The 63426-nt window shown below is 45.9% G+C and overlaps 2 protein-coding genes across 4 annotated transcripts; one reads left to right on the top strand and one right to left on the bottom strand.

Annotated features, from left to right (window-relative positions):
- Positions 1 to 7326: 7326 nt before the first annotated feature.
- On the bottom strand, positions 7327 to 42308 carry G3BP1 (G3BP stress granule assembly factor 1). 3 transcript variants are annotated; one of them, XM_045027309.1, is made up of 12 exons: positions 42157 to 42308; positions 24259 to 24372; positions 19550 to 19631; positions 18548 to 18721; positions 15296 to 15386; positions 14810 to 14900; positions 14198 to 14402; positions 12987 to 13088; positions 11547 to 11658; positions 10999 to 11124; positions 10771 to 10901; positions 7327 to 8392 (listed from the first exon to the last, which is right to left on the bottom strand). In XM_045027309.1, exons 2-12 carry the CDS (start codon positions 24351 to 24353, stop codon positions 8186 to 8188), a joined length of 1416 nt encoding a protein of 471 aa, XP_044883244.1. In that variant the 5' UTR covers positions 24354 to 24372; positions 42157 to 42308; the 3' UTR covers positions 7327 to 8185. The 3 variants fall into 3 exon arrangements, with proteins under 3 accessions (XP_044883244.1, XP_044883243.1, XP_044883242.1); XM_045027308.1 differs by lacking the exon at positions 42157 to 42308 and having other exon boundaries at positions 24259 to 24392; XM_045027307.1 differs by lacking the exon at positions 42157 to 42308 and having other exon boundaries at positions 10771 to 10880.
- Positions 42309 to 48214: 5906 nt separating this feature from the next.
- ATOX1 (antioxidant 1 copper chaperone) lies at positions 48215 to 55911 on the top strand. Its single transcript, XM_045027310.1, has 4 exons — positions 48215 to 48370; positions 50314 to 50389; positions 53938 to 54113; positions 55758 to 55911. Exons 1-3 carry the CDS (start codon positions 48365 to 48367, stop codon positions 54060 to 54062), a joined length of 207 nt encoding a protein of 68 aa, XP_044883245.1. The 5' UTR covers positions 48215 to 48364; the 3' UTR covers positions 54063 to 54113; positions 55758 to 55911.
- Positions 55912 to 63426: the final 7515 nt, after the last annotated feature.

Raw genomic sequence — 63426 nt, 5'->3', positions numbered from 1 at the left:
GCTTTCTCCCATTGAGACCCAGCAGGGTACCTGCACTATCCAAATCCTTGCACAGTAAATCTCAGCTCCTGGTTGAATTGAAGGCAGCTTAATTTGGGGGCCTATCAGGGTTGGAAATGTCTTCAGAATTATGGTCTTCAGTAAGCACTTGAATGGCAGGGATGAGCAATCAGCTAAGCTCTATCTGCAGCGCCAGACTTCTGCTCACTGTAGCCTCTCACAGTCTTGTTGTACGCTAGCACTGCATTCCCTGCTGCTTAAGCAGTCAGACATGAGAGGCAGGCCTATTCTGGGAATTTGGAGCAGGTTATAAAGGTTGGCATAAGGCACAAAGCTGAAGGGTAAGTAGCTTTATCCATCTGAGAGGTGCACTGATTACCGTGAAATGCACAGCCTGGAGCATCTCATTCTTACTGTGAAGCTGAATTCAGATGTGAAAAAACAGAGACAGACCGTGGGCAGTTCTAGGGCCTGGTTATGACATTACTGACAGCTCCCACAGTGGCCAGAACTCTTCACCTATTTCATGAACTAACCGAGTCCTTGGGAAAAAGGTAACTTTGCACGTGGGTTTGAAAGGCAGCAAGACCAAAGCAAAGCGAGAGATTTTGAAAAGCTGAAGCAATATGCCAAGGACTTCACCTGAAAGGACATACATACAAACAGGTCACATCAAATTCCATTGCAGCGTATCTCCCTAACATCAGTTAATACCATTCTGAAAGCAGCCTTTGAATCCTGACGTTGGGGAAATTTGTGTTGCCTGTCTAAGTAGCTATTTGCTTGGCATCTCAGGTGGATGGTTACAATGGCCATGCAGAGGACTAGTATCATTATGGCTGGGGATGTCACATTGGCTATGTTGTCTACCAATGTTCTACCACAATGTATTATGCATCACATTTAATGTATCCAAACTGAAGTGGGTAGTACAAAACATATACATAAATAATCAAAAAACAAGCCACCCGAGATCTCCTCCCTCGAAATACCTACACACACCATTTACATTATATTCCAAAATGAATAGACCTATCTTTATGCACAAAATAAACTCCTAAAATTAATTACTTATAAATGATTTCTATTTAAGCCAAATAATGCATGTGTGGTTTTACTCTGGAGGGGAGAAAACACACACACAGTAGGAATTAAAACATTAGAGAAGTGAATGGTTTCTCAGTACATCCTTGAAATACAGCAGTTCAGAGTTCCCCAGAAGTATCAATCGTATGTTAAGTTTGACCTACTCGTATTTAAAGACTTTGTGCCTGTGAAAAATGTCTCCCTGAAAAGTTTGAAACAATGCTGCTGTTCTCTCATATTTTCTGCCTCTCTCTCTGTTGTAAGACAGTCCTATGAAAAGAGAATTTTCATTTTAAAAGCTCATTTGGCCTCCCACTGCTCATTAGTAGAGCGTATTAGTACTATTTATACATGGCAGCAGAGTGCTGCCTCCAGATTTGGTCTTCCTCCATCATCTTTAAATCCTCTGTTTTAAAATGTGTGTCAGACATTATACTAGCCTGCTTGAAAACATGCCCCTGCAACATTTGCAACCTATTCAGCGCAGCTTTGGGATAACACATGCAACCAGAAAAGGGAGAAAAGAGACTAGAACTTGGCTTCGTTGTAGATAATTTGCTTCAATGAGTGGAGCATTGAACACAAGCATTGGCATCAGAGGCAGAAAGTAACCAAGATTTTTAAAACCCTTTCCATTCCAATAGCTTCAAGGGAAAGGACTGAAAAGGACTGATTTTAAGTACAAGGATTTTAATCAGAGTTTCCCTTTAACTTCATTCAAAACAAAATTTTAAAAAGAAAATACAAAAAGTTGTTCATATTCACCTGCCAAGGCTTGGGCTGCTATCTGGTGGGAAAATACCATCAGCCTCTTGCAAGGGATTTTGGGCAGGTTAGAGGAAGAATTGTCTCTCCCCCGAGCTCTGGTAAGCAGGAAGAGAAAACTGGACCGCCACCAACTACTCTCCAACCACTCCCAGTGCTAGAAAGGAAGTTCAGGTTTGCTCTTGAACATCCTGCTGTAACAGAACTTACCAAACACCCATGCTCCTGTAGCTCCTCCTTCCGCTGAAACCGTTCTCTCAGTAGCAGCATTGCCATTGGCTCGGTGGCAATCAAATGCCCAAAAGTGGGAAGTCAGGTAGGAAACAAGTAGCAGGAGCAGAAACTAGTTTTCATGTTATGATCAAGAACAAAACCAGGACTAGAGAAATACAGAAAATATGCACTGAAAGAGGTATCGACTCTCACTGAAAGGGACTGCATTTTCCAACAAGTGCAAACTAGTCTAGACAGAAAAAAAAACCATGCTTGCATAAGTTTCTCTTCTCCCCTGCCCCTCTTAAAAAAAAAAAGTGACCTCCCTGTCTTTTCTATGTGAAATTTATTTATTTGTATATCTCAATACAATTGGTATGGCCTTAATGCTCCATTTAAGGACGTGTTTTGCTATATGGGGCACAGACTGCAAAGCAACTGCTTCCTTAAGAGTAACATTTTTACATCATGATAAACAAACCTATAACTTGTACAAGTACAATTTGCATGAACACATGACCACAGAAGCAATGGCAGATTATTTTTTTGGCTTGTAAAAACAAATTTAAAAAAGTTCTATTTCAGCAGTTTGAAGATGGAATGTAAGATTTCTGTTGTAAGTGTATATAAAATATATATATTTATTGAATCATACATTCATGCCAATTCCAATTAAAACAAAATAAAAGTTTTCTGAAATTTGCTTTCGGTGGATTTTTAGTACCTGAGATGTCATTTTAAAGCCAGTGCTAATAGCTGAGAAGTGCTGCTCTCCTTCAGTATTCCCTGGACATTTAAGTAGGATCATTGTATTGTGTACTCTAGTTTTTCTGGGGGTGGGGATATAGTTTGCTCTCTTTTACACGACCCAGACTGACTCTAGCAGGATTGAGGCCCAGGTCTGTTATTAGGTCACCTACTGAAAGGAGTAACTTTTTACTCTGTTGAAGCCAGGTGAGTGTGCCCTGTACCCACGCACTGTTAAGTGTCGAAATGGCTTTGCTTTTTCCAACCAGCATCAACTGGTGTCCAGATGGCAGGTTGGGCACATTTTTTCTTGCCTTTAGAATAGGTTGGAGCCTAAAAACAGCACGTTAGAGGTGATTTCCTAGAACAGTGGCATTTCTTTCGTACTGCTCTACTCCCCAAGTTCTCACAGGAGTTCAAGTATGGTTCCTGGCACTGCAGTATGTTATCTACTTGTTCTTTATGCATGGGCACGATATGCCACTGACTCGGGGGAGAAATCACTCTTTAGCCACCCTTCTGAGAACTGTTGCATTACGCTGCTTGTACATAGCACTGTATTTTATTGTTGGATGAAGTGATCCCTCCAGTGCCTAAGGCTTTTTAAAAAGACCTTATTCAAGCAATTTCCTCAAAACTGAAGCCTGGGAGAGAAACGAGAGAGGAGGGACACAATATTTTTCCTTTAATGCTTGATAAGGCAACTAAGTATTGAATTTCCATTAGTCAGGCAGTACATGGTACAATGCTTAAGCCAAGACTGGAAATACCTGTGAAAAAGAGGGCCATGGCCAGCTTTTTATACTTCCCCAATGCAGGCCATTTTCAGCCTCACGCCCCCCCATTTTAGAGCCTATTTACATTAAAGAAACACTGGAGTATGCCAGTTAGTAAGACACATTTCTGATTAGGCATGTTAAGAAGTTCACTATTAATTATTATGTAGCCGGCCTTAACCAGAGAACATTCAAATAAGTTTCCCAGACGGCCTGAGACAGTAGTTTTTCAGTTACCAGGCAGGCTGAGAAAGGTATTGCTGGAAAGAGAAACAAGCTGTAAATGCTTTAGCAGGAAGTGATTAGGCAAAGTGCTAGTATTCTCAGCCATGGGCAGCAGCATGCAGGGAGAGCTACATGCAGCTACAAAATCCCAAGTCTTTACCTTGAAAATCTCAGGCTCTCAGGCACGGGGAGGAAATGAATGCATGGATACTGTAACTTTTCCATGACTAGCCAGCCTGACAGAGATTCTTTCCATGAAGTGGAGGAGGTAAGAGATCAGCTATTTCTTTCCGGTTTAATGCGGCAGTTGCATCTCCCCAAATGAACACTGGCAGCAAGAAGCGCAACAGGGACTGCTGGCTGTTTACTCTCTGGGGGCTCATGCTACAAGGCGCAGACACAGGTAGTAACTTTTTCTGGGCCAAGACAAATGTTCACCAGACACATGCTGCTATTTTATAGCTCCAGCTGCCGTTCTTCAGGACAACCACTCTATTCATTCAAGGCACTGCACCTTCTACAAGCAGAGGTAGCACAGCCAACATCAGTAAGTGCATCAGGGACAGCGTTTCATGCACTGAAATCCATCTTATCACTCAAGGGACCAACAAAAAAAAATCTTGGCACGAGAGGTGGTTAAGCCTCTTGGCTCTGCTTGCCCACTGAACAGGGGCTGCATGCTATAGGAGGGCCTTAGCACAATTGTGGACGATAAGGTTCGTAACAGCAGAATCATTTATAGAAACACCCTTTAGCCATTCATCTGTTCCATCCCTCTTCAGTTTGAGCTCAACTTTGAGCCCTGACCATAGCTTGCTAGCTTAATAAAATGTATTATGTTCATGCTACTTCGGCTGAAGGGGGGGGGGGGGGGGAAGGGGAAGAGAATTACAAAGACCAAGTCATTTGACTGAAGTGAGAGTTTAGAGTTGACTGAAAATCTTTTTTCCCCTCCCCTCGATAGGATTTCCCGTTCGCCTCCCAATACTTATAGAAAGGTCTGATTCAGGTACGTTTACGTACACAGATTAGAACTGAAGCCTAGGGACGTGCCCTCCATTCCTTACAATGTAGACTTGATACTACAGTACTAAATGCGTACGGGCTAGACCAGCAGGTAGACGGCAAAATAGGTAAGTTTATACTTTTGGCACTAGTGTTAATTCTACACAAAAGCCTGCTCCCTGAGGAAGTGACTATGCACTTGTTATCTCTAACCTAGAGAAAGGAAGGCTCAGTTTAACACCCTGCTGCATTTCTGTAGAAGTCCAGAACCTCAGGAACTCTTCAGAGCAAGGCTTACGAAGGCCTGCTGCTGCCTTACTAAGCAAAGGGGCCTGTTCACTTGGAACAAGTATTTCCTCTCTACCGGAACGGCCCTGGGAGCAGACATATGCCCCCACAGTGCCACTCAGCTTTGGCACATCCACCCTGCCACAGATGAACAGAGGAGCAGACATGCCAAAACTGGGTGATGCTGCAACGTGTACCAGGTCACAACATCTAGCGGGAGGAGGTGGGCCCACACCCATGGGATAGAAGCCACCATGGGTGCAGGGTGGGCTCATCACAGACTTCATTCAGATTGTTACTGTGAACACCGTGACCTCCATGTCAAAATTGTAGCCTTAATCATGAATTCGTAGAGTCTGAGATGCTGTTGATGTAAAAACTTTTTAAAAAGTAGTTTCTCCTATAACAAAATACATTAAAAGTCTTGCATCTTTTTAATTTTTGCATTTCATTCACCTTAGACTATGAAAAAAAATCTGGTCAGTTTTGCCTCCTGTCTTTCTTCTGGCACTATAACAATGATGTGGTTCACACCATAGAAGACTGGCTGTCCAAACAGAGAGAGCCAACACAAAACCCATTTCAACTCATTTAGGCTTTGCAAGTCTTCTCCACTGTCCTCCTGAAATTATATTTTGAGCCCAAAACTATGACAAAATCCCTTTGAGGACATACTCCTTTAACGAGTGGAGAGGTGTTCACAGCTCTGGCATGTGCCAGGCACAGGTGCTATTTACTGAAACTTTGCACTTTGGATCATCAGTATCTGTTGCTAGAGTCTGATTTCTCCTCAGCAGAGGCCGTTCTCCCTCCCCACTGCAGTATATTATACGCACCCATCATTATGGAGCGGTAGTTGTGAAAAGCAAAGAACGAACACCAGTGGGGAAGACTTCAGAGAAAGACTTGCACTTAACCCCTTGGCAATGGTAGACACTATGTTTTCCTGACATGAAGTTGGGAAAGCCATTTCGAACAGACACTACCAGTTATTACCGCAAGAGGGAACTGTGTATTTCCTGTATGTCTGTGCACTAAAGCAGCATACTGCAAGGCTAGCCATCATAGTTAGCTCTGCTCAAGTGCCAGGACGTGCCTCTATACTTCTGGGAGCAGGTTAAAAAAGTCAGGTCAGGTCAGTCCGTAAAAGGTTTGAGGAGAGGTGGGTTGAACAACAGTTTTTAAGCAAACAAAAGCTTCCAATGACTTTAGTGAGGCGTGACTGTTTACACCAACTCTCACAAGTAACTTTTCTGGTATGGTTTATAGTGACCTCCCGCTGGCCACAGAGCTCTGTTCTAGTTTGTAAAAGCAGAATGAGTCAGAGACCATGAGATATGTATATGCCATTACATCACATCTGCACAGATCCTGCATTAGAAAACCCAGAATCCAGACACACTGAATCCTGGTTCACGTGAAAGACTCTCCAGGGTGTCCACTCTCCAGATACTGCAGGGGGCATACGAGCTTGATATACCATCCAGTTACTTCGTATCAACGTAAGGTGGTGGTGCATGGAGCCACTGCTCTAATCTGACCCCAGTGGCTTCTGGTATTAATCTGGGAGCAAGACTGCAATTTTCTTCCAAATGTTTTTCCATACAACAGAAGGTAAACACCATACCTATTACCAAAATAGTGAGCTGTGCACTGGAATCCTTTAAGACTGCTGTAATAAAAACTGTACACACAGTCTTGTCTTTTATTTTCAATTTTAGTGGAGTCTGAGAATGAATAAGGTATTTATTCAATACCAGGAGTATATACCAGCAATTGATAAGCAATCAGAACACCTCTAGCATAATTGTCAGAGGCTGCATCTGATCTAGCCAGTTTCACCTCTGGCAGAGGGGAGTTTCTAAACGGATGCCAAAACTGCAAAAGCGCCCTCCCCCAATAAAGAACAGAGTAAGTATACAGGATCCTAAAAAGTACATTTACATTTCAACAATAAAAAGATATCTACAACCACAGTTTCCTAGTCACAACAGGAGATGTTACAAAATCGCATAACTTTTCAGTCAGTTGGGAAAAAGCAAACATTCAGCCAATCACCAACGTGCTTTATAATATTAGACATCTCTACCTACCACCACAGCAGAGATTGGTTCAGTTTCCAAAGCACCTTTTGTCATTATCTTAGACAAAGGTAGTGATGGAAGGAATGGAGGGGAAACTCCCCCCCCCCTTCACAAGAATTCCAACATACTCCACTTGATAAAGCAAATCTAGACTTTTTTTATTTTTTTAACAATTTGCCAAGACTGGAATGAGAGATAAATAGAAGGCACAACAATTTTGCTTTTTTTTTTTATACAAATACAAACTAAAACATGAAAAAAACCTCCCTATTTCAATAAAAAATTTCACAAGTTCAGGAAAAATGTTTTAAGAGTCAAGTTCTAGACATTTAAAACCTATCCCACAATCCAAAATTTGTAAGTGGTAAAACAGTAGTTAGAATTCCTTTTCGTGATCATGTATCAAAAGAAAAAAGATTCTATGGATACCCTTTATTCCACTTTTACAGCGCCACAGAGAGAAGAGTGAATGTCAATTTTTCAAGTGGCAACATGGCCAGACCAGAGGATGTGCACATGACCCTCAAGGGACAAACAATAGTTTCTCCTGCCTTGAAATGCTTGCCAAGTGCTAGGTTTTCCTACAGGCTCTTGAACACATGCAGGTGAAAGATTATTCCACTGACTGAAACGCACCCAATTTCAGTATAGAGCAAAACACGCAAAAAAAACCCCACACATTCTTTTAGGAAAGACCCACTGGTACAAAAAAAAAAAAAATCCAGTCCGTAAGTTTGCAGTGAGCAAGGAACTTCAGTTCTTTTCTTTTTAAAATCCACTTTTCCTAAAATATTGTTCCACAAAGCTGGAATCTGGGACAAAGACTAGGGGAAAAAAAATCACAAAACCATAACAAACAAACAAAAAGGGGCCAAACCAGTATCAAACGTAGCAGTCTATAACAGGCCAGGGCCACATTCCAAGATACCCAAGGCTGAAATTCACAAATCTGCAGGAACAAGGGTTTGTGCCACCATGCCAACATCCTTGATGCATTCACTGGCGTTGCCCGATGCCCCTTCCAGCTCCAAATCCTGGTTTCTGAGACATTCCTCCACGTGGAGGCCCTCGAATCCCACCTCCCAGCCCTCCCCGAGTGCCTCCAGGTCCACGTGGTCTGTTGTCTCTGCGGTCACCCTCCCTGGCAGCTCGTGTTTTCTTCTCCTCCACGTTCAAACGCACCTCTCCCCTGAACATGATGGGCTGCAAGAGAAAGAAAAGATTTACCAGCATTACCAATACAGCTGTAACTCTCCAACAAAGCCTTTCACGTGGGTAGCTTTATGCTGTTCCCATCATGGGATTAATATTAGGAATGGGAGCAAGACAAGAAGGAAGGAAATAAAGCTCATAGCAGCTACCTATTTACAGGTTAAAAAAAAAATACTACTTCAGTTGTGTACTCAGCCAGACATTTTGTTAGGGTGGCAGGAGAAGGCTATGGGGGAAAAAAAAAAAAGAAAGACAGTTGACACATCCTTCCAATTGTTTGAACAGTGACTTCTCAGGCAGTTGAACACTTTACATGCTCCACCTTTCCTAGCAAGTGGTTAGATAAGATGAGCTTGTTTCACTGACACACTTTAATACAATGAAAAGTCCTTCAGATCACTGCTACAGTGTTCCAGCTGACTTTTCTTCTGATTTGAAGCAGCTGAGAGGCCCATACTGCACCCTTCCTGCATTCTGGTGAAATCCTTCACTTTCAGCAAAGCAGCATTTTGTATTGTGCGATGAGGCGTTACTAAGGGTGTGTCTATATGGCAGCAAGAGAACTACCATAGTACACGAAGCCACGCTCTGGGCATTTCAATGTGCTGCAGCAGTGCACACATGGTGAGTTAGTGCACAGTGCGCTGTAGACTCACCACCTGGCTTGCAACACAGTAACTCACTGTGTAGACAAACCTCGAGTTGGCAAATTGCACTGAAGCAGGGAAGAGGCCAATCGGAACTTATGCCCTGTTAGCATTAAAAGCTAAATAAGCTACTGCCACATAAGGCTGAGGAATTAAGTCTACAAAAAGGTAAGAAATTCAAGAGCGATGGTTCCTTCATACATATATCAATTATATCTCATTAGAGACCATGAATTATTCTGGATGCTCTAAACATATAAAGAAGGGCTTGAAAATTCCCCTTGCCAGTGACAAGCAGAAAGCTTTTCAGCTAAGATTCCCACTGGATGATCAGTTCCCCTGGAGCTACCCAAGCTAATGTCCTGGCATATGAGGGGTACCAACACCCTTCCCAGCAACCAGGTATGGGAATAGGGTTTAAGTATCTCTGTCACTTGGCCCCAGACTCCACTGGCAGGGCCTCCCTTTCACACAAACTGCTAGCAAGCAGGTTTAGCTCTCTGGTTGATAGTTTACTAGTAATCTTTAAATCCCGATATGCAGTATTTGCAATGTAGCAGAGATAGTATTGTTGCAAGAACTGGTCTAGAATTAAAGGAAATGTGCTTGTGTCCAGCATACTGTGCATGATGGTTGGAGAAGATCAATACAGATAACTAAAGTTAAATTACAGATGGAAATAAGGGTTCTGAATTATTAGAAGTAAAAAAAATATTTGAACTGTTCAACCCTGGGTTAAATATATACATAAAGCCCCCACCACTGTCTTATATTACCAAGAAGGAGAGCATCATCGTTAATTATACTTTAAGTCGGACACAAACGTTCCCTAGAGCCTGCAGATTTGTGACTTGCAGGAAAAGAGCACAAAATGATACAAACAGATTTAATACAGAAAGGGCCAAGGACTGCCCACTCCTCTCCAAGAGCCTGTAAGTGTGATGTCACACCAAGGGGGTGAAGGAGGAAGAGAAGTGCCCCTGATCGCTGTGAACTACAACTCTCTAACCGCTGGCTGTACAGGCACAGATGTGTGTGGGTGCAAGGTGTTTAGATCTACCACCTACACAACAATCCCCATGGGGTCACGAGCTACAGCCCTTTACATTTGTAGTGGCTGTGGCCAGGCTGACTCTGCACCCTGCCTTGTTTAGGGTGTCAATTCCTTCTTCAGGTCAAACACTAACATGGTTCCCCTGCTTTTTCAACACTTCTTTATTTGGGCTCTGTATTTTCCATGGCAGCCTTATCTCGCCTTTGGTTTGCTTTAGGAATGTAAATATCCGTTCAAAAAGTTAACCCTTTAACCATTTAAATGACAATTTTAATCATTTAAACAATTGAGGGGAGAGGGGCTGCTCCTGGAGCAGGCAACTGGCAGAGTCTGGGGGCTAACACTTAGGATTTGTTAACCAGTAAGGCTAATGTTAACTGTTTAGGTTTGTAAACTACTAGTTTGCTTCAGCACTAAATTTGGCCAACTGTGTGTGTTAATTTCCAAACAGCATGAACACGTGAATCACACTTATTCAGAGTGGTTCATTTATGGACGTAAACTGGGGGCAGAGGAAGAAGAGAGGGGCTAAAAATCAGCTGGCTAGAAGAACGTCCTTTCTCCTTAAGGGTCGGACAGACATTGCCCACCATTAACAGAGAGGAATGAATTCAAATACAGTATTTTGCAGAATCAAATCTCTGCTGATCCAAACACCACCACCTTACCCTATTGCTAAGGATCTTCTGAACTGGTTCAGGATCATCGAACACCACAAACCCAAAGTTCGGGAGCTTCCCACCGCTGTTGATGCGGAGTTCCACAACGTTCCCATAATCTGCAAGAGATGAGCCAAGTTCTTTTGTCACACATTAGAATGTTCTGCAGAAACAGACATGTGCTTATGGTTGCAGCCCCAAAACCCTGTGGTGAACACAGCAAAGTCAGCGACTTACTTTGGAAGAAATCCTTCAGTTCAGTTTTATCCACATCATGAGGAAGGTTCCCAACAAATAGCTGGTGACTGTCTGGGTACCTAACAATCCGTCTAGTTTCCATGTCACCCTGCTCACCTTCACGAACTTAAAACAAAACAAACAAAAAACCATACTTGCTTAAAGCCAAACATCATGCACAATACCCGAACAGTTCTAATCATCAGTGTAACTGGTATGTAATAAGATTCAGTCTCTCAAATTCTAGTGGAATTTCAGTAATTTTCACAATAGCCATGCATTGGAAACTCGCACTTATGAACAAACTAAAATCTAAATACTACAAACTTTTTTATATTTGTGAAAGTTCATTTCTAAAACAGAGAGGTTCAGGTCCAGATCAGCTAAAACAGCAACAGTAGCAGGAGTGACAGACTATCTATCACTAAGAACTGAGAAAACCAACGCTAATTGGCACATGGTATATGGAGTGCTTCATGGCTTCTTAGGCAATTAAAAGGTGATAGAGGAAAAAAGTGAAGTACTTATGCTCTTCTAGCTTTTCTTACTTGGTCTTGGCCCTCTCTGTGGTGGGATGCTCGTTCGCTGCTCCCTCACCCTCTGATCCCTCTGTGGCCTCTGTGGTGGAGTCTGGGATTCAGGCTTGGACTCAGGACGGGGCTGCAGAAATGAACCACCAGTAAGTGATATGTAAAAACAGGCAAAGTTTAGATTATACTGAGATAATTTCCAATTTGCAAAAGATTGGTAGTTCTTTTCATCAGTGGCTATAGAATGCATTTCAGCTCAAGTTATACTTGTAACTTCACAATGAAATGCTGTTCTGTTTTACTGTGTAGTGCTCAGTCAATAAAATGTACCCTGGGGCTACACAATGTCAGAAAGTGAGATGAAGTGTATCTTGCCTAATCATGGCTGAAAGATTTTAGTACCTGTAGTGAGGCGGCCTGGCTCCCAGATGCACCTGAAAGGACCAAGCCAGAACAGCCGTCGAAGTGGGCGGAGTCACCACCACCTGTCCCTGCCCCCCGGAGTCAAGGGGCGAGACAGGAAGTATAAAGTCCCGGCCCCAACGCTCAGTTGCGCCCCGGCCGCTGGAGAGGACAGATGCGGATGCCCGAGCTCCTGCTGAACCGAGCCTGCCCTGAGCCCGGTACCCTGAGGAGTCGTCGAGCCCTCTCGTGCACCCATATCCCGAGGAGCCGATGCTGGTGGACCCCCCTGCCAAAGCCACGCCGATACAGGTACCAACGGAGGGGGAGATTGGAAGTGGCCCGGAGGTAGCCGACCCCAGTCTGGCTGCAGCAGACTCTGAGCCTATGTCAGTGTGTTGCGGCCAGGATCCCCACTGACTGCAGCGGATCCATGCCGCTGCTAGGGCCCCGGGCTGGGACGCGGTGGAGTGGGTGGGCCTGCGTCCCCCCCGCCAACCCCCTCACGGGTGGCAGTCTCCCCCTCACCCCCAAGGCTCAGGCTTAGAAGCCTGGACTTACCTGTTTGCTGCTCAGCCCTGCCTGAGGGTCTGAGCCCTGTACCTGTTGCTGCCCCGCCCTGATCTAGGGCGTGGACTTTAAGACTGAACTGCTACTCAGCGTCCTGTAGTGGGGCGACCTGGTTCCCAGGCGCCCCGAAGGCAAAGAGCGACCCCCTCACCTGACAAGGGGACCTGTACACGGACCCTTACAGTACCTTTAACTTGGCAAGTTTGCCCAAGCTCTGTGGAACTGCCCTCACTAGAGCTTTGCATATTTTTCAAGGCAGATACACTCTACACACACAGTGAACACATTTGGTCCACATTGATCAAGGTTTTCTTCACAGCTACAAGGGTTACAAATGTGATTTTTGTTTAAAAGGTTATTTAGAAAACCCCTAACAATTCCAAAACCCCACGAAGAATCCTAAAATGCATGCTATGAGCAGGGAATTTCTACTGCGTATTCCCCCCCAGGTCACCAAGTAATTTGTGATTAGTGCAGAATTCCTACTTGCGAGGCTGGTACTTTCACAACATGAGGTGGTATTCCCAATACTGGAACAGCTCCACTGGGCGGGAGGTTCTTGCTGGTTACAGACGCCCACGAAAACGTCTAAAGGAATGAACAGTGTTACTTAGTAACTCAAGGCCTGCCGTTCTAGTTCTAGCAACAGGCCCAGACTCTCAGCTGTGCCTCTCAGAAGTGGCAGCTGAGGTGGTGGTAACAGCTTTAAAGCCACCTTTGAGCCTTCCGAGTTCTGGGTCCAGCCCTCAGCAGTTTCCCCACAGCTGCCTATGAACCATCCCAACTCAGAAAAGCCAGAGTGCAGAGTATTCCAGCCACACACTGTCTCATTCCCAGCAGTAGCCTAGGGCTATTACACTAGGCCTGTGGCACCCATGGATCCCCCTCCCCTGCTGCAATGGCGGAATCAGCCTGTTTCCAACCCCTGAACACTGCATAAATAAGCAGGGATGCAGCACAGAATTGGGGCTATTGTTAGACTCATCACTGCAGGGGTTACACCCTAACCATATTTGGAAAGGTACCTTCACAACCATAAGTTGGATGGGCATAGTTTGACTTTAAAAACAGTGGCTAGTGATGCTTATTGATTAAATTTTCACAACTGTGCAAAATGCATTTTAAGGACTTCTTTCTATCCATTTAAATTTTCACAGTTGTGGGACGTTAGATGGGGCAGATGCTTATTTAATGACAGTAGACGTATAACTGTTAACACACAAACGGACAATATCATATGTCAAAATATAAAAGTAATTATGCTGAAATCAAACGCTAATAAGTTCTCAAACAGTACTTTTCTTACTTTGCCTAAATTCTGATTATTAACAACCCAATAAAAACCTAATCCTTCCAAGCGTCACCATAAGCATCCAATTTATTGTTAAAAAAATATGCAAGGACAAATTCAAGCCAGTTTCTGAAGCAAACTGAACAGGTACAAAATACAGAGGGCCTTGATAACGTGTTGTCATATTGAGATACCAGCAACCAACTAACTGACCAATCGCTTTTCTGTGGCTAAGCTCAATTTGAGGCGAAAAGGACAATTCAGGAGCAGGAGAGAAGTCTTATGCAAAAGAACTTGGATATCTCTCATCCAGCTACCCCATCTTGCCAGAGCAAAGATGATGGTGTGTTATACAAAATGAAGAGGAGAAAGAAGATGCACATAGATTAGTCACTCATTTCATTACCCTGGAGTCCTCTTGCACCACAGGAGCGGGATCTGCAGGGACTGGAGAAGGACTCTTTTCCACAGTCTCCTCAGGAACAGTTTCCTCCAATACTGGTTCAGATTTTTCTTCCTGCACTTCTGGTTCTGGCTCCTGTTCAGGCTCCGGTTCAGGCTCAGGTTCTGGTTCCACTACTGGCTCCTCCAGCTGTTCCTCCAAGTCATTGCTATTGAAGAACATCACCAATGGAAACAATATCTCTTTTCAATTTGGATAAAGAACAGTATTGAAAGCATGCTTATAACCCAGGTATGCAAAGTACAATGCAATCAAGATGAGCAGCACAGCAAAATTCACTTCAGTAGGTATATACTTCCTGGAGGCGTGAGTTACAGGTTATTCTGTAGAACATCAAAAGTGTTATATCAGTTGAAAACAGTTTCCCAGCCTCACAGCTAATAGTGTATCATTTAACAATGTTTATGTTACAGCTTCTGCAGCAGAAGTCCAACTTCTAGAGATAAAATATGTTCATTCCTGACTTCTCTTCACATTTGATTCCAGACCTGGTCCTTAAAGAGATCACACAATGCAAAGTTTGCCATCACCATATTGAGAGTATAGTCTTTTTACCTTACAGACTGCTCGTAGTAAGCGCCGGGATCATCAACTGTCTCAGGGGTCTGCTGTCTTTCCTCAGGTTCCTCCACCTCCTCCTCAGATTCTAGAGTGGGTTAAGGAAGGAAGAGAACTCAAGTTACACCTATCATACTGTCCAAGCTCAGCAAAGGGACTCTTAAAAAAAAAAAACAAAAAAAACCCCACACACCATAAATTTTTGGGAAGTTATTTTAATATCACTGCAGGAAGAAGGACCATATCAGCGACTGCAACAGTCTGTATTTCACTAGCCCATGCTGAAGTACCAGCAGTAAAGAAGGGATAGAAAAATATACACACACACACACACACACGAGACAATTTGAATTTACTGCAAATATCCCTTCTCATAAGAGAAGAATCTTCTCTGGTCTGAGAATCGAGAGTTGTTTACTATGCCCACTAATGCCACAAAAGCTGGCACTGGTAGAATTCTCCAGGCTCTTGGTACTTACTTACCCTCCGGAGGCTCGGTGTCCGAATCACCAAAAACCTCATCTTGGTAGCGGAAGATGTCGTTATGGACATAAAACTTATTTGCAACAGAACCCTGCAGGCAAGCAGGAATAAGAAGTTGGTTCCGTTATATTCAGTCCCAGAGCAAAACATTACATGATTATGAAGAGTTTACAGCCATAGTGACAGATCCTGGTCACAGCTCTGCCCCTCCTGTGACACTCTGGCTGTGCAGAAGTAGCAACTGTCCCAACAGAGGGAACCTCTGGGTGGCACAAAACCAGCAAAGTTGCTTCTACACTCAGACCCCAAGCACAAGGGACATTCTTGGGCAGGCCATGAGGGAAGAATACTAGCATGTGCTGCACTCCAAAGAATCACCACACTAGGTGATGTAACTTAGAGCAGATTTGTAGTTGAGGTTGCCCTAAGCTATGATAGGACTGGCTTGGCCTCCAGTCAAGCAGAGGATCAAGGGAGGGGAGAGGTTGCTTTGTAACACTTTCCGCCGCCTCCCCTTCATGTACTGCACAAAGCAGCTTGGCCAAACCTAGGGATCTGGGCCACGGTGATTAGGGAATATTTGCCATTCTAAGAGGAAAAACTTATAAACTCATCTCCAATATGGAAAATTCAAGTACTAGGTTCATATTTGCTTTGACATATTGAACATTTTAAAAAAGAATAAAGGTTTGACATGCCTGTCAAAATGGAAATACTGTTGCAATCATAACAGCCACTCCACCATAATAGCAAGCACACAGCTGTAGGTGACGGAGAGAACTATGATATAACCCATAAAACTCCGCAGAAAGCAATGAGACACTGTACAGCTTTTAAAATGATTCCTGAAGCAGAAAGGAAAAAATGCTATTCATTCCAAGCAAGCAACTATAGCTTGCTTCATTATGGCTGACAGGATCAATAAGGCCAAATTAAAGCCAAACAAAAGGTTAGCAACTGTATCTAGCTGTGGATTTGGAGGCCATCTCAGTAACAACTTGATAACAATAGATCACAATTAGAAACAGACTTATGGGCTTGGAGCTGCTCTACAATAAATTCATGAATACTGTAGGTTGACCTGGCAAATCGGGATGTTTACTGTGTTAATGTACAAGGAAAACAAGCAGGAAGGAAACAGAATGGCTCAAGATAAGACACCTGAGGCATTAAGAGACAATGCTAGGATGTAAAAAGCCTAGGAATCAAAGTAAAAAAGATTATAGAAGTTTAAAAGGGGACTCAAAAGCAATATTCCCTCTAATTTTTCCCATGCATGAGAGGAATGAATTGTTATGTGCACCAATATGGAGGTGATGTGTGGTGGGGGTAGGGCCAATGGGTTCAGGGTGTGAGAAGGGGCTCAGAGCTGGAACATAGGCTCAGGGTGCAGGGAGGTGAGGGGTGCGGGTTCTGGGGTGGGGGTGTCAAGGATGAGGGGTTTGAGGTGCAGGCTGCCCTGGGGCGGGCGGGGGGAGAGGAAGAAAGCCACCTCTCCCCAGCAGCTCTGGGGCTGGAGGGGAGGGGATGCAGCATTGCTGTTCCAGGACTGGAGGGGAGGGGGCTGCCTCTCCCCATCTGCAGCAGCTCTGGGGCTGGGGCTGCAGGAGAGGTGCCTCTCCCCGCTGCAGCCCTAAGCGCCTGCATGGCCGTGCAGCTTAGAGAGAAGTTAGTTCAAGAAAGGCAGGCAGTTGTTCAGGGAAAGCAAACCTAACCCAGGACCTGCTGGGGTGTCCGAAGAAGATAGGCCTGCCTTCACTACCATGAGGATAAGTATATAGTGAGACATGTATATACCAACCACTTTGCTGCACTTTGTCAGTGTTATTTTCTACTTTTAAGACATGAATGAGTTCTATTTCAAATAGAAAAGGATCAGAAGAAGTTTCGTTCCATTCTATACTAAAGATTAAAAATAGTTAACACATCTGTATCTGGACAGCACATCATAGCTCATGTGTCTGTGACTGGACTTCAGAGAAGAAAAGGTGATCAAATACAGAATAGCCATCTCTTTATGAATATCAAGAAACTGATGAGTAATCTAAATGAAATCCCTGAAAGCATCCTGACTTTACGAATAAGTCTAGTGTCATACTGCCTATGTAAGCATTAGAGAATTTATTAATAAGCTCAGAGATGAACTCTTTGCTGAGATGCTGCATAGTAGTAGTTGTTTCCCTAATGGTGCTGCATTTAAGATTTGAAGCATGCCAAATATAAAAAGTTTAATAGATCACAAACACAAAAGTGGGATTTTAGATCAAACTAAGTCCAGTTAGGAAAAGGCTGGAGACATGGAGATTAGGAGCTACCCTTAACTATACAGCCTCTAGAATGCAGAAGTAAAGGCACATGCTCAACATAACAAGATACTTGTAAATAAGACAGGTGGTCTGCAATGATGCTCATCATTGACATCTCTTTCTGTGCATTAATCATGCCTCAGTGAAGATAACAATTTGTTATGAACTACCAAAGTTTGGGGAGGGAGAAAAGACTGGGAGCTACAGCTTCCAAAATGTAAAATGGAAATTGCCAAGTTAAATATAATGTCACTCAATTACCATCTTTCTTCACTCCCACTTTCAACTGTCACATGATTTTGAAAACTGCTATCTTGAAAGCAACTGCAGCAGGAAGTCAATACTTTATAGCATCAGAAAGCTTGGAATGTAAGTCTTCAAATGTTGGAGAGCATTGTTCTCCAACACTAGATGTTTGAGGTATCAGCTGCAAGATACAACTGTTAAGTGGGGATCTGCAATATATTGAGAATACCTACCTAAGCAATATTTTAATGATGCTTATTAGCCACAACTCAAAAATGTTACATCCCCTCCTGATATTGTTCCAGGTTAGCATAAACAAATTCAAGTAATGTCATTTCTTAAAGCATTTGCAGCACACCACTGTTGGACTCTTGTGCAAGAAACGCTTCCCAATTGGAATCTTGAGATTCCAGTGCTGAGCTGAATAGCTACAGCTATTTTCATAAAGCGGCAAAGAGTTCTGTGGCACCTTATAGACTAACAAATGTATTGGAGCATGAGCTTTCGTGGGTGACATGCAAAGTGGGTATTCACCCACGAAAGCTCATGCTCCAATACGTTTGTTAGTCTATAAGGTGCCACAGAACTCTTTGCCGCTTTTACAGATCCAAACTAGCATGGCTACCCCTCTGATACTTAACTATTTTCATGTCAGTACTAGCACACGGTTAAAGTAACAGCAGAGCTCCATATAGCATACCTCAGGTGCAAGTACAAACGTCTGCATGAACCTGCGCACTGGCTGCATGTTATTGGAGAGTTCTCCCATCACCTGGACTACAACACCATCATTAAGAGTAGCATGGGCATCCACATGACGGATCTTTGTGTGGCAGTCCTTAAAGTTCAGTGACAGCACCTTCTTGTGGATGTCCTGCAAAAGGCAGAGAAGAATCAGTTACCCATTTTCTAAGTTAATTCAGTTTATCAGAGAGGCTTGTATAGTGCAGATCAGTAGGTATAGAGAATATCAAGTACAGTGTGAGGCTTGCTGCCTAGGGTTGCCCTCAAAGCCCTAGAGAGCACAGTCCCAAAAGCCACTCCCCCTTGGTGTAGTTCTTTATATTTAAAAACTTTCCTCAACACCTTCAGCCTTCACTGTTTTCATCTCTCTAGGTCAGTCTGCTGTTTGGCTTTTTTCCCTTCCAGTTTTGGTGCCACTTGCAAATTTGATCATAAAATGAATTTACATCAAGGCAGCAGAGACAGACAGACAACCATGCCATGTGCTTTTTCTTCCGAGTTGAGACAAGAGTCAAAGAGGATACTTGGACTTTGCTTTAGTTTGCAGAGGGTATCGTTGCTTGAATATCATTAAATGCTTCACCACTGTGACAGCATAGCCCAGAGCACTCTGCTTTAATGTGGTGTTCTTATCAGTATTTTATATCCATCTCCAAATTTCATAGCTGTTGACAGTTTTGGGAACGTGTGACAAGTTTGCCTACCAAGCACAAAAGGATGGCAAATTATTGCAAATCAATTTTCGAGTCCCAGAATAGACTTGTCCAAGATGTTCATATTGCACCCAGTAAAACTATGAACACCCTAGAGAGTATGAACACACATATGCTCAGTATCATCTAACAGACAGATCTGCTTGAAACACTAAACAAGCCAGAAGTTCTTAGATCAGAAAAATCATAACTGTAAATATTAAATTCTCTGCAAAAGTATTTCACTCAGTTTTACAGAAGCTTACAGATTGCCCATAGACTGCATCAGCTGGTTTTCCATTGGAATCCAAGCCACCATGGACATAGGAAGAATTCTTTCCATAAAACCTGTAGAAGAGGGAATTTATAGATTAAGCCTTGTTGCATTAAAAATTGAATCAGCAGACAGTATTTTACTATAAAAATACTATATTTGAACTAAGTTATTAATGGCACAGTGTCAAGATTGCTCAGTACAAAAATTGTTGTTGTTTTTTAAAATAATGGAGATATACCCATCGTCTAGAACTGGAAGGGACCTTGAAAGATTGAGTCCAGCCCCCTGCCTTCACTAGCAGGACCAAGTACTGATTTTGCCCCAGATCCTTAAGTGGGCCCCTCAAGGATTGAACTCACAACCCTGGGTTTAGCAGGCCAATGCTCAAACCACTGAGCTATCCCTCCCCACAGTTTGCATGCAATTTCAGTGCATGCAAATCCAAATTCCTATTTGCAAGTATTTGTTCTTCAAAACCAAAATTCTTCAGTTTTCCTACTGCAAGGCACAGAGTTCAGCACACAAGATAATACGCTCACTGAACAGGCCATCGAGTTTTCTGCTCTTTTAAAAGAATTCAAGGGGTGTCTAAAGTTACCTAGCCAGTTCCAGGTTCTCTGGATAGGTTTTAGGAAGACAGGACTCTGGAATCTGTCATCTTCCCAATGGAGTCAAAGATACTCAAACCACTGGTAGAGGCTCAAGACACCAGTTTTGACATGCAACTGTACTCTGGAAAGTGGCCTCTAGAAACAGTAGTGTTCATGTTTATTGCTTCCGTGATTTCTAGATCAAAAATTTGCTTAGTTAAAAAACTTTTACCCCAATTAACTGCTAACCCTGTAAACTCACCTTAGCATATAAAAGTCAAGTTGAATTATTTCTGGCTTAGACACTTTCAACAAAGAATCAAAGTGGAACTTGGTTCTGTTGACTGCCAATTTTACAGACCTTTCCTGATCATAATTACACTATATTGGTTTTATTACACTCTTAAGAGGAAATTGGGGAGGGATAGCTCAGTGGTTTGAGCATTGGCCTGCTAAACCCAGGGTTGTGAGTTCAATCCTTGAGAAGGCCAATTAGGGATCTGGGGCAAAAATTGGTCCTGCTAGTGAAGGCAGGGGGCTGGACTCGATGACCTTTCAAGGTCCCTTCCAGTTCTAGGAGATTGGTATATCTCCAATTATTACCTTTATTACCTTTTAATAGAATTATCTTAACAAAAAACTGAACACGACATGCCAACTCCAGTATCACTATTTACTCAAGTAGAGCTCCATTGACCCTAAAGGACACCAGATGACTGCAGAAAGCCTATAAAGACTGTTTTTTAAAATACATTTGCATGCTGACTCTCAACTTCAGCCTAAAGAGTACGTGAGCTGGTTGGAGAAGCTTTAACAAAACCATATTCTGCTGGAACATGCAGTTCCATCAAAATTGAAATCCTTTGTGAAATGTTTTTGATTTTGCCAAAACCTTGTTTTGGAAGAAAAAAGTTCTGACAACACCCATTTCAATGTGTTTGGAATGAAACATTTTGATTTTGTTTTCAAACTACATAAATTTTATCATACACAAGCTTTTTTTTTTTTTAAAGCAAGTCAAATGAAACAAAAATATTTTAATCAACCCAAAACAATTTCTTCAGATTTTTTTTTTGGGGAGAGTTTAGAAATTCGTATCTTGAAATCCTTTGCAAAATGAAACTTTCATTCTATACATAGCTCTAGTGGAGACATTTAGTATTTATTTTAAATTTTGACACGCACCACAACTCATCTTTAATTTTCCTTCTAAGGTCAGCAACCTAGTACGCAGGAGCAACATCACAAGAGTGAGAATGCCATGATTTACAGACAGAATAGTACTATCTTTAGGATAGAGGAGCCACAAAAGAGGCCTGTTTCAGTCAAAAGTACCTTGATACTTCCCAATCAAAGTGCTGCTAAGTGGAATCAGTGCCACAAACTACATTTACACTACAAAACTTTGCCTCTCATTTTCTTTGTACAGTTTGCAAAGGCTATGTCTGAGAAATACAAGTAATACTTCCTAGACACTTCCATGGCTTGACAATCCATTCAGTTAAGTGAAGAGCTTCTCCTGGCAAGTGAAGGACATAGCTGAATTTCTACAGAAATTGATGTTTTTTAAAGACTTCTTAACACTGGTAATTGCAAAATGAACTTCCAAAGTGTGAGCCAATACAATGCAGTCTTATGAGACAGCAGCAAGCCTCACAGCTTCACACTGCTGCCTAGGATAATCAGCAAGACTGTAGGTTAGTTTAACTCCTGCTATTCAGAACTCTATGGACAGCAGTGAAACTGACAGGACCCATGCAAATATGTCTCTGGTGCTGCTGTTTTGGAAAACTATGAACAGCAGCACAGGTAGGCACTGAAGTATTCAGGGAAGACAGCCAAAAAACAGCTAAAGTAGCAGGAAACACCCCCCTCCACCATTAGAGCCATTAGGACGTTCTATGATTTAGGGAAGTGAAAGAAGAGCTCTTCCTTCTGCCCAAGAGACAGAACCACCAGTATGGTCCACCACAGCTCCCTGATAAGAATCTTATCAGCCTCTTCCAGCAGCTGGGATTGGTGACAGGCTTTGTAGGATCTTGGTGTGTTCCTCTCCCCCAAGCCCAAAGCTCATCTTCCATATCAACCTAGCCCTTTGGCTAGCAGGTGCCATCTGGCAATATTTAGTCAAGTCCTGGTTATAAATTATATTAATAATGATATTTTATTAACCTAGAGACTTGAGATACTAATGTGCAAACTACAGGTGAAGCTTCCATTTTATAGCTTCTTCTACCATTTGCTAAAATAGCGGTAGTATTACAGAGCAGAGAATTTTGCCAGCAGCTACAAGTTAGAGTAGAATAAAACCCCCGAGAATATGCAGTAAACTATGTCTGGACTAAATGAGTGGGTTAGCTGCTCTGCACACTTGTGAACAATTATAAATCATTTTCACTCGATACCTGGTGACATTTATGCATAAAGAGCGGTTTCAGGATTGTGCGAGTTCTTAGCTTATCTAGTATGGCAAAGCATAACCCCAAACAAGCATAAGTCTCCCAGTGAAAGATATATTTATCATCAGGGTGGACCTATAGGTCAGCAAGCAAGAAACCCTAATTTAAATAATTGATTTTAACCTTATTTAGCATTTGTGCTTGTTATTCTAAAGAGAGGTTAATTTTCACTGGTTGGTATAACCATTAAAAATGTGTATTTCCAATCAAATATACCCTTTATACTAAACTTGACCTTTACACATCATGAGTCTTTTTGCTAACAAAAAGGTGGTTATGGGGTGACTATCACAATTTATAACAACTACATGAGAAACGAAAATGTGATTGATAATAGGCTCTTCAACTTAGCAGACAAAGGTGTAACAAGATCCAAGGGCTGCAGAGTGAAGCTAGACAAATTCAGGCAAGAAATAAAGCACAGATTTTTAATCAGTAAGGGTAATTAGCTACTCGAACAATTACCAAAGATTGTGGTGGATTCTCCATTACTGGTAATTATCTAGATGGGAGGTTTGTCTAAAAGAAATGCTCTAGTTCAAAGAGGATTTAATTCAGGAAAATTCTATGATTGGCGTTATGCAGGAGGTCAAACTAGATGATCACACAGCAGACTCTTCTGGCTTTATAATCTAGGAATATACAGGATGATAAGCAATATAATTGCTTAAATAAATGTGTATAGATATATGATAACATACATTTTTACTTTGTTAGAAATGCATCATTTGTCAGTTTCTTGTTTACTAGATAAGGATTTCCCTGAGAATGTGTCAAACTGTATTTGAATGGAAATTGGAGTTCAGTTAAAAGTGTGCAAAATTCAAGATGGCCCTGCTTTGAATAAACTAGTCCAAAAGGAAAATATTCTCTCTGTACCTGTTAGCTAACCTGAAACCCAAAGTAATCAAGACAAAAAATTTTTTCCACACAACAGAAACCAAAAGTAGACATTTTCTTAGATGTAAATACCAGCACTCATTTCATTGTAAAGACTGAAAATATGGATACTTAATGCAGTATGTGACATTGTGACAGTTATAAAGCTTGAGTTCATCTCAAAAGTTAGAGATTTTTTCCTCTAATTCGGCATATAATTAGAAATTCCAGAACACTTTAATTCCTTACACTTTTGGGGCAGGTTAATGATATAATGTGCCTTTTAAAAATTTTAATAGATTAAATTAAGTTCAGGCCTTAAAACAGGTTGCCATAATTTCCGATTTAATTTTCAACAGGTTTATTTTAATTTAAATCATCTTTTTTAAAAAAATATTGATTTTTAACCAACCTTATTATGATACTAAGTCTTACAAATGAGACCTGAATGAGTAAAGAAGCTCCAGACTAACACCAAACAGAGCAGTTCTCAAAATTTAAGCACTGACAATTAGAAATACCTTAGACAAATAAAAATTGTCTGCTGTAACCTTTACTTTTATCTTCTGTTCTATTTGGTCGCAGCTGGGAGTGAATTAATTTAATGTAAGATTAGCATCCACCCAGCACAAGTTAATGCATTAAAAAAACCTATCCAAATCTTGCATCTGGCAAGCCAAAGGAGGGCACAGGTTTGTTATAAACTGTAACATAAAAGTATTGTTAAATACATGCAAAGAAAAACAAAGTGAAACATTAAGGCGCATTACCTGTGCAGGTAGTCTGGTGCTTGATTCAGCAGAGTATAATACTGTCTCACAAATTCCCGCCCGACCAGCAGGGGACTTGGCTTCTCCATCACCATTTCTTTGGTCAACTGAAAACTGAAGAACAAAAGCTCCATGAAAATTTAGCTCACTATATTGTTGTACATATTGACATAAGACAACATGAAAGTATATAATTACAATGAAAAACAAACACTGACTCTATGATTAGTTTTAACACAATAATGTTATCCACTTAATTCGTAAGGCTGTACTATCAACTTTTTTTTTTTTTTTTTTTTTTTAACTGGGGGAAAACGACAGCGTGAACGCCATTTGAACAACTGGATTTTTGTCCCATTTCATTTCAACAAGGAAGAGTTTAGTGTCCTAAATTCCCACATATACTGGTAGCAAGCATACAAGTAAGGCTCTTCAAGAGGATTTCCTAAGCGGTTAAGTCATTCACAGCAAATTCAAGCTCTATTTACCTCACCTGACTTCACAAGAAGAAAAAAAGAAAAAGAAAAAAAGAAAAAAAGAAAAAAAGAAAAAAAGACACTCTAAAGTGAAGCCTATGCTACAGTATTAAGACCATTTTAAAAAGGTCAGTCCAACCCATTTTTGTCAACAGCACAAAACTCCTACAGGACTCTAATGCAGTTCTAAACCATCTCAAATTTAACAGACATACTGGACTGTATTAAGGTAGCCTAACGAACAAAAGTAAACTCCTTCCTTACCACCCATTTTCTCCCACTTATCTGTTGGATTTAGCTGACACATGATCAGCTAAGTCAAATGAGTTACAGCGTACCCAGGCTATGACATAGACAGTCTATTTACCTTTTATTTAATCCGACTGGATCAATAATTATAAAAAGAAAATCTTTGCTGCTACAAGATTCACAAAACATCCAGCTTCTAAATCTTAATGTCTAGGTCAGTCTAAAAAAGGAATCTAAGAATATGTGGTCCCTATGTGCTTTCCCTCAATTATTCACATAAAATCGGTGCAGATTATACATCAATGCCAGAGTTTTCTTGCTACCAGTACTGGAGTTCAAGCTGGGCGATTGTTGCTTCATACATCACCATTACAGAGATGGGTACTAGGATCGGCACTTGGTTGACAGTTTTGTTGTTGATGTAAGGCAGAATACATGACAGCTGGCTCTCCTGCCGCTATACTGGCTCTGCAGTGCTGGCAGTAACAAAAAGCTAGCAAAAGTTTGTAGTAAACTGAACAGATGTTACCCAAAAGGCATAAGACAGACACTTTCCCCCAATGTTCGACACCCTAATCCCTTCTTCCTGCTGCCAATCAGGTTTTTGAAAATGTACCATACCTGCCCCACACCCCCATCACTCAACCTGAGCCTCACAACCAAGTAGGTCAACAGTGAATTTTAGATTGGTTTCATTCTTTTCAATTTGTGCTACTAAAAATAGCTTCAGGACTGGAATCTGGTCTCCTCCAACAACCTCCTAGGGAATTTCTCCAGCACAAAAGCAGCATAGAACCAACAGCAGCAGCCCTATTCTGCCCGCTGGCATAATGCTACCGTGGAGGTATACAGAGAGAGAGAGAGAGAGAGAGAAAATAGCCTTTCTGAATATTCTATGATGCATAGCAGCCTGTAGATGGTCAAGCAAGGCTGCCCTAAGTCAGAACAGCCTCTGGAGGCTACACCAGCCCAGGCAGTAGCCCAGAATTGGAGTGGTACATGGCTACATGTTTTGTGCCGCACCTCTGAATAAGTACAGCACAGCACCTCAATCTTAGGCTGTGTCTACACTGCCACTTTCAGCGCTAAAACTTTAGTTGTTCAGGGGTGTGAAACACACACACAATTATTGCCAGGAGCTTTATTGCCGGGAGCATGGCTATCACATCTCGTTCGGGGTGGTTATTTTTTATTGCTGGGAGAGCTCTCCCGCACCGATAAAGCGGGACTAACACAGGCAGTGTGGACACACTCTTAGTTTTGTTATTTTAAAGTGACAACCAATTGGAGTCCATCATAAACCAATTCATCAGAAATATTCTGAAAGCGAAAGTCAATAGCTTCGGTGTTTGACTTTAAGGACATGTGCATCCTAAAAACTCCTTGAGTCACATGTTTGATAAAAGCTATGCGCAAGGAAGCAAGTCGTTCAAAGATGAAGAAAACTACAAACACAGACATACAAAATTTGACTATTAAGGGATCATAATGGTCCTATTCTCAGTAGGACGAGTCGTTATCAAGATGCCCTGATATTAGCCAAGCGTAAGTTTTGCACAAGACTGAGGGGGGGAGAAATAGCACGAGATGGTCTCGAGAGACAATTCTAATGAACAGTCCTGAATAGAAGTCACTTGACTCAAAAACAATAATCAAAATCAAAGCCAAGCCTACAGAGTTTTCACATATATAAAGTATTGCTCTTGCCTTTAACTGTATACGCTGTCTCATTCTGGGCCAAAGTCTCAGCTCTGCTCTGGCAGCCTAATGGGGATGGAAAGCCAGCTGGGTACTCCCCATATGTAGAATATCCAGGGAAACCAAGCTAATATAGCTGGCTCTGACACCTGCTCCTGAACTTTTCTTCCCTTTCCCCTGCATACAGGGGCATCCAGAAGCCCAGTGCACCCTTGAGTCAGCAGAACTGCCCCAAATTACCTTCAGGATTCAGGAGTGGGAAAAAAAAAATTACTGATCTCCCCTGCCCAGATGCACTATGCCCTGTTCCAGCATACCTGAGGATCCAGTCCTATGCTGCCAGAGAAGAGTGTTTTTGCCCAAATTATAGGCAAGAAGCCCCATCAAGCTTACAACATATAGCAGTCTAATGGTCTGTAACTTAGATAACACCAGAACAATTTAGTAAGAGACAAATATTGATGGTTTCCAGTATGCACATAGTCATGCAGAGGAAACTATCGCCACAGTGGAGGATGTAGCAGATACACAAACAGTAATTTCAAACTCCAAAAAGAAAAACAGGGAAGTCCTGAATATCACAAATCCCTAAGTCTACCTTATCAGATTCTTTATACATTTCAGCTTTGTTCATCTGATAGCCCACAAGCTGCCTCCTTCTCTACAGTAACCAAACCATGCAGATGAGGTTTATTCTCTGTTTGGTAGGACTTATGAATAATACATTTAAGTATCATGGTAGCACCCAAAAACTCAGTTGTGACCAAGATGTTACTGGGCTGGGTACTATGAAAATGTAGGAGACAATCCCTGCCCTGGAAGACAGTCAAAAAGACACAAAACAGACAAAGGTTAGGGAACAGGGATACAACATACCAGCAAACTAATATGGTGACACTTGATACAGCTGTGTAAGTTACACATTTCGTTATTTAAATTGGAGTGGAGAAGGGTGAACAATGACAAGGATTGAAGCAGCATGAAGAAGTCGGAAAAAGGAAAGTGGGGGAACAGTCATGCTAGCTATGACCTGCAGCGAGGATTTTGTAGACCACCACATCTGAGATGAATGTTAAGGAACTGGAGGATAAGAGAATGGCTGAACAGATCGTATCAGGAGTTTTGCCTACATAGGCAGTGGTGTGGGAGAGACTGCAAAAGTGTTCAAAGTGACAGCCTTACTGATGGGCAAAGGCTGGAAACTCTTAGACTGAAGGAGGAGCATGGCTCAACACTGTGGTGTTACTAGATCAGCTAGGTAAAGTAGAGTTAAGTTGTGAAGGGCTATTTAAAGATGACCTACAGAGGATTAAAAGATTTGTGCTCTCTTCCCCCACCCCCAAACATATATAAAGAGGTCTAATTTGTGACTTAAGAAACGTGTTCGTGTTTTACCTTAGCAATATCAGGAATGCCAAATCCCAGAAAATAAGATTTGACATGCCCCGGAGGATACATATTTGTGAGCTCCTGCTCCTTTTGTTGAAAAGGCTGGTGTATAAACCCTTGGAAACAACAAAAAAAAAACCTACACATCCTTTCTTCAAGGTCCTACAGGTAATGGTATTAAACTCAAATTGGTATTTCTCTCAAAGTTGACTGAATAGCTTTCAGTCTCTTTTGATATAAATTTCAAGAGTTCTCCAAGGCACCAAAGACCAAGTGAGCCGCACATATCTGGCCCACAAGACACACTCAGATTCTGTAGACTCAGCTTTCATTTAAAAAAAAAAGTTTCTAACCATGATGTTTATGCAAAAACATGTGAAACATATGTATAGATCCAGCTCCCCATCCACTATTAATTTAATTTGGATTTTGAATTTTCACCTAATGAAATTAAGTACCCAAGCATGACACTGCAAATAACCTCAAACTATTAAAGAAAAAGGGGGGGGGGGGAAATGTTTTAAATTGGCAGAACTACAAATGATGAAAAATAGGAGTAAAGTCCTATCCAATACTCACTTTAAGAAAAGAGGCAAGATTTAGTTACTACACAGATCACACAGTGATGCTGTAATAAACTCATGAATGATTGGATTTTCTCATACCCATATCATTGTTTACATTTGTAAATGAGCTGGATACCATGTTAATAGATGACATAATACTTGCTTGTTTGCCTATAAGCCTGTTTTTGTAGCACACAAAAGATTTCGGAATACCCACATATAGGGGGGCCTGATCTGACTTCCAGTGACCCAATAGCAGACTTTTCACTCACTTCAGTGGAAGCTGAATCAGACACACAAAGATAACCATTTTCTATTGCTTTCAGAATGGAAGTCCAAATTGGTACACTTGTTTCACAGCAATGTCATGACCTACTATCACAGAATTCAACACAGTCCCAAATCCAACAGAACATACTGTACAAAAGACAACCATTTTATCAGAATCCTTCCCCCTTTGATTTGTATCTTTTTCCTTTCATAGATGAATGTTTCCTAGCTAAATTCAGCCACTAGGGTTCACATTACTTTGCATGCTGCTGTGTTAAATTGTGCCACTACTATACTGAAGACAGAGTTCCACCTCTGCTAATCAAAGATGGATTTTATCACACAAATACCAGACTAAATTAGCACAGGGCAATTCTAATTCAATACTTGCTACTTAGTTCTGATATAGACTTTTCATTTACTGCTGACTTGTACATGCATAGAGTAATAAAAGGGAATCCAAATCTTATTAAGCAGATTTAAAAAAAAAAAGTGAAAAAACCAACAGGATCTAATCAGTGGACAGCAATCTGTTTTTACTTCAGTTGCACCTGCTGCTTTTCTACCAGCAACCATCTGCTCACGTTCTCCAGCCAACAACCTGAACAATATAAACCTCATCTCTCCAGAAAGAATAATTGCTCCACACCACTCAAGAATATATTGCTATCATTATCCTATGGTCAAGGAACAGGATAATGTAAATGTGTATTTTATACTGTCCACACCACAGTAGTATGAGTGCCTGAGTTATCACACACCTATCTTTTTGGCAGTGGTGATGAGGGAGAGGGCCTTAAGAGAAGAGCTGGAGACCGAATGATTTCCTAAATATTCATTCACCTTACTCCCAGTGTAAGGAATAACTTATTAGGTTACTCTACTCCAACATAAAACCAACAGGTTAACTACATTCTGTATACTGCTACAGAAATTTAAATCCTAGCCATTTATTAAAGCAAGAGATTAAATTTAGACAAATACCTCAGCTAAACTGGTCTTCACTTGGTTGGTGGAATTTTCCACCATCTGTTATAAGCTACAACTTTGCAGAAAAATCAGTGCTAGTCACCGAGTTTCCAAAGTACAGTTATGTAAATTAAAAACCGATTTATGCATACAGTGCATTCAACAAATTAAGATTTAGAGTCACAACTCATTACCATATCTGGACTGTGATAGATAGGTGTTTTCAGCTTAGTTTGAGCTAAAATTGATTAGCATTTTCTAAAGCATTCACCCAAATTACTATATAATCAAAATAAACTAACCTGTGGTTTTCAATAACCCAAGGCTGAAGTTATAAAATTCAACTGAGTCCTAGTTGTATCACATTTCCTCCAGATATCCTTATCGCCTGTGCTCTATATGCAGAGTTCAGGTTCACAGTGAGGCCAGCTAGTGATCACTAAAGCCATTTAATCTGTCATAATGATCCCAGAGGGATAGGTTCAACTGACATTTTAAATCAAAAGGATTCCAGATATCCCTTTTGAGGAGACTGCTGTTGTGTTTAAGTACTACCAAGTGTTCTTTACACAGTTGAAATCAAAACAAAGAGGGGAAGAAATGGTTTCTAGAAACCTCAGGACCAGGCTACAGTCTCTCTGAATAGCCTACCTTCACAGCCCCTTGTACCTTTATCTTCCACCTAACTCATCACTATATCTTTTTGCCAACATTTCAACCTAAGAGAAAATATCTATCAAAATACCAAATCACTTCAAAGCATTAGTTTCTTTTGATGGGAAGATTTTGCAGCATAATGAAGTGAATAATCCTGCAGCAGTCTGATTCCCAATCTTCTACTGTTACTATATTTAAAAATAAGTACTCATCTGATATTTCTGTTACATCAATCCAATTTTTATGACTTGTTGTAAATTTACAAAGTTCTGAGGAAAGCTGTCCCAAGCCTTTGTAACCATAAGGCAAGTGTGTGCAAGGATTCTCACCACTGTCACGCCACTTAAGCGACACCCACAACAGCCTTGAGAAGATAAAACTAAAAATGTGTTGTTTCACCTCCATAATCTTATCTAGTTATAGAAGGGACATTCTGGCACCATGCACTCAATAGGTTCTCCATGTGAGGAATTTTGCAAAGTTCAGGGTATGACTATAGTTACTATATTCCCTAGCTCTTGACTGTGTTGGTAGTTCCTTAACCTCTATCAATTGCTACTTTTTGAAAGCTGAAGCTTAGAAAAACCTGCACAGTAACAGATTTAAAGAAGTTGTATATATCCTATTCCATACTTGAAAAATACAGGATATTGGATATTTAAGATATAGTCATTAGTAATCACAATTGCTGTAATGAAGTGCCATTTTCCGATTTTTCCAGGTTGCTTAGTAACAGGTGAGAATGACCTGCTCATGTGAGAATGGCACAGTATAAACAGTGATTTGTCAATATGACTGTAGAATAGCCTACACTAGAATCACAGTCCAACGTGAGTCCGCCATGGGACGAATGAAAAAGAGCAAACACAGTAAAGAAAATCCCCACCTCCCCCGAAAATGGACTAAACAAAAATATAGATAACTATTAATGAAAGCATAAATATTCCATTCTGTTAGTTTCTGCTCCCAAAATCTTTTAGATGGATCCATTCGGCTTTGTTCGCTCAAATGGGAGGGGGGGGGAAGAAACAGCAAGTGGGTACCTGTGGAAAACGATAGTGTTATGAACACTACAGATCAGATAGACAACATGGTACAAGCAGGATAAACATGCATCTCTAAGTGAAATCCAGAGCGCTGGTCTCCTAGCTGGTGAAGCATATCATTAGGACAGCTTGTTCTGAAGTAGAATAAGTAATGTGAACTTTTCAAGGAAATGCATATTTAAACACTAAAAAGGTAACAAATACTGAGCTACAAGAGATCAGAAAGAATGGGTAGGCCACTAAACTCACCTTCAACTACCTGGGGAAAGAGGCTATTAAAAGAACAGTTTTCATTGACAAGCAAGACTGCAAGCACCGGTAGGGGCCAGCACCCCATGAAGTTCAGGTACAGAAATTTTGATGCATCAGTAACATGGGCAATTAATGTTGACATTCTGTCTTCCATGAGTTGGGGAATAACTACAGTAGAACCTCAGAGTCACAAACACCTTGAGAATGGAAGTTGTTTGAAACTCTGAAGTGTTCATAACTCTGAACAAAATGTTGTGGTGGTTCTTTCAAAAGTTTACAACTGAACATTGACTTAATACAGCTTTGAAACTTTACTATGCAGAAAAATTCTGCTTTTTTTGTTTTAGTAGTTCACGTTTAATACAGTACTGTATTTGGTTTTGGTCTCTGCTGTTGCCGAATTGTGTACTTCTGGTTCCAAATGAGGTGTGTGGTTGCCTGGTCAGTTCGTAACTCTGGTGTTCTACTGTACTTAAAAAGATAAAGGGAGCCTTTAAAAATAAATAAATAAGTGAACCATTTAGGTATTAAATTTCAAAAGCCAAGAACCCTAAATGAAAAAGAAAATCTTTATATGAAGGCAGATGGAAAGCAGAAAGCATTATAGGAAGTTACCTGTTTATAGACAATAGCACTGTTTTGTACTTTTGACTGTATGGGAGAGTGTGAGAAAGTCTTACACGCTGGCCTTCCAAGCATAGTTAGTTTACAGTAAAGCCAACAGACTGCAGCAGCTGAATGGGCACAAACTGCTCTATCGCCTCTACAGATACAATAAATCAAAAACCTCATCTCTTTGGAAGTAGGTGCACAAAGCTAAGTGCTGGAATGTCTGACACAAGGTCTTTTATCCATGAATAATGGAATTTGTAATGAGTTACAGTGACTGGTATTTTAACTGTTACATTACCTTCTCCTGTGAAATATTACTAATGCAACCTATAAGTGACTGCCCACTGAAAAACAGCAGTAAGTGAACCTCAGTCAACCCAGCACAGAGTAATTAAAAAGTGTACAGTGAATACCAGGGGTTGGCAACCTTTCAGAAGTGGTGTGCCGAGTCTTCATTTATTCACTCTAATTTAAGGTTTTGCGTGCCACTAATACATTTGAACGTTTTTAGAAGGTCTCTTTCTATAAGCCTATAATATATAACTAAACTATTGTTGAATGTAAAGTAAATAAGGTTTTTAAAATGTTTAAGAAGCTTCATTTAAAAATTAAATTAAAATGCAGAGCCCCCCGGACTGGTGGCCAGGACCCGGGCAGTATGAATGCCACTAAAAATCAGCTTGCGTGCCGCCTTTGGCACGCATGCCATAGTATACACCAGGGGTAGGCAGCCTAATACAATTAAGTGGATTATGATTACTAAAGGACATTTTAATTCAAAATGTACCTGTACCTAACAAAAAGTTGACCTGGATCATCAGCACACTCACTCATTTCAGCCAGCCGTGCACTAGGTCTGCAATAAACTCTAGTCACTGTTGTAGAAGGGAGGCCACATAACTTATAGAAGGGTGGCAGCACAGCCTAGCGGACAGAGCAACTGACTGGCATTCAGGAGATTTGAGTTCTATTCCAGGCTTTGACACTGACTGCTAGCTGATCCTGGCCAAATCTTCTCTGCTCCTGTTTCCCCATCTGTAAATTGGGGATAACAACTTATCTCCTTTGTAGAGAGCATTGAAAATCTGATGAAAAACATTATATATGAGAGTGACGTACTATAGCAGCTGGGGGGCAGGGGTCTGAACCAAAGGCATGTTTCCTGGTTGAAATAATATAGCCAAACCATCATGACAAGAAAACATCTAAATTTTTAAAAGCGTCCTTGAAAAATCCACTTTGTGTCACATCTAAAAAATTTTTTTTTTCTAGGGATACAATTTTTTTGCTCAATGACATGCTAAAAAGCTCACATCTAAAAAACATGCAAAACAGCTCAAAATTAAGTTTAAAATTAGCACTGCCCAGACCAATATTTAGAAAAATATACACCTCTACCCCGATATAACATGAATTCGGATATAGCGCAGTAAAGCAGCGCTCCGGGGGGGGGGGGGGGAGCAGGGCTACGCAGATCAAAGCAAGTTCGATATAACACTGTTTCACCTATAATGCGGTAAGACTTTTTGGCTCCTGAGGACAGCATTATATCGGGGTACAGGTGTGTGTCACATATTTATTTATTTATATATATAAATATACACACACCACCACTTGCCAATGGCAGAGGGAAAACCTTTCCAGACAGGCCTCTACACAATACTAATAAATAAGCCACAAACTTACTAAATGACTTGTATTCTGCAGAAGTTACATTTCTAGTCTCATTGTTAATAATAAACCCTTCCAAAGGCAACCAAGAATAAATAGATGCAGCACATTGTCTGCCAGTTTGTAGACAAAATCCAGTGCCTCTGCTGCTGTTCAGTTTTGCCAAGCAGCAAGAGCTAAACTAACTAGTGCTTTTCATTGCTGCTATTTAGAATCAGAGCAGTAGTGGATCAAGAATGTTAATTTCATGCTATAGAGGCAGGCACAGGAGGATTTCATAAGAGAAGAAACCCCAGAATATGAAGGATAAGAGAGTAGGAGACCTGCTCCCCTCAGAGAAAACAAGAAGCTCTTGGCAGGGAAGAAATTAAACAGACCCAAAAAAAAATTTTTTTACCCTACCTGCAGCTAGGGGCATAGGAGGGTGCAGCTTTCACTCTATCACCACATCTACTAGCTAAAGGCAGACATTAAAGACATAGTCCAACATAAGTAGGGCTCAGTGAGAGAAACTTGGGAGAAATCCCAACTCTCTCCCATTAGCAGCAGCTGAGGATAGCAGGGCTCAAGGTTTCTCATTAAGATGTTGCCCTTGGACCCCACTGACTGAGCTTCCTCATGACATTTCATAACATTCTCTGCCTAATAGGCACCTAGTAAGTTTTTCATATCCTGGCCCAACCACCACATTGCTATACAGTGGTGCTGGATATACCAGTGGCATTGGGGGTTATAATATTTCAGTGAAAGAACAAGGACTAGCCTACACAGAGTTCTTCACTTTTTCAGAGCAATATACAATAGGTTGGAAGCTAGCTTCCCTATACTGCTGGAGTCAACAAGAAGCATCAGTCAGCAGGTGAACACAAGAACCAGTCTCAAAAGAGGACTAATCTATTTAGTATTATTTTCACCAGAAGGTAATAAGTTTTAAAATTTACCCTTGCAGATCTGGATACAAGGGGGTCAAATAAAGGGTCACCATGAGAGTTAAAAATTGAGTGCCTGGGATAGAGAAGATGGTTTTGGTTTTACTTACATTCTAGACAAAAAAAATTCAGACCCAATTTATTTCACCATTTGTTTTTTACTCCTGCTGGAATCCTGCACCACAGCATAATGCATAATTTGCACAGAATTAATGTTTCCTGCAGCATTTTACTCTTCCCCCAGTACTCCTGCCTGGCAGCAGGAGCCCCATTATTCTGTGTTATTTTGATATATATATAAAAAAAAAGTAGAATTTTAAAATACTGTATGCAGAATTTTTAGGCAAATTCTCCCAGGAGTACTTTTTATCCAAAATAAGATGTACCATGGACTAAGCAGTTTCACTTTCAGGTTCTCCTGCTACTAGCACAAGGTTGTACCACATGTTGCAAACACTACTGGGTATTGTTTGTTTTTACTGGCACATCTGCCTGTAAACTAGACATGAAAGCAGATCTCCAACCCTACTTGCCTTCTAAATGCACAGAAAGAGGAAAAGCTTCAGAAAATTCATAGAAATTTCAACTATCATTAGGTTTTGTAAATCCTAGGACAATGCTCCCCACCCCCAAAATGCTGGTCCTAGTTCAAGCATAAGAAACTTCTGATCTGTGGTACTGGACCAGTGCCTGCAGAAGTTTACTGATCCTAAACCCATTTGTATTGATTTTCTAGTGCAGGGGTGGGTAAACTAAAGCTTACTTAAAGTAAACTTGCAGTTTAATATGACAGTCAGGTGTAATATCTGGGTGGGGAAACTGCATGCAGGGCCATAAATGTAGGGCTGGGGTGCAGGAGGGGGTTCAGTGTACAGGAAGGGGCTCAGGAGGGGTTCAGAGGGGGCTCAGGGAAGGGGGTTAGGGATGGAGGCTCCAACCCAGCACCGCTTACCTCGAGCGGCCCCAGGGTGGTAGCAGCACGCAGCAGGGCTAAGGCAGGCTCCCTGTCTGCCCTGGCCCCGTGCCAAATCCCAGGAGTGGCCAGCATGTCCAGCAGTGGCTCCTGAGGGGTGGGGCAGGGAGCTCCACCACATGCTACCTTCACCTGCTGCTACCACCCCAAAGCTCCCATTGACTGCGGATGCCCGTTCCCAGCCAATGGGAGCCGCGAGGGCCAGTGCCTGCAGGTGAGGGCAGCGCACTGAGCCCTCTGCCTCCAGGGGCCACAGGGACATGGTGCCAGCTGCGTCCAGGAATGGCGCAGGGCCAGGGCAGGGGCGCTGTGCCATGGGGCTGGCAATCCCACAGGCTGAACTGAAAGCCCTGACGGTCCAGATTCAGCACCCGGGCCATAGTTTGCCTCCCCTGCTCTAGTGTTTCTAGTCCTGACAGTTTACAAGATATTTGAGCCTAGAAGCATGAGGTATCCGTTTATTAAGACAGTCAATATTTTCTGCGTACCATGCACTAATTTAAGTACTTCAATATTTCTATAAGTCAGCTATTTTCAGTATTTGTACCTTTTCTGCAGTTCCCTCAACCAACCAAAGTGAGAGTGGCTATTGCTATGTTATTGCCATAATAACCAGTTGTTTTGACAGTTAAGGGCAGCTTCAATGGCCCAATGAAGAGAAGAAAAATCATTCATCATTAGGTCCACAATTTTTCCATCTTGATTCATTGGACCACTGCAGCTTCTTCTAAATATAGACACAGGTCTTATTTCAGTCCTGTTTTATTGCTAACACAAGTAACCCCTCAGATTTCACTTTAAGAGGGAACTAAGTAACAATACAAATGTTAGAGTTAAGTATGAATGCTATGAGAGACCGATAAAATTAGCATTGGAGAAGCATATGGAAAAATGGTTTTAGTATGTTATGCAACATGCACACTTTAAAAGAGCAGGTTATCCTGACCATCTTGCTCTTGTCCTCACTTCAATGCTGGCATTACTTTAGACATGAGAAAAATGTTTTTGCCATCTGAAAACAGGATTCCAGAAGTTTTGAAACGGGTGTGTGACAGTCTGTACTCCATATTCACCCCTTTTACAAGATTATGATCAATTTTGTGCAGGATGTTTCTTGTGAGATCATTTGAGAATGATCATTGCTGTCCTGGTAGGATGTGTACGGCAGCATTGCATGTAGTGTCGTGGAATTCTACTGTGTGATGTTGCTGGGACATGTTCCAGGTCTGTAGAGCAGTCATGGGCCAGCTCCACAGAGACGGGTGGCTGACACCTCAGTCAGGTGTCAAATGGAGTCTGGTGGACCATCGCATGGTTGAGTGGCTGTTGTTGGCAGGAAAGAAGGTGGGGGGGGGAGGGAGAAGAGAGAAATCTACATTTTGACAAAAACAGATTGGGGCTCTCAACACAGACTGTCTCCTGGACCTCAGCTTAAGATTATTCTTGAAGAAGAGAAAGAACTAAAAAGGGAGAGCAGATGCCCCAAATTCTCTCTCCCTTTCTCTCTATCCACAGCATTGACAAGACCTGAGGAAGAAGGAAGCAGCATTGGACTGGGGGACATACAGCCAGTAAGACTGAAAAATGGAGAGAGAGACCGACCTTTGCTTTGAATTCACTTTGCTTGTTAAGTTAGGCATTAGTTGCATTTTACTTTTATTTTCCTGTAACCAATTCTGACTCTTTTGCCTCCTTACTTGTAATCACTTAAAGTCTATCCTCTGTAATTATTAAACTTGTTTTATTTAAAACAGTATGTTTGGGGAACCCCATTTGAGATAACTGGATTTGTGCAGATCATTTTCTATTAATAAAATGACAGGCTTTACATGAGCATGCATTGTCCAGGAGAGAGCTGGATAATATAAGACATACACTTCTGGGGAAAGTCTGGGACTTGGAATTCCCTAGTGTTGTTCTGCAGTGTAATTCATGAGTGGCTGGCTATAGCACTCATACAACACAACTGGGAGTAACATGCTAGAGACTGTGTGTGAGCAGACCAGGAGTGGTAGCTCTCAGAGCAAAGCAATATGAAAGGCTCCCCATGTTGGAGAACTGAGTAGAGACAGCGGTTCATCAGTTCAGATTGTACCCTGGATAACTTCAGTGTGTAACATTTTTCCTTCATCTAATAGTTAGCACAACAGCACTGGGGGTGGCTCCAAAATATTTAAAAGTTGGGGGGGCATGATTCAGAAGAGCTTGAGAACCCCTGCTTTAGTATCAGATGCATTCATTTAATAGTTTGCATTTAATATCTAACCTCTCTTTTTTCCTAGTCAAGGCAGCAGGACATTTCCAACACAGCAGCTTTAGTTGAAACAATTCTGACTGATATTTTAATCCACTGCTAAAGACTTTCAATACCAATCAGTCAATTAAAATGCATGTCAATAGCTGTACACATGCCCATACTTTGTGAAAAAAGTCTTATTACATAAATGAAACCAAAGATGAAGTGCAACAAACGCAGTAGCTGACATGTACATGCACACGGCAGCATCACTTGTCATAAGATCTGAGACCTACTCCATTTTAATCCACCTTCTGACTTCTCTTCAACTTCCCACCTGCCATGTCACTTAAAAATACGCAGCAAAAAAGGCTTGGGTTATGTCATTGGAAAGCTGCAGCAGTTAGTTTACAAGTGTTTCGTAACTCATCCAACAAGGCCTGTCATGTGTCAATTTCAGCAGCTCTCACTCAAAGTCACCAAGGTTAAAGGCCAAAAAACAAACAACTGTCCCTATAGTTTGAGAAACTAGCCTTCAGGTTTGTTTTTTAAACTGGACTTTCTTTAACCAGTGTTCCTGTGTATAATTTGGTATACACAATGTGCGAGGGGAAAGCACAATCTCAATTAGCATGTGTTTTCAGTAGAGTTCTCAACTATCTTCAGCAGGTGATGTGCTAAAACCATCCTGAGAGATGTTTTTTCTGCAGCATGAACTGAAATGTTAAAAGGTTTTTTTATCTGAATTTCAGCCTTAAGAATGCTGTTTGAAAACACTGAGCTAACGGAGGTAGACTCAATACAGTGAGTCTTTAAAGTAGTTCACATTATTTCTAGCAACCTTTGTGGAAGTTTGAGACTAAAGTGAATTTAGCTATTTCCCCTGAGAGAGCTTGTAGCCTGGTTTGGTACTTTAACAAATAGATAAGAACATCATGACTACAGCTCCAAAGTAAATAATGGACTTTTTTTAAAAGTAATTTTCAGAAGTTTTAGTAGATTTTAAAAACAGATAAAAAGTTCAAATTTGTGTCATTACTATCCTTGACAGTCACCATCTAAAGTGATACCATGGCTGCAGCAGAATGGACAACTAGCCAATTGAGGACTAGTGAACTATTATACAAAATAATTTCCTCTGGTCACTAACAGACATGATAAGACACCATTTTTGTACCTTTATTAGTTTTGCTGCTTTTGTGGCTGCCCAGGACCATGAAAGGGTGCAAAGGATTCTTTGCTATGTCATTCCACATTAGAGCGCCTACAAAAGATTCCCAAATGATTTACATCTTGCCAGGGAGTTTGGGCATGTCAGGAACACATGTGGCAAGTATTTTTCCTTTCTTTGCTTCCATCTTCTAGCTTTCAAGTTGGTTACATTAATACTTAATGTAAATTCACCAAGTCAGACACTGAAGGTTTCCCCATCTTCCTACTAAGCTAAGACCTTATAATAATGGATTTAATCAAAAGAGACTTGAAATGTACTGCTTTCTAACAGCTAACTTCTAACACAAGGAAATAAGTAAACGGGTATATTTTGCATGCTTACATTTTATAAGATTTAGAAATTGCTCTTAAAGCATAATCTGAGGGATACATTTTAATGTTTAATGCATACTTCTGATATCTGGGAACAAAGATGTATGAATTTCTCCCTCACACAATAGTATTACTCTGTTTCAGGCAGGTCTTTAGTTATCCAACTACTTGTCATTAAACTGCAAGTTTCCTTTATTCAGGTATAACTGGGTAGAACAAGCAGCTGCACTTTAGACATTTTGCTGCAAGTCATGACTTGATTTTACTTCAAGTCAGCAGAGAAATGCATAGTATCTTCTGAAAGATGTGTAGAATGTGAACATTCTACCACAGTCAATAACTGCCATATACATCTGAGAATCTAAGTCAGTGACCAAATATGTAGTCTACTCTCATTTTCCCTGAAATCTTATTTGAGAACCTAACATGTTTTCTTAACCCCTTTTGCCCATGAATAAATGAAGTGACTGATTTAGTGTACAGAAGATGCTATTTTCTAGAGAAGAAAGTAAGCCTCAGTAGCTGAAACAGGGTTGAGAAGATATGCATAATGGCCTAACATACATTCCAAATGATTTTATTTATACCAACCAGAAGTTACAATGTTCAGGGCTTGGCAGCCTCTCTACATTTCCTAAAGCTGTCATTTGTTTGTGAAAGGATAGGCCTGACAAAATAGACTGGAAACATAGCTGTTTGCTGCAAACACTCCTCACATCCAAATAGGAAGATGCCACTTCCTTCACATGGAATACATTATACATAATGCTTAATGCAGATGTCTCACCACACAGATAACATCCACATACCAGTAATTCCAAGTACAATCTTGCAAACGAACTCTATGGAAGGCATCCCAAGTGATGAACAGTAATACAGGTAGGGCTTTCACAATCAAGTCAGCCTGGGGCCTCACAAGTGACTGGGAGCTCTTCCGACACACTCTCCTATATACAGTTCTGTGTTTAATCCCAGCTCCACCATTGTCTTGCTGTGTGACCTTGGATAAATCATTTAATTCCACAGAGAGGAGAGTGTTACCCCATCTGCAAAGGAGGGGTGAAACTTACCCTCTTTTGTACAATGCAGAGATTTACAGGTGACTAAGGCTACAATCTCAAGGGGTGGGTATTTTTCCATGCCACCTTAACCCAGGAAGAAACTCTGCAGCCTAGCTACCTCATGTGGGCATTTTACATATTTGATAGAAAACACAGGCTATGTAAAGCACAGAACAAAGCTTGCAGCTTTGTATCTAGTCTCACACAATGAAGTTTCGTTCTCTCCTGTTTGGGTCCCTCTCTGAACTCCCCCTCTCCCCTTTGAAATGTTTGCTTTCAGCGAGGACACTATTGTCCACGGTTCCAACAACGGTTACTCATTTCTACAGCGTCACTCCTTTCCGTACGGCGAGAGGAAGGTTCTGCTCACATCCAGGATGCCAAACACACAAGGGCTTTCAAAGCAAAGGAACCGCTTCGTGAAACGGTTTGCGGTTCTAGCCCAAACTGCTCGAGGTTTGCTGTCCCCACGGAGAGCGCAGGCAGCCCCCTTCTCCAGCCTATGTGCACGGGGCACTCTGATCCTTGCAGGTCAGGAAGCTGCGGGAGCCCCGGGCCCCCCCACACCGTCCTCCCCCTTCAGTGACTTACAGCCCCGCCGGGCCCACGACACCCCCAACCCCCCCCGCCGGTGACTTACAGCCCCGCCTCCCCCGGGCCCACGACACCCCCAACCCCCCCGCCGGTGACTTACAGCTCCGCCCCCCCCCCGTTCCCACCAGCCCCCCCCCGCCGGTGACTTACAGCTCCGCCCCCCCCGTTCCCACAGACCCCCCCCCACAACCCCCCCCGGCCGGTGACTTACAGCCCCCCCCCCACAGATGACTTACAGCCCCGCCCCCACAGCCCCCCCGGTGACTTACAGCCCCCCCCCACAGATGACTTACAGCCCCGTTCCCACAGACCCTCCCCCCCCCCACGCCGGTGACTTACAGCCCCGCCCCCCCCCGTTCCCACAGACCCCCCCCCCGCGCCGGTGACTTAAAGCCCCGGGACACCGCCGTTGGAGCTCCCCACGGGGGCACAGACCCCCCCCCCCCCACACACACACACACCTTGCCGGGCCTGGGGGGAGAGAACACCGGCTTCCTCCCCCCTTATTTGTTGCCCGTCCCGCCAAGAAGCTCCGAGCGCCCCAGCTCAGCCGGCCTGGGCGAGCCCGGCCCGCGCGTGTCTGTGACGCTGAGAGCGGGAGGTGGCGCAACCGTCCCGGGAAGGACGTGGCGCCGTTCGCAGCCGCCCCCCTCCCGGCAGCCCGAAGGAGAGGCCGGGCCCGGGCCCGGGCCCCTCCCCCGTTACCTGCGGACGGAGCGGGACTGGAGCTGGAGGCTTCGCTACAGGCCGGCCGGGGAATGGAAAGACCTCACGCAACGGCGTGCTCACCCGCCGGCTACATATATCCGGCGCGCAACCTAACCCCGCCGCCACCCGCCAGCCAATCGCTGAGCGCCGCACTTCCCTGCTCGGACGCCGTTTGGCCAGTGCTGCGAAAAAAGGGCGGTGCTTGATGAGTGGCAATCACCTCACCCTATTCCACTGCCTTGTGGCAGGCGGCCGTTAATGTGAGCGACGTAAGGACCAGCCAACAGACGTTGTAGTTTCAGCCATTGAGGCGGGACAAAGCTCAACTGACTCCCCCGCTGGCCAATGAGGCGACGCACCTCTCGCTATTAGGTGAGAGTTGGAGGAGGCGGGGACTCAGAAGCCCTAGTAGCGTGGTTGAGCCGTACAGCGGCGTCCTTGAAATCTAGCAAGGTAAACCCCGTTTTAGATAGGGGCGGCACTCAATCCGGCACTGAGAGCGATAACCAATTAGAGAGCATTCATGGGCGTGACTGACAGGCCAGAGACTAGAGCCTCTTAAAGGGAAACGCACCACTAAGAAAGGGGCTGCCCTTCCCCAGCCAGCAGACAGCGCCCCCCCTGCTGGAGCGAAGGGCCGCCTGCTCCCCATCCCACCCCAGGCTGCTGCAAGCCCACTGAGCCCGCCCTGGCTATCCCAGCCTGCAGCACCAGGGCCCAGGCCTCCCCCAGCCTCCTGGGCCCCAGCAGCAGCCCAGGCCTGTGGCCCCTGCCCCCTTGGCTCCATGGGGCCCTCTACACAGCCAGGGATCTGCACAGACCCCAGCACGCTGAGAACCCACTGAACCCACCACGGCCAGCCTCCGGACCCCTGCACGGCCAGCCTCCCGCTGGGCCCCGGCCTCCAGATCCCTGCACGGCCCAGTCACCCGCTGAACCTGCCTCGCTCAGCCTCCAGACCCCTGCACGGCCAGCCTCCCGCTGGGCCCCGGCCTCCAGATCCCTGCACGGCCCAGTCACCCGCTGAACCTGCCTCGCTCAGCCTCCAGACCCCTGCACGGCCAGCCTCCCGCTGGGCCCCAGCCTCCCGCAGCCTCCAGACCCCTGCACAGCCCAGTCACCCACTGAACCCACCACGTCCACCCTCCGGACCCCTGCACGGCCAGCCTCCCGCTGGGCCCCGGCCTCCAGACCCCTGCACGGCCCAGTCACCCACTGAACCCACCACGTCCACCCTCCGGACCCCTGCACGGCCAGCCTCCCGCTGGGCCCCGGCCTCCAGACCCCTGCACGGCCCAGTCACCCACTGAACCTGCCTCACTCAGCCTCCGGACCCCTGCACAGCCAGCCTCCTGCTGGGCCCCGGCCTCCGTCAGCCTCCAGATCCCTGCACGGCCCAGTCACCCGCTGAACCTGCCTCACTCAGCCTGCCTCGCTCAGCCTCCGAACCCCTGCACGGCCCAGTCACCTGCTGGGCCCAGGCCTCGCACGGTCTCCATACCACAGTATGGCCCACACAGGTGTTGCCACCTGTCTTCATCTAGGCACATGTGCTGCACTGATCATCATGGTATCTCAGTGCTTTTTCCCACCATCCCAATCTCCCTGGAAGAGTCCTAATGCTGCTCCACTTTGTGCAAAGCACTAAGCCGTCTCCATTCCCATTTATCTCCTTGGGGCTGCCACAACGTGTAATTCAGTATCAAGGTTCAGTAGTGCCATCACCCTTGGGGCTGATACTGCATCCTCTAAAACATTCTTTCACAATTTCTTACCAAAATAAACAGAGAAATCAATCCACCTAAACTTGCTCTTAGACTTTTGATAAGAAACAAGTCACCAAAATGAGCCGGAGGTTGAGGTTTTTTGCATTGCCTTTTCAGTTCTCTACCCTAAAAATATCACTGTCCAAGTGGAAAGAGATGCCCAGTTACTGATCCATCACATAAAATCCAGGTCGCATTGCATTTCATCACTTGAAAGGATTAAAGAGCCCCATAAGGTAACAGCAGCTTTCATACCACATCCCCACTTTACCAAAGTAAAAGCCGTCAGTGCTTGAGGTCAGTTTCCTAAAGCACATGTTTGTTTTTGCTGTATCTCAGCAAGTCTCTGGAGGTGGCGGACAGGGGGCGGACAATTGAATTGAATCTTCTTCCAAAGGGCCAAAATTTCCCTTCACCTACATCCTGTGCAAACCCAGCTAAATCAAAAGTGTTGTCAGAGCAAGGATAACATTTGACCCTATAGCAGGGACTTAAAAGACTGCCCTCTAGGGGAACAAGAGGCATTAAGAAGCCCTTGTGTAAGCCTCTTCCCCTCTTCTCCTGTATGGAGATTTACAGCTGGCATTATGCCATCCTCAGCATTAATATTCCCCCCCCTTTTTTTTTTGTTGCTATTTATATCCTGAACCACATTGCAAGCTGCCAGCTCATAAATCAGTAGCAAGGCCTTTGCAGAGTTTAATACAAGCCAAGGGACAGCCGTGTAAAAGAACCCCTCTCCCAGCCTCACAGCTGGGACACTTGTGATACAGATTCAGAGAGGCACACGGCACAGTGCAGCGGCGTGGTCCCACAAATAACCCCATTTCTTATCAAAACAATCCCATTTTACAGCAGTGAAACAAGACGACATTTCCATGTGCAGTGAAATGGCATCCGCCCTGACCCCTGTGCTACTGGGCCTCAAGGCTGGTATCATCTTCCACCCTGCCTCCCTTGAGGTGGGCCCATGTCCAGCTAACTCAGTGACAGTCATGACTGGCAACTGGAACCTGCTGTTAAGCTTGATTCAAAGAACAATTGCTCTAAGAAGCAACTTAGCTTGCTCTGGCCAAGGGCCTGCAGGAGACGCTCCCCATTCAGATTATTTCTCCAACTGAAGCTTGGTGTTCTTACAAGGGAGGGGTGAGCCAGGCACACAGTGGTCAGTTGCTGTCTGTAACTCCCTCCTACACAGTGCACTTCCCGTCTTGTGCCACACAGCCTGCCAACGCAGCCCATTCCTGACCTGCAGCAGGCCTGCTATTCCAGTCCTCAGCTCCCCATGCACGGCTCAGCCCGTTCATCTAATCCAACCTGCCACGCCCCTTTCTAGTCCAGTCCTGGGCTCCTCAGAAAGCTCGACCAATGCATCAAAATCCTAATCTGTCACACTTTCAGCACCGATTATCCTGGAATCTCTACACCGCTGCCCATGCCTCTCAGTCCCACTGTGCAGCACCTCCTTCACATCACACCCTACTCTCAAATTTACAAAGCAGATTTCTTCCACTCCATTTCTTCAAAAGATTAGTTTAATGCAGTGCATTGGGATGGGGGCCAAAGACAGGATCCACTGGCTCACTAGCCAAAGCTTGGGAGATACTTGCAATTCCAGTGTTCCCAGCTGGATTTTTGTCTGTCATTTCACCCGACCTATTCTAAAGCAGAAAAACTAGAGCACCTATCAGGCTTTCACTCAATGCTCTACTCCATGCTGGTCAGGGTTCTCCTGCTCCTGTACAGTTTAATAACCTCTTACAACTCATAGGCTGTAGGGTGATTTCCTGAAGCAACCAGCCAAGCCAGCTCCCTCCAGCCCATTAGGCATCTAATCCTCACTTATCTCCCCACCAGCAAAACCTTCTCCCAAACACCAACACCCTTTTTATTCCAGTGCTGAGGACTACCACTTTAATCTCCAGGGTGCATGTGGCTCTGTACTAAGGATGGTGGAATTCCCCAACAGCTGTTAAGTATCCACTATTGATTCAGAACTTTTCCAATTGTTTCACCAACTTCTTTCTTTAACACCCCCACCCTCCTTTTAAATCTCTTTTCTTTTAGCAGGTAATTCTATTGCTCTCTCTCACACACATTCTTATGGAGCAGTTTGTCCAGCAAGGTCAGCTGGGAGAAAGTCTCCTTTCCCCAAACCCAATCAGATTCTCAGTATCTGCACTTGACATCAGCTTTAATCCATTTCCTAATTAGGAGTGAAAACTCTTTCATTATTAAAAAAAAAAAATTCACCCTTCATCCTAAATTGTTCAAAACCTGATTTACTGCCACAGTCACAGCTCTGTAGAAAAGGGAGGACAAATGTAAGTGTGTGGGGTTACATTTGGGTCTCACCTATGCTAGAGAAATTTACCAGCCTAAACGCCATTGGGTCCTCCACAAAAGTGCTCCAAATAGCGCACATGCATCATGACAAATATAGCTTGGATTAAATCTGCTTTCACCGGGTCTAAATGCAAGGCGGCTCACTCTAAACCAGTTTAATCCCAGCATGAACAGAGAACTCCAGTCCTCCCACAATTACCTTTTCTCTCTCAGTAGCAAATAACTTCTGATCTCAATCCTTAACCTGCACTTTTTCATTTGTCCTCCCTACTCAGTTAACCTCCCTGTAGAGTTTCTGGCTACTGCCCTCTGTTGCAGTGGTGGCATTGCAAAATCTCCCAGAATCCACCTCTTCTAGAAGCCACGCCAGGAACAGGAACTGTGGGATAGATACGCAGAAGTCACCGCAACTTGGAATGGTTTAGAACAGTGTTAGTGTGGGTGGGCAGGGTCGAGGCACAATTCTGCGTGACTTGTGTGAATGCAGAAGGCCAGCTAGCTGCACTTAAACTGGTTCCTGGTCAGAGAGTCCCTTAGGAGCAGTTCTATTCTCTGGTGTAGACACAGCTTTTGTGTAACAAATGGTGGGTCAACTCTGCCCTGAGCCTGCACACAACCTGGGAACAGAAAGGTGCTGTGTGACAGCAATGTCCGGTGGCCGGATGCTTAGGGGAGTGCCAGTTGGATGGTCACTCCCCTTGAACTAACTTGGCAGAGTATAGCCTGTGAGGCTGGCACCGTTTGGGTGCGGGGCAGTACTCCTGGTAAGTCCATGATGCATATTAGCAATTATTGGGCCCCCTTAGCGTGATGGGAACATAGTGACATGCCTGTGATGGGCCTTCCCCAAGTTTCTTGGCTGTTCCAACCCAAAAAGTAACAATCACTTTAAAATAAATAAATAACAACACCTCCCTTTAAGTGAACTGCAGGGCTCCAAACCTCAGGGGCTCTCCATCTTCTGTATGGCCTGCCTGGGCACAGGGGCGGCTCTAGAAAGTAGGCTGCCCCAAGCAGCGTGGTGCGCTGCGCCGCCCTTCCCCGGTCCCGCGGCGGGTCCCCTCTTCCCGCGGCTCCAGTTGAGCTCCCGCCGGCATGCCTGCGGCAGGTCCACCGGAGCCCGGGACGAGCGGACCTGCCGCAGGCATGACTGCGGCGGGTGCCGTGGTTCCGCGGCTCCGGTGGACCTGCCGCAGGCATGCCGGCGGGAGCTCAACCGGAGCCAAATGCCGCCCCCGCGGGAAAGGGCCGCCCCACGCGCCTGCTTGGCGCGCTGGGGTCTAGAGCCGCCCCTGCCTGGGCAGGACCCATCTATTCTTCTCTGTGTGACAGGTCCCCCTTCCTATGCTCAGCCACAGAAGCTATGGGTCTGTTAGAGCCCCACGTAGGGCGGCTCTGTAGCTCTCCCAGCCCATGCTTTCAGCTTGAGGCCCCCAGTTCAATCCCCAGGGCATCAGCCAAGAAGGCAGCTGTCACGCTTTCCCTGTCGTGGGGCCCACAGCTTTGGCACAGCCTAAAACGCTGGGGGGATGCTCCTGAGACACCCCCTAAAAGCCTGGGGTCAAGTAGGGATGGCTTGAGTGTCACTGGGCTACTGTGCAGGGGGCTCATACTGAGCAATCAGCCTCTGCCTGTGGGGTTCAGCCAGGGGGCATCATTACAGGGGAAAAACAGAGGGGGGGATTGTGTCACCCCAGAAAGCTCCACAGGGGATTGTATTGATCCTACAAGGGGGGGATAATGGAGCATAGAGCTCTGGGGAGGGGAGGCCAAGCCAGGCCTGGGGTCCCTCGTCCCCCTTGCCTCCCAGCCAGTGACCCCGCTTGGCAAGCCCCGGAGCTCTCCGGCAGAGCGGGGCGGCCGGTGCAGGAGCCCGGCGGGGCGGCGCCAGCTGCAGGGCCGGGGCCGGGAGCCGAGCGAGCACCGCGCCCCCCCGCGGCCCAGAGGGAGGCGTGCACGGGCCGGGAGCAGCCTGCCCCCGGGGAAGGAGGCGGCGGCGCTGGCGCTGGGCAGGGCGCGGCGCTGCACGTACCGGCGGCCTGGGCCTCAGTCCGCGCGGAGCCGGGAGAGGAGCAGCATCGCCCGCCGCTGCCATGCCGGTGGGTGCGCCGGCCGCTCTCGCTGCTGCAGGCCCGGAGCTGGGGCGCGAACCCCGGCGGGGCCAGCGGCTGCTCGTGGGGGTGCAGCTGGGACGGGCCCCCCCCCCGCCCTTCCCCGGGTCCCCGTTGCCGGAGGGGTGGCGCAGCCCCCCAGCCCCCGGGCCCTTTCCGGCCTGGATTCCCACTGGCCGCGGAGGGGCCTGATCCGAATTCGCCCGAAGCCTGCCGGGGTTCGTCCCGCTTGGGGGGTTGGTCCGGATACGGAGTTCAGAGGCGGCTCCAGGCTTCCCCCAAGCCTGGGTGGGCCCGGGCCAGTGAATGCTGTGCCCTGCAGGGACCAGGGGCTATCGGTTCAGGCTGGGCCTTTGCCTGAAAACCTGATAATTTGTTACTAGTAGCTACCGTGGGGACACGCCCGGGCCTCTGGGGCTGGGGGGCCTATGGGAGATAGTCATCAGCACCGGTTAATGGCACCTGGTTTTCTTACTCGTGGGGGACCCTTATCCTCACGCTTGGGAGAAGCCAAACCTCCACAAAACTAGCTCGTTCTCCTCCAAACCAACCCTCGCCGTTCTCTTCTGCTGCAGAGGCTAGGAAATGCTTGAGGGTATTGAGACCCCTGCTTGTCATTGCGCTGAGCAATGTTCTCATCGGTTCCTTCTGCTCCCCGTCTGCCTGTATCATGTCTTCTCTGTTTGGCTTGCAAAGATTGCAAGTTCCTCAGGGCAGGGACTGTGTTTGTACAACACCTGGCCCGATGGAGGGCTTGGTCCATGACGCCCCTTATTTATACCTCTTGCCGCCATGCAGATGTTTGCACCCAGTTTAACAGAAGGGGAGGGATTTTCCAAAGTTTTTCATTTGGGGAAAATTCTCTCAAAATCAAACTAACCTTAATGAATTTTTAAAATGTCAACGAGAACAAAAATTGTTGTTGTCTTTCTGGATGAAAACTTTCCCTTGGAGCCTTGGGAACTCAAACACCGTGGGAGGGGGACAGAAACTGACTAAGGGCTTGACTGTACTTAAAACGCTATGGCTGCAGCGCTTCAGTGTGAACACCACCCACACCGAAGGGAAAGGTTCTCCCATCAGCATAGCGAATCCACCTCTTCAAGAGGCAGCAGCTAAGTTGGCGGAAGAAATCTTCTGTTGACCTAGCGCTGTCCACACAGGACGTAGGTCGGCTTAACTATGTCGCTCACGGGGTGGGAATTTTTCACACCCCTGAGTGATGTAACTGGGTCAACCTAATTTTCTAGAGTCAAGGAACCCATGGCCTTGAAGCAGCAGTAAAATGAAGCCGATTGGTTTTATTATCTGAACAGCGAACATACAGCGTTAGTGCGAAAAAAGAAACGTAGGATTCTTTCGGTTGTAATAACTGAATATGTTCATTAATAACACAGGCAAATATATTGTATGTTACTGATAGAGTATCTCTGAGTAGCAGCTAGGATCATAATTAAAAATATTTGGTTTTTTTTAACAATGTGCCAGTCATGTCCCTTAAATCATGTTTTCAAGGTACAGTAGTATTGTTTGTATTGCAGTGGGGTGTATAGGTGCCACAGCTATGGACTAGGATCCTATTACACTAGGCCAGCATAACAAAAAGAAAGCCCCTGCCTCAGAGAGCGAAGAGTCTAAGAGAACACAGCAGGGGAATTCAGACAGGTTGTGAAGCACAAGGAAGCAATGAGATCAAGTAACTAGATATGCTGGAGTTTGCAGAAAGCTTGGTTTTATGCCAGAATATGTTTGCAGTGTTTGGATTACGATCCGTGCCTGGTAGGATTGGAGTGAGAGCACTTTTTGTATGTGACGTTATGAGGGTTTCAAACTCAGGTCTCCAGAGGTCCCAGGCCAGTGTATTGAGATCATTGCTGACAAAGCAAGAAGGGCTCCTGGTTGTCTCCAATCTGTTCTCTTCCTTATTTCAGAAGCACGAGTTCTCTGTCGACATGACCTGCGAAGGGTGCTCCAACGCGGTCACGCGCGTTCTCAACAAGCTGGGAGGTGAGTGGCACTGCTCTGAGCCAGGTGGAGAATTGCACAGGGATCAGCAAACAGCTTTCACGGATGTGGGAGTTTCCATACTAGCCTTCAGGAACCAACGGCTCCTATGGCAGTGAAATGGAAACTGCAGTCAAGTGCCCCAACTCAGACTGGCCCCTGCCTCCAGCTAATGATTGGCACACGGCAGCCCTTGCGTCAGAAGAACCATTTTGGCCCAAACACCAAGAGTTTGTGTTGTTATCATTGTGTCTGGGACATTAACCGGCCAATTGCAACGTCCAGTACATATGGATAGTGGCTGCTATTCGCAGAGGCATCTTTCCTTCCCCGTATCTCCGTGGTCACAACTGTTGCTTGCCTAGCACTGTGTGTGGAGTTAACACGAGCATCATTGGGGTCACTGTGTCCTGGCAAAGTCACCCGTGGCTGGGGGTAGTTCTCAATCCCCACGTGGGAGGGAAGGCCTCGTTATGCTGACTCCTCCTTTGGTAAGAGACAGTGCAGCCCCCCAGGAGAGGAGTATTGCTTTGGACTGGCCCGCCGTGGCGTTTGTCCTGGAAGCTCTGGCATGCCAGACGATGCCTTCTCTGTTGGCAGGTGACATAGCCAGCACAAGCCCCTGGCAAGGCAAAGTGTGGATTGTCTGGCCTGGATGAAGGGCCATGAAATCCTGGCCCTGCTGAACCCCAGGGGAGTTTTGCCGTTGACTTTAATAGAGCTGGGATTTCACCCTGTATGTTCTAAATTACTTCCCTAAAGAACTGGGTCCTCACTTAGAGCCGTCACCTGCTCCCCTCTCTGCAAAACCGGCTCCTGCTTTTGTTCCTAGCGTTCGGTTTGCTCTTCGCCATGTGTGGCACCATTTCAGGACTGGGTCTGGGGAATGTTCAGGCTACTCTTGCTGCCACCTGAACACCTTGGGGCTGGCACCTCTGGCCCAGTTGGGGCCCTTCTGTCACTGATCCGTTGCATTCCTGGCAGCAGACAAGAGTCTGCCAGGTGATCTTCTGCTGAGGGAAACTTGCCTGGGCAAAGCAGCATTTCTGGGCAGCCAGGAGAAGGGGCATGAAGCAGGGGCATGCAGTGGCATGAATGCTGCACCTGTAAGAGACAGCGAGGGTCAGAGCCCCTGCAGGGGGCTTAGGCAGCTTCCTTCTGGGCATCCTTGGCAGAGAGGCGAACGACGTCCCCTTCCTTTTTAAAATCCACCCTGCCCCACCCCTTCTGGCTATTTCAGAGCCAGACCCTTCTTCCTTTGTAGTCTGAGGATGGGACCTCTCCAGCCCATTCTCGGGGCATTTGCCTGCCCAGGCCTGGGGAAAGACTCCTGGCAAAGAGAAGCAGAAAGGACTTTGGCCGACATTGCAGTCGGCTTAGCACGGTGTTGCCCAACCAGGCTCACAGAGGAGCAGTTGGGGGCTGGAGGGTTGCCTGTTCCAAACTCAGTCCTGCCCTCCCCCTGCGGATGAGCCGGGGGTCAAGCCGCTCCTCGAAAGCCCCCCACCCCGTTCCTGTGGGAGCCCCTGCTGCAGCTGGTTAGTCAGTAACTAATTATCGATCTGCAGTGGCAAGATGTCTAACTGGACTCTGTGCCCATTGCTGAGGCGGGGGAGGAAAGTTGCTCAGAGCTCTCTTGTAACTGCAGGAAGTTGCAGTCACCAGACTGCAGCAGTTTCTATTCTCCTTTCAGTGCAAGGCCTCCTCCAAAACCCACTGACATCCCTGGGAGTCTTTCCACTGACTCCGCTGGGCTTTGGCCCAGGCCCTGAGAGCAGAAGGAGCAGAGGCCTGGTGCATCCAGCGTACTCCTCCCTGTGCGCTGCTGCTATAGGGAGAGCTGTTGTGATTCCCCTGCGGGATATTGCCAGCCTCAGAACAAGCACAGGGAGCCAATCACTGCAGTGGCTATGGAGAAAGAGGCCGACCTTTCCAGCCACTGATCAAGGAGCCTGCACTTTCCCGTCCAGCTGCTTTTACCACCTCTGCCAAACGACAGCCCCCAGCTGCCATCTGTGTTACTCACCCCGGGCCGACTCCACTCCTCTGTATGTTGGCAGCTGCCTTCCCTACCCAGTAGAGGAGCGACTCCTCCTGGAAAGCCCAGCTTTGTTCAGCTTGACTGAGAGTGCGTTAGCCCAAGTTTCAGCTGGAGAGCCAAGATCACCAGGGGAATGCCCGGCCCTCCAATTGGCCTGCTGGAGCTGAACTTTTATTTATTATAGACTTCAGCAATAAAATATATTGAAGCTGGTGTCTGCTGAGCTGTATTTACCAAGAAAGCCACGCTGGGGTTCCCAGATAACCAGATGGCCGCTCCCCAGTAACATGGCAGGTGGAACAATAACTGACAGGGCAAAGAAACCTCAGAGCACTCTGAATGAATGCAAATGCACTCCGCGCTGGTGGCTCATGCCAGTTCTGGTTTCACATGGATGTCTCTCCCTCCCTCACCCTGTGTGGCCCTGCTGCATCAGGAAGCGATCAGGAAAATGCCATTTCCCAGCAGGCTGGAAGTGCTAGCACTGAATCAGTCCAGCCTTGCTGCTTAGCCTCTCGTTGGAGTCACTGCGTGCTGCTCTGGAGGCCATAGACTGTGCTGCCCTTGGAAGGAAAGGGCCAGGCGGGAGGCAGCAGGCAAGCTCTGAAGTGGATGGGTCACAGTAATACTTTTGTCTGGTGGTGGTGGTAATATGTTGACATGCCAGCAGGAGGCGCACAAAACCTGTGTTAACAGAATAGCCTTTGACTGCCCCGCTCTGTGTGATGTACTCCATGTATCCCGGGGGTAGTTTTACTAGTTAACGGTGTGCCTTGAGCTTCTGCGTTTTCAGACCCCAGCAGACAGAGGGGCCACTGGAAACTAAATTCCTGTCTCTCAGCTCAATCCTGAATCCCTGCACCCTTGGCCTGCTTCTCAGCACTTTCCTCGCCAGTCGCACTTTTAAGGATTGTCTCTTTAAACCAAGGGGGTGAGGACTTCTGATGGTTGGAGGCATGGGCTGAGAAGCTCCTGACTTGCTGTCTGACCCTGGGGAATGTCACACGAGATCCCTGGGCCTCGGTTCCCCCCTCTGTGAAAGAGGGCTAATAAGACAGGCTGTACCTTCCTCCCATGGGCTGAGGTTGTGGGGAAGAAGCCCCACAAAGCGCTCTGAGACCTGTGGAGGAAGGGGGCTAAAGAAATGCAGTAGAGGGGTATTCATGCCCTCTCCTGAGGTTGCAGTGAAGTCAAAAGGCTGAGTTAGCAGCATGAGAAGCTGCATGGTTGGGGGCCTGTACCCGTGGGGCAGGATTGGCACGTCCGAGCAGGAGCAGTGGTTGGGTGATGTCTGAGTTTGCATCAGAGCAAGGATGGGCACACACTTCCCAAGTCTTGTTTATTTTTTCAGCCTGCTCACCTGGTTCTCAGTGGGATACTCAGTGCATCAGCTCTATCCCATCCATAAGGGAGGGGAAAGAGTCGGGGGAGGGTGGCCATGGCGGGTGTGCTGGTTGGAGGCTGCATGGCTGGTTCCTCTCACATGTGGGGTATCCTTTCCCTCCCCCAGGAGTCCAGTTTGAGATCGACCTGCCCAACAAGAAGGTGTGCATCGACTCGGAGCACAGCGTCGACACCTTGCTGGCCACGCTGAAGAAAACTGGGAAGAGCGCCTCCTACCTGGGGGAGAAATAACCCCCGAGCCGATGGGTCGGAGGGTGAGGCTTTCTCCACACCCCAAAGGAGGTCAGTCTGCTGCCAAGGGGCTCTCCCTGACACAGCTAGTGGATGCAAGACACTGAGGAGGAACCCTGAGCTCACCCGCTCTGCCCAGGGTCCCATGTGACGTGATGCTGGGTCAGGGCAGCCCTGACAGTGCAGTAGCAGCAGGGTTTGGGCACGTTCCAGCGTGAAGAGCTGGGCAGCAGGCTGAGCTGTGATGCCAATGAGGTGGGACGTGGGGAGTCACGGCCAGTGTCGAGATTGGCACGTAAGGAAAGTTTGGCCGGTGCTCAGTTGTGGCACGGGAGCTAAAACCACCGTAACATCCCACTCCCCTGCCCTCCTTGCCACGAGGCACCAGCCCCCAGGGCCGGCTCCAGGCACCAGCGCAGGAAGCAGGTGCTTGGGGCGGCCAATGGAAAGGGGCGGCACGTCCGGGTCTTCGGCGGCGGGTCCCTCAGTCCCTCTCGGAGGGAAGGACCGGCCACCGAATTGCCGCCGAAGAATAAAGCAGCGTGGTAGAGCAGCCGCCCATCGCAGCTTTTTGTTTTGTTTCTCTTCACCGCATGGGGTGGCAAAAAACCTGGAGCCGGCCCTGCCAGCCCCTTGCCCCGTCTGGGATGGGATCTCGATCTGAGGTGGAAGCATTCACAGCCAGCATGGCCGGAAGCCTACAGACTGGCCCCTGTGAATGCAGAGCTGCCGCTCCCGCAGCGGTGTGTGTGTAGGGCCGGGGCGAGGGGCGTTGAAGAATGTCGCTGTGTCCTGGGGGAACCTAACCCAGACTTACATTTGGAAACCTGTCTGCTTCCCTCCACCATGTTGACTGGCTGCAAATATGAGTTTTGCTTCTAGCAATTGCCCCGTTGTGGTCACATCACCGTTGCTTCTTCAGCAGCCGCATGTGATCTCTGAAAGGGCGAGTTTGCGGGGTTGCGTGTCCCCGGGCTCTGCTCCAGCAGGATGTTCAGGGGAGCCAGAGGGTGGCTCCTTCCCTTTCCCACCCTGAGATGACCGAACGGTGTGTGTATAGGGGGAGGGATGAGGCTGAGAGGGGCTCTCTCCTCCCCCTGATGGTCCCTTCTGCCCTAGGATTAGACATAGCCCCTCGTTCTGAGAGACGCCCTCCTCCGTGCCAGCATGTCAGATGTGCCGGGGAATGGCCAGGGAATCTGGCATTCTCCTGAGCTGACTAGACTTTCTCCCCTGGTTAAAGGATGCCTTTTGCAGCCAGCTTTTCTGCCACTGGAGCAAGAACCGGGGAAGCCTGACTAGGCCGGATCCTTTTCCTTTGAGCCTCTTAGAAAATCCTTTGTCTATCCTTGTTACAAGGAACCTCTTAGATAAGTGTAGCTGGAGGACAGTAAATGTTTTCCTCTCTTTTCAGGTAGTTTGCTTTACATCTGACACAATGCTTCTCATACAGCGAAGTTACTTCCTGCGTATATTGCACACAGCAAGAAGGGAGAGGATTTTTTCTTTAAAATGAGGATACTAGTTGTGAAACCACATGCACTGGCTGGGGGTCCTGCGGGGAGTTAATACCTGGAACTCTTCAGTTCCTATTTTGAAATTGACTAGATGTCAGGTTGCTGAGTTTCCTTTAAGGTTTAACCAGCAGGGGGCACCCCAGTATAACTCCCCTCCCCACTGTCCTTGTTTTTGCAGGAGCGCTAACATGATGGCTTCAGTGAGAAGATGGCCTGTGTACAGATCTGTTGACACCCTCTGTCATTTGACCCTGGCTACCCTGCCAGATGTTGAAAAGAAGAAGGCTGGGAGGAGGAAGGACCCTCAGAGTAAAGGACCATGATCTAGTTTGTAAAACTCCCCTCTTGAAATGGAGAGTTCAGGTGCGCTCTCCCTCTCTGGCCTTGCAGTAAATGAAGGAGCCGCTTCTCTTTTCAAATACATGTTCTGGTGCCTGGTGTTTTCTTCAGCCGGGAGAGGTGGCTGATGCACAAGTAGGGCTCTTAGAAATAGGAGACTGCTTGTTACTTAGGAGAGGATCTCCAGGGAACTTGCACTGAGCCTTGTGTGCTGGCTACAGTCGGCTTGAGATAATGTCTCTGGAGAGCTGAGTTCAAATGCTGATGAGGTGATAAGTCGGTGTCTCCGTGGACCTTTGTTATAGTCAGACTTTGCAGCGGGGGGGCTCGAAATGTGGAAGATGCACAACATTTGCTGAGTGGATCCTTTTTAACAGTTTCATTTTCCCCCTATCCCAAGGGACCAGTTATATTACAGTAGCACCTAGTGATCCCAGCTGAGATCAGGGCCCGGTGCTGAACAGATACGTGCTTAGAGACAGACCCTGTACTCAAGGTCACACTGCAAGTCAGTGACCGAGACTGGAATAGAACCCAGGTCTCCTGGCTGCTAGTCCAGTGTCCCGTTTACTAGCCCATGCTGCTGCTTAACCCACATTAGTGTCCACCTGCTGTTTAAGTGAGATTTCCTTTGTGATTCCTGTTCCAGCACCACCTGTCTGTCCCCTCCCACTATCTGCTACCTCCTGGCTGCATTTAGTATCATTGGCAATTAGTACCTCCCTTATGCACCATCTTCCAGCTGCTGTGGCTGAGTCCTGACATCATTAGAAAGTCACCGTGACTACGATAGATCGTGGATGGTGTGTCAGTGGCTGGTCCTGTCGCACAGTGTCCCATTTTATTCATCTACATCAGTCTTCCTGGGGCAAAGGGAGTTTGTTTTAGTTCAGCTTCTCTGTGAGCATCACTGAATTAACCCTTATTATAGCTCTGACCAGCAGGGCCAGCTCCAGGCACCAGCTTATCAAGCAGGTGCTTGGGGCAGCAACTCAGGAGCAGGGCGGCACTTTCAGGTATTAGGCAGCAATTCAGCAGAGGGTCCCTCACTCCCGCTTAGAACGAAGGGCCTCCCGCTGAATTGCCGCTGATCGCGATCGCGGCTTTTTTTTTTTTTTTTGGCTGCTTGGGGTGGCAAAACCCCTGGAGCCGGCCCTGCTGACCAGCAGCAGAACCTCTAGTTAAGGCTGAGCTCTAGTTTCCATTTGAAGAGCCCCTTTTCAGATGCTGATGGCACTTGCCAAGATATTCCTCTTGGGCTGACATTTTTCCAGTCATTTCCAACCAAAAGCTAATTCTGAGTAAAATCAGTTCTGCTGTGTTTGAGTTCTAGGAACTTTGGTGCTGGCGGGTGGGTGTAATAGACTGCCATGTGTTCTGATATTTAAAACAAACCAAAGGAAGTATTTGTTCACACAACACACAGTCAACCTGTGGAACTCTTTGCCAGAGGATGTTCTGAAGGCCAAGACTATAACCGGGTTTAAAAAATAACTACATACATTCATGAAGGATATGTCCATCAATGGCTATTAGTCAGGATGGGTAAGGATGGTGTCCCTAGCCTCTGTTTGCCAGAAGCTGGGAATGAGCAGGGAATGGATCACTTGATGATTCCCTGTTCTGTTCATTCCCTCTGGGGCACCTGGCACTGGCCACTGTCGGAAGACCAGATACTGGGCTAGATGGACCTTTGGTCTGACCCAGTATGGCCGTTCTTACGTTCTTATTTTTGGCTCTGGCAATTGTCTGAAGCTGGAAACATCATACTGGCTTGTTTTACAGCCTTCCTCAAGGAAGGAGAATCAACTCAAGCTTGAAGGCAATCTGTTTAGAATTTTAAGACATGGACATTTTCGTGCATGCATATTTAGATCATTGTCCGTTGAGTTGTGACCACGCCAAGTTTAGAGAGGTTTAGAACACTGGCTTTTCTCTGGCGCATGTTAGCTCAGATCTAAGATATTCCACAGCCGTGGCTAAACTGCTGTAAGCTATAAGCCCTGTGTTAAGGAACATGTCTCTGATATGGATGCCCAATTTTTCCTCTTAAAAGACCATGGGAACTAAATGCTGAAACCTAATGTTAATGTGACATTAAAGTTATGCTATAAAGCACCTACATGTCAAGCGAGCTAAAGGGCTAGATACCTGCCCCGTTCCTCCTGCGTTGTGCTGCTCCAGCAGCCAGAGCCCAGCTGATCTGCCTTGCTGAGGATTCCCCCACTGCAGGAGAATCTCTAGGTGGCTTGGTGCTGGCACAGCTGCCTGGCCACCACCCCTCTCCCTGCCCATGGTGAGGGGGAACTTCCCCAGGGGAAGTGGGCACGGCCAGATTACTCCTGCACTCCGGCAATCGCTGTGTTGGTCCGACTTCTTTGGGGCCGGGGGTAGCCTGTGTAATTTAGAGCCATCCCAGAATTGGGGACATGAAGAGAGGAGTTAAAGCCACTTTTGCCATCCTAACTTCCACCTCTAGCTCTGCTGCCACCGAGGGTCTGTCTACACAGCAAAAGAACCAACCCAGATAGCAGCAAGTCTCAGAACCCAGGTCAGCTGACGTGGGCTCATCTTCCAGGGCTAAAAACAGCCGTGTAGCCAGTCCTGCTAAGGCAGGAGACTGGGCTGTGAAACCCAGCGAGGGGGGAGGGTCTCAGAACCCAGGCCCAAGCTTGACTATCTACACTGGATCAGTTGAGCTTGGCTCTGAGACTTGCTGCCATGGGGTTGGTTGGGGTTTTTTTGCCGTGTAAATGTACCCTGAGCGTCTAAGCCCAACTGTTCCACCCAGAATGTTACCTTGGCTGCATGACACACATCTTGTATTTTTATTTACTAAACAACCCTCCTCCTCTTTCCTCATCAATTGCGTCCAGTTTTGGGCTCCCCACTATAGAAGGGATGTGGACAAATTGGAGAGAGTCCAGCGGAGGGCAACAAAAATGATCAGGGGGCTGGGGCACAAGGCTTATGAGGAGAGGCTGAGGGAACGGGGGTTATCTAGTCTGCAGAAGAGAAGAGTGAGGGGGGATTTGATAGCTGCTTTCAACTACCTGAAAGGGGGTTCCAATGAGGATGGGGCTCGGCTGTGCTCAGTGGTGGCAGATGACAGAACAAGAAGCAATGATCTCAAGTTGCAGTGGGGGAGGCAAAGGTTGGATATTAGGAAAAAATATTTCACTAGGAGGGTGGTGAAACACTGGAATGGGTTACCTAGGGAGGTGGTGGAATCTCCATCCTTAGAGGTTTTTAAGGCCCGGCTTGACAAAGCCCTGGCTGGGATGATTTAGTTGGTGTTGGTCCTGCTTTGAGCAGGGGGTTGGACTAGATACCTCCTGAGGTCTCTTCCAACACTAATCTTCTGATTCAAACACTGCTAGTATTTATGGAATCTCCTAAGAACTACACAGGATGTGCATTGGAGCCTTCTGGAATTTCCAGCCTGTTATGCACCCAGTTTCTTCACCTCACCGTTGGGTTCACATTAACTAGCTTTATTTATTGACTCAATGTTCTTTGCTTTGGATTTCCTTCTTGCCCAGGTATAGCAGACATGGCTGGGCATTCATTTTAGCAGCCGGTCATAACATACATGTGTTGCCTATTTTATTTATTGAGGGGGCAGGGAAGTCTGGCATTAGCTTGGCAAGGAGGTGAAGGGAATGGTGTGGCAGGAAGGCACAGCTACCAGCTCTGTCTCAGTGGTAGTTAAGTGGAAACAGCAGTCTTTAAGGAGCTAGCCCTCCCTGCCAAACCGGCAGGCGTTGCGACCTTGCTGTGTTTGGAGAGGAAAATCACTGACTGTCCCACTATAAATCAGAGAATTTCCCCTCATGTCTTTGCTATGGTGTTTCCCAGAGATGCTGGCACCCTCGCTCCCATCAACATCAGTGTGGACTGAGGCATCTAGCTTTGTCCTAAGCTCTTGCCCACCATGAGACAAGTCATGCACCTGTGGGTCCCATCTACGCTACCGATGGCAGAGCAGTGGATCTCGAAATGCGCTAGGCACAGCAAGGGCTTGTCTGTGCTGTGGCTCTGGTGGTGCGGTGCCCCATGCCAGTGGGGCGGTGGGCAGGTTCAGTGCTGCCCAGAGCTCACCCAAGGCAGTCGCTGTACAACCCTGATGTGCCACTGTGGCTGGTAGCTTGGTACAGCATCCGCACTCGCTCCCGTGTGCTCAGCCCATGGAGAACTGGGCAGCCCCTTGGGAGCTCTCCTTGGGCCCCCGTTTGCAGACGCACATGGAAGCCAGGTGCAGAGCGCCGCGAGTTAATCGGAAATGAAGTGGGAGCCTCCCCCTGTGGATAAAACAGGTTCAGAGACAAGGGGCTGGGTGAGTGGTGGTTGGGCACAGCATGGCTGTGACATGTGCCAGCCCAAGTATCGGCCTGTCTTACAGAGCACTCTGGGGTGCCCTGCGTACAAAGGGCTCTCTGACTACCCAGCTTTCTACAGCACTTCACAATCCCCCCAGATGCCATTAACCTCTGCCCCTTAGGCCTGCCTCTCATTTGCTAAAAACACAGGCAAGCGGAAGCCGGTTTATTCCTCAAAAGCCAGTAGGCTTGTTGCGGCGGGAGATAAGGGCTGGATTGGGATTAAGCTGCTGTGTGTGGGTGAAGCTGGGAACGACTCCTTGACTCCCCAAGACTGTGCAAACTTCTTGCTATCGGTTCAGATGAGCGTCTGCTGGGAGCGGCGGGTGCATGACAGACTCCTCAATGGTGCCTGGACGCAGCTGACAAATTCACTGTAGCGAACCGATGTCCCGGGGCTGATGCCCATCCCCATGCTCCTATCTGCCTTGGGGTTTGAGAAATGCCTCTGGATGTGATAGCTATGGGCGATCATTATCATAGGACACTGCTCTCTTCCCCCTGCCATTATCTCACAATGAGAACAAAACCCTGTCATTATGGCCTCCATAACTTTCCTGCTGCGCTCAGCCTGGTGGGTTCCAGCAGCAGCCTCTGTGCCCAGTGCAGATGCCAATAACAGCAGCTTGCTATGGAGACAAACCCTCCCAGCCCTTTAGTGGGTGGGATTGCGTCACAGAGCGACGTGCTTGGGGGTTTTTATGTGTTAAACTTGGCAGGCACCGGAGGTTGGCGTCTTCTCGTGCCTGGGGAGGCGCAGAGTGGGCAGTGGCAGTGCGTTCTCCCCGGGGCTGGCACCTGTCCTGCATCACTGGAGAGCCCAAGAGAGAGGAGTGGGGTGTTCATGGCCAGCGAGAACAGACCCTGCCAAGGGTGGTGTGTGCTCCTGTCCGGTTGGACAGGGACAGGCATCCGGCGCTCATTTCCCATGCACTTCCGATCCGGCCGGGCACTGGGGTCTTTCCCTGGCCCCGGGTGTAGCCTGAGCCAATGGGCTGTGTGAAGAGCTGGTCAGGCAGGGCTTAACCTCTTCTTTGCTTAGCTGTGGCTGAGAGGGGGCCGGGGGCTGCTCAGCCCCCACGCTCACAGCCCCTTAGCTGCAATACCTGCCCTTAGGTGGTGAAGGAGCATAGTCATAAGTCCTCCCACTGCTTGCTCCCTGCCACCCTCTCCCCCCAGCTCCTGCCCCCAGGGAGCAGAACTTGGAGGACTCGTTGTTCCATACCCCCGTCTGCCCCGGAGGGGGTGTGCTGACCCCCGAGCACAGAGCTGCTCGTACCAGGTGGCCGTTAACACATGCTGCAGCGCGGCGGCATTCCAAGCACGTTAATGTCAAATCCCCAAAGAATTCAGCAGGATTAATGTTATGTGAGAGCAGAGCGAGCGGCACAAGCCTGATTCGCTGCATCCCCCTACCCCGAGCAGAGCCTTGGCCTTGTGGGACAATGGGACGGCTCCCGGGATTCCACAACCTTGCTAGCTTATCAAAGGAACAGAGCATTTCATCCAGTCCTCACAACAACCACAAGGACACGCTCTTCCTCACCGCCTTGCGTCCTTTCTGATAAGAAGATAAGCATTTGTGGGAATCTAGTTTTCTCGCTGTCTCAGTTACCAGCAAACCATTGTATTTTATAACCCACTACTCTACGGATTCCCGGTGCCACACAATACCCATCCTTCCCCAAAAGCATAGTCTAAAGATCCACTGTGATCATCCTGGCGTTGGCGGGTGGATAACCTTTTACCTTTCAGTCTTTGTTTGATGGCAAGGGTGTGAGGGGCCCAGTCGTGCACTGGCAAAAAGCAGTCTCGCCGGCTATTCTGTGGCCGTTTAAGGAACACTGGGTTTTCCACTCTTTGTAATTAACAAGTGACATTGTGAGTCTGGTGTAGGGCAAAGGAGCAGTTAGATCGCGTGGAACAGCCAGGAAATGAGAGAGTTTCCAAAATAACATTGCCCGGTGTGTAAAGCAAAGGAAGGCGACCACAGACAAATGGTCCGTCTGATAGGTCTGGAAGTGAAAACACTGAGCAAACTGTAAACTCTTAATGATCTTTTTGAAAGAGGAGGGATGGTTTGGCTTATGGGAATCTCAGGCTTTCTTCCTTTGGTAACAATCCAGCTGGCACGTGGTGTGAAGGGCAATGAGCGTTAGCCATTTACAATGGAGGATTCATTAAACCAAGACAGGGATTTTCTGGTATTTGCCTATTAAAATTTCACTTTTAAATTTGTGCTGTGAAACAACATGCTCAGTGCAACACACGGGCAGGCTCACCCCTTCTGGTTTGGCTCTGCCCCCCACTGCTGCTCTGGAGCAACCATGAGCTAGAGGTGGAGGGATTCAAACAGGGAAACTGGCTGTAGAACTTTTGGGTGCCTCTCCGAACTGAACCTGAACTTCAGCCTTTAGGTTCACCCATTCCTACAAGGGGGAACCCAGGGCTTAAGAGAAGGAGGAGTACAAAGATCCAGCCCAAGGGCAGGACCAGGCTCAGAATATTCTCTACCTGCCATCAAACAAATAAAAGGAAGTATTTATTCACACAGCACACAGTCAACCTGTGGAACTCCTTGCCAGAGGATGTTGTGAAGGCCAAGACCATAACAGGGTTCAAAAAGAACTAGATAAGTTTATGGAGGGTAGGTCCATCATTGGCAATTAGCCAGGATGGGCAGGAATGGGGTCCCTAGCCTCTGTTTGCCAGAAGCTGGGAATGAGCAACAGGGGATGGATCATTTTAGGATTACGTGTTCTGTTCATTCCCTTGGGGGCACCTGGCATTGGCCACTGTCGGAAGACAGGATACTGGGCTAGATGGACCCAGTAGAGCAATTCTTATGTTCTTATGTTCTCATCATGCTGACCCGGTCAGTTACCGCTCTGCACCTGATGCTCACACGAATCCCAGATGAGATTGCCGGCATACCAAGACACCCGTGCCAATGCACATCAGCACTGTCTTCTGATCATTCCAGGCAGCTTTCTGTGCTGTGAATGTAGCACAAGAGGGGAAAGCGGACACAACTTGGCAAACATCTGTTACAGGCCCTCCCCCAAACAGATGCTAAAATCAGGAAAAGAACATCTATTAAACAAGCTTAATTAATGGTGTCAGAATATG

This window comes from Mauremys mutica, chromosome 8 (genome assembly GCF_020497125.1).
Source record: "Mauremys mutica isolate MM-2020 ecotype Southern chromosome 8, ASM2049712v1, whole genome shotgun sequence".
Taxonomy (NCBI): domain Eukaryota; kingdom Metazoa; phylum Chordata; order Testudines; family Geoemydidae; genus Mauremys; species Mauremys mutica.
This window is presented reverse-complemented; position numbering and strand designations above follow the sequence as displayed.

Excerpts from the sequence above, each read along its gene's own strand:
- G3BP1 (XM_045027308.1), bottom strand. The coding sequence starts at position 24,392 with ATGGAGCTTTTGTTCTTCAGTTTTCAGTTGACCAAAGAAATGGTGATG. Across the intron at positions 14,403-14,809 it reads TACTACGAGCAGTCTGTAAG|CAATGACTTGGAGGAACAGC; the intron begins GTAAAAAGACTA and ends GTTCTTCAATAG. Across the intron at positions 13,089-14,197 it reads TGGTGCAAGAGGACTCCAGG|ACGTTTTCGTGGGCGTCTGT; the intron begins GTAATGAAATGA and ends TCATTCCTTTAG.
- ATOX1 (XM_045027310.1), top strand. Across the intron at positions 50,390-53,937 it reads CGTTCTCAACAAGCTGGGAG|GAGTCCAGTTTGAGATCGAC; the intron begins GTGAGTGGCACT and ends TCCCTCCCCCAG.